Consider the following 72,089-nt stretch of genomic DNA (forward strand, 5'->3'; position numbering starts at 1 on the left):
CCTAATGCTCCAAAGAGTAACCGTTTTTATGTACTTCAAGCTAACAAAGACAAAGGAGCTTCCTCGGATGAAGGTACCGGTAAGTTATAGTTCCTTTTTGTTGTGATGAGATCCCTATGTTGGTTCATGATAGCCTTATTTTGGTTTTCTCCTATGTGGGGGATAGTATGTTGAATAGTAAGGTTGTGAGAGTTTTGATATCCTTATTTCTTTCCTTCTATTCTTGTTCAAGCTTGAGACCAAGAGTTCCTTGTAGCTTGTTTCATGTTTTGGAGTCATGTCTAATATTGTGTTTCCATGGTCTCTGTCACGACCCATGCCTAGGACGTAGACGTGACATGGCGAATGAGGAACCCGAAGGAACCCCAAACAAGCCTCTCAAACTTGTCATCACACTTCATCGGTCGCGGAAGTACAATCAACATTAATTAACGGGAAATAGGGACTAAGGGGAAACCATTTCAAAATGACATCATAGAACAAGAGTCAAGCTCATTTACAAAATACTTGTCCAACGCACACCTCTACATACATAGATAGGACAGGGGCCATGACATACTACCGGCTCCCCTCATAGTCAAAATACAATTGCAAGCTAAAGTCTCAAAACATAGGAGTAGGAAACATAACATAGCCCTCGAATCATTGAGGACTCACCAACAAACTCGGATAAGCACCGTACTAGCCACGTGAATGGAGAGAAGGATCAAGAGTAGCTCCGGTCCCTACATGGTGACATCATGTAGGCAAAATATGCGTTAGTACTTGGAATGTACTAAGTATGCGGGGTGCAACACAACAATAGACAAGGACACAATCGAAATACAAGAAATAGTTTCATAGGCATTATGAATAACAATATGAGGATGCATGATCAAAGTGAAGTCAAAACATGTTTAAGTAAATCTATACTAATAGTAGATATCATATGTGTATGCATGATCCAACCAATCTATAACCCCAACTTAGGATGGGGGATGCCGTTCACACCCGGACACCCTGGTGGCAAGGTATAAACCCCTCACATGGTTGATGTTGGTCACACCCCAAGCATCCTAGGTGGTGAGATATAAACCTCTCACATGGTTGATGTTGGTCACACCCCAAGCATCCTAGGTGGTGAGATATAAACCTCTCACATGGTTGTCCGGTTCTTTTCCCCCGGACCGGGCATGGTCATGCAACACTTTATATAGGAAATTCCCATTAGGCTCTAATGCAATCTCACGTATGGAATGAACATATACACAAGCTTAGTTTGTCATCAACACATCTCTGGATTGCCATACATCTCATAACTCAAGCTTTAAAGCATCGATTCATCAATTCTCCATAGTTGGACATTTTGTCAAACACCTTGAAGGCATGTAATGGAATCAAAGAGCATGGAAAATAGGGTAGTAATTATGCAGCCAAACCAGTGAACAACCTACAACAACACCTTTTAACACCCACAATACCACATGAAAATCTCCACATCCATTCCAAATTTAGATTCAAGTTCTAGAGTCACAACATGCTCAAAACAATCACTTTTCATGTTTAAAATTCAATGTGCAGGAAATTATTACAAAGAACAAGACTAATTTATGAATCTTAACTTAAACCATGAATTAGTGAGTAGAATAGAGTCTAGGCACTATGGGTGGAAGGACCCATGAGTTCAACACCACATACCTTGAGTTCTTATGAAGGTCTTGAGAGTGTCTTCAATGGAAGCTTGGTACTTGGAGCAAGAGTCTCTTCAATCTTGAGGAAGGTTTTGGATTAGGGTTCTTGAGAGAACTTGAGAGAAAATGTGTCTAAGTATGGGAGAGGTGTTTTGGGAAATGTTTTAGAGATGGGAATTGAACTAATGGTATATATGAATAACATATGTCCTCTGGAAAAATGGTCCAACACTTAAAAAAAAAAAATGAGGCGGGTGAACAGTAAAAACGCTCACTGGAAATTGCGTTACCTGTCGGAGATATTTTACGAAAATGGGCATAACTTCTTCGTCCAAACTCCGAATGAGGTGAAACAAAGTGCGTTAGCTAGTTAACTCAAAGGGCTTTCCATGGATATGTTATGGGGCACCCAATTATTTGTGTACTAGGAGATATGACCCTCCAAAGTAGACCCTCGAAATAGGCTTCACTTGGAAATATCGGATTTTGATACGGTTGCTCTAAAATTTGGGTTAGACCCATTACCCACTAAATTTGACCCCCTAAACAAGAATATGAAGTCGGATTTTCAAAAAACGAAATGAATTTTTTTTTATATAGCTAAACAAGTTTCTGGTAACTTCCGAAGCACATTTCTAAGAACCTTTTGGGTCATTTCAATATCTCCCCCTTGGAAACATTTGTCCCCGAATGTGGAAGAGACGTACAAGGCAAGACTTAGTAAGAACATATCTGCCCCAATATGAATGCAAAAATTTTGATTTAAACATCACTTAAAGATTTCAAAACTTTGTGTAAAGCATCCATAACTCATCAATTTAAACATATATGCACATTAATGATTCAGGGGCTGAAATGTAAGACTCAATGGAGTACAAGGGAATTTATTTAATGCCTTAGGCTTGAGTGGAGTTGAATAGATAAGGATAATGTCTTTGCATGTCCGCTTCGGCCTCCCAAGTAGCAATCTCCACTTGTTGATTTCTCCAAAGCACCTTAACGGACGCCACTTCTTTGTTCCTCAACCTTTTAACTTGTCTATCTAAGATCTGAACCGGGACTTCTTCATACGTCAAATTATCTTCTACAACACCCACAACCTCAAGAGGTACAATAGTGTTAGGATCACCAACACATTTCCTCAACATCGATACATGGAATACCGGATGAACTAATTCCATCTCCTTGGGCAACCCCAACTCATAGGCTACTTTACCAACTCTTCTTATTATCTCATAAGGACCGACATACCTAGGACTTAATTTCCCCTTCTTACCAAAACGAACCACACCTTTCATTGGAGAAACTTTTAAATAAACTCAATCACCCACTTTGAATTCAAGATCCCGTCTCCTCACATCGGCATAAGACTTTTGACGACTTTGGGCTGTTTTCAACCTCTCCCTAATCATCCTTACCTTCTCAAGAGCATCCATGACCAGATCCAGACCCAACAAGGCCACCTCTCCAACTTTAAACCACCCAACCGGTAACCTACACCATCTACCATAAAGTGCCTCAAAAGGTGCCATACCAATACTAGAATGATAACTATTGTTGTATGCAAATTCAATCAAAGGAAGATGATCATCCCAACTACCTTTCAACTCCAATACACAAGCTCTAAGCATATCCTCCAAGGTTTGAATTGTTCTTTCGGCTTGGCCATCCGTTTGAGGGTGGAAGGCCGTGCTAAGCTTTACCTTTGTACCAAGACCCCTTTCAAAATGACCTCCAAAAGTGAGAAGTGAATTGAGCACCACGATCCGAGATGATAGACAAAGGAATCCCATGCAACCTTACTAATTCATGAATGTACAACTTGGCATACTCTTCAGCCCCGTAAGTAGTTTTAACCGGTAGTAAATGAGCCGACCTTGTCATCCGATCAACCACCACCCAAACCGAATCAAATCCTCTTCTAGCCTTGGGTAAGCCCACTACAAAATCCATGTTGATTTCTTCCCACTTCCAAGTAGGTATATCATTGTCTTGAGTTAGGCCACCCGGCCTTTGATGTTCGGCCTTGACTTGTTGACAACTATGGCAACCCGAAACAAATTTTGCAATGTCCTTCTTCATACCGCCCCACCAATACACATCCCTCAAGTCTCTATACATCTTTGTTGACCCCGGATGAATAGAATAAAAAGAATTATGAGCTTCATCAAGGATTCTTTCCCTCACACCAACCACAGAAGGAACACATAATCTACCTTGGTACCTAAGGGCACCATCTTCCCCTTGGGAGAAAACCTCCACCTTACCACTACTCACCGAAGCCTTTAATTCTACCAAAGAAGGATCAGGATCTTGTTTGACTATCACCTCATCAACCAAGGAAGACCTTGAACCATCAACAACAACTACTCCTCCACTATCCACCCCTTCTAACCTAACTCCCAATTTGGCCAACCGATGGACCTCCTTAGCCAACTCTTTACTACCTTCCTCCACATGAGCCAAGCTACCCATGGACACTCTACTCAATGCATCCGCCACCACATTAGCTTTCCCCGGATGATAGTGAACACTCATATCATAATCCTTAAGGAATTCTAACCACCTCCTTTGTCTCAAGTTAAGATCTTTTTGCGTGAACACATATTGGAGATTCTTATGGTCGGTGAAGATATCAACATGCACCCCATACAAATAATGACGCCAAATCTTTAAAGCAAAAACCACGGCGGCCAATTCAAGATCATGGGTTGGGTAATTTTTTTCATGAACCTTAAGTTGCCTAGAAGCATAGGCTATAACCTTACCACTTTGCATCAACACACAACCCAAACCAATACGGGAAGCATCACAATAAACAACAAAACCTTCTAACCCATCCGGAAGTGACAAAATAGGAGCGGACACAAGCCTTTCTTTCAAAGTTTGGAAGCTTTCCTCACACTCATCCGACCACACAAATTTAGCCTTCTTTTGAGTCAACTTAGTCATAGGAGAAGCAAGAGAAGAAAACCCTTCCACAAATCTCCTATAATAACCCGCTAAACCCAAGAAACTCCTTATATCCGACGGGGTCAAAGGTCTAGGCCAATTCCTAATAACATCGGTCTTCTTAGGATCCACCTTAATACCATCCCCCGACACCACATGGCCTAGGAAAGCAACTTCCTTCAACCAAAACTCACACTTTTCATATTTAGCGTACAACTTCTCTTCCCTCAATCTTTGGAGTACAACCCTCAAGTGACCCTTGTGCTCTTCCTCACCCCGAGAATAGATCAAGATGTCATCTATAAACACCACCACAAAAGAATCAAGGTAGGGTTTGAAAACCCTATTCATCAAATCCATAAAGAGAGCCGGAGCATTAGTCAACCCGAAAGACATCACCACAAACTCATAGTGCCCATACCTAGTACGAAAGGCCGTCTTGAGAATATCACACTCCCTCACCTTCACTTGATGATACCCTGACCGAAGATCAATCTTAGAGAAGTGACTAGCCCCATGCAATTGGTCAAATAAATCGTCAATCCTTGGAAGAGGATACCTATTCTTGACGGTGACCCTATTAAGTTGTCGATAATCAATACACATTCTAAGAGACCCATCTTTCTTCTTCACAAACAAAACCGGAGCACCCCAGGGAGAATGACTAGGTCTAATAAACCCCTTCTCTAACAAATCTTTTAATTGCTCTTTCAACTCTTTCAACTCCGCCGGGGCCATACGGTAAGGGGGGATAGAAATAGGTTGAGTATCGGGAAGGAGGTCTATACCAAGATCTATCTCCCTTTCGGGAGGGACACCGGGAAGGTCTTCTGGGAAGACATCTAGAAACTCATTAACAACCGGAATAGACTCAATAGGAGGGACTTTAGACTCCACATCATTGACTCTCACAATATGGTACAAGCACCCTTTGGAAATCAACCTATGGGCTTTAATGCAAGAAATGAATTTCCCCTTCACCACAACATCCCGGCTCTCCCACTCAAGGACGGGTTCATTAGGAAATCGGAACTTGACTTTACGAGTCCTACAATCAATAGAAGCATAATATGCATGCAACCAATCCATCCCAAGAATAACATCAAAATCCACCATGTTCAACTCAACAAGATCACAAGGCAACAACTTATTTAATATGCAAACCGGACAATTTCTATACACTTTTCTAGCAACAATAGAGACACCAATGGGAGTGGATACTTCATATGACTCATGCAACAATTCCGACTCGACATGAAATTTTCTAGCAACTAAGGGGGTAACAAAGGAAAGGGTGGCACCCGGATCAATCAAAGTATAAACATCAAGATCAAAGATTTGCAACATACCGGTCACCACATCCGGAGTCTCATTAACACCTTGTCTACCATGCAAAGCATAAAATCGATTGTCCCTTGGGGCACCACTTTGAGAAGCACCTCTACCCAAAGGAGTAGTGTTAGCACTTCGGACCTTGTTGCGGATCTTGGGACATTCAAACCTCTTATGACCCACTTCTCCACATTCAAAGCAAGCACCCGAACCCTTCATGCAAGGACCACCATGCTTCCTCCCACACTTAGGGCATACATCCATAGAACCCACTTCACCTCCCCCTTGAGGTCTAGGAACATTGATAGCAAATCCCCGGTTGACATGAGGGTTTCCTCGGCCTTGATGAAATCTAGCACCCTTAGGGAACCTATTCTCCAATCGGGCCCTCTTGGCCTCGTGCCCCCTTCTCTTCCTCAATTTCTCCTCCTCCATTTGCTCGGCATAAGTCATCAACCGAGACAAATCCATATCTCCAATGAGCATAGCGGACCGACACTCCTCACTAACCAAGTCGGATACACCCATCACAAATTTGTTCATCCTCGACCTAGAGTCGGCCACCAAGTGAGGTGCATACTTGGAGAGTTGGACAAATTTGAGGGCATACTCCCTCACACTCATAGCTCCTTGCTTCAAGTTCATGAACTCCACCAACTTTGCCTCCCTAAGCTCAAGAGGGAAGAACCTATTAAGGAAAGCAAGTTTCAACTCCTCCCACAACACCACATAGCCATTACCTTTCTTACCCTTCCATTGATCAAACCAAATTTGAGCAACCCCCTTGAGTTGGTAGGCCGCCAATTCTGCCTTCTCACAAGCACCAACATCCATAATGGTCAAGATTTTGCATACCTCATCGATGAACTCTTGCAAGTCCTCATCCCCCTTTGAACCATGGAAGGCCGGAGGGTTCCTCATGAAATCTCTCACCCTTTCCCCCGGGTTGGTAGTTCGAGGAGCTTGGGCTCCTTGTTGCACTTGGTTAGCTTCCACTTGTGCAAGCATGGTGAGTGCATCACGGAGCTCACCATTGGTGGGTGGCTCTTCCGATGATCGGGCCCGTCTTCCCCTCATGTTTGGCATGATGATCTAGCAATCCAAAGAACAAGCGTTAGGGAGGAATCACCTTATCGCACTCAAAGCACCACATAGAACATGAAGAAAGGAAACCTTTCCTAAAACATTTTGTAGACTCCCATTAATAGTCGTGGCGCACTTCACAACCATGATTAGGACTCTACTCAACGCGGTGTGTTGGACTCAGAGGATTTAACAACCTAGTTCTCTGATACCAAGCTAGTCACGACCCAAGCCTAGGGCCTAGACGTGACATGGTGAATGATGAACCCGAAGGAACCCCAAACAAGCCTCTCAAACTTGTCATCACACTTCATCGGTCGTGGAAGTACAATCAACATTAATTAACGGGAAATAGGGACTAAGGGCAAACCATTTCAAAATGACATCATAGAACAAGAGTCAAGCTCATTTACAAAATACTTGTCCAACGCACACCTCTACATACATAGATAGGATGGGGGCCATGACATACTACCGGCTCCCCTCATAGTCAAAATAAAATTGCAAGCTAAAGTCTCAAAACATAGGAGTACGAAACAAAACATAGCCCTCGAATCATTGAGGACTCACCAACAAACTCGGATAAGCACCGTACTAGCCACGTGAATGGAGAGAAGGATCAAGAGTAGCTCTGGTCCCTATATGGTGACATCATGTAGGCAAAATATGCGTTAGTACTTGGAATGTACTAAGTATGCGGGGTGCAACACAACAATAGACAAGGACACAATCGAAATACAAGAAATAGTTTCGTAGGCATTATGAATAATAATATCAGGATGCATGATCAAAGTGAAGTCAAAACAAGTTTAAGTAAATCTATACTAATAGTAGATATCATATGTGTATGCATGATCCAACCAATCTATAACCCCAACTTAGGATGGGGGATGCCGTTCACACCCGGACACCCTGGTGGCAAGGTATAAACCCCTCACATGGTTGATGTTGGTCACACCCCAAGCATCCTAGGTGGTGAGATATAAACCTCTCACATGGTTGATGTTGGTCACACCCCAAGCATCCTAGGTGGTGAGATATAAACCTCTCACATGGTTGTCCGGTTCTTTTCCCCCGGACCGGGCATGGTCATGCAACACTTTATATAGGAAATTCCCATTAGGCTCTAATGCAATCTCACGTATGGAATGAACATATACACAAGCTTAGTTTGTCATCAACACATCTCTGGATTGCCATACATCTCATAACTCAAGCTTTAAAGCATCGATTCATCAATTCTCCATAGTTGGACATTTTGTCAAACACCTTGAAGGCATGTAATGGAATCAAAGAGCATGGAAAATAGGGTAGTAATTATGCAGCCAAACCAGTGAACAACCTACAACAACACCTTTTAACACCCACAATACCACATGAAAATCTCCACATCCATTCCAAATTTAGATTCAAGTTCTAGAGTCACAACATGCTCAAAACAATCACTTTTCATGTTTAAAATTCAATGTGCAGGAAATTATTACAAAGAACAAGACTAATTTATGAATCTTAACTTAAACCATGAATTAGTGAGTAGAATAGAGTCTAGGCACTATGGGTGGAAGGACCCATGAGTTCAACACCACATACCTTGAGTTCTTATGAAGGTCTTGAGAGTGTCTTCAATGGAAGCTTGGAACTTGGAGCAAGAGTCTCTTTAATCTTGAGGAAGGTTTTGGATTAGGGTTCTTGAGAGAACTTGAGAAAAAATGTGTCTAAGTATGGAAGAGGTGTTTTGGGAAATGTTTTAGAGATGGGAATTGAACTAATGGTATATAGGAAATAACATATGCCCTTTGGAAAAATGGTCCAACACTTAGAAAAAAAATGAGGCGGGTGAACAGTAAAAACGCTCACTGGAAATTGCATTTCATGCCGGACAGATTTTACAAAAATGGGCATAACTTCTTCGTTCGAACTCCGAATGAGGTGAAACGAAGTGCGTTAGGTAGCTAACTCAAAGGGCTTTTCATGGATATGTTATGGACCACCCAATTATTTGTGTGCTAGGAGATATGACCCTCCAAAGTAGACCCTCGAAAAAGCTTATCTTGGAAATTTCGGATTTTGATACGGTTGCTCTAAAATTTGGGTTAGACCCATTCCCCACTCAATTTGACCCCCTAAACAAGAATATGAAGTCGGATTTTCGAAAAATGAAACTAATTTTTTTGATAAAGCTAAACAAGTTTTCGGTAACTTTCGAAGCACATTTTTAAGAACCTTTTGGGTCATTTCAGTCTCCTTATGTTATGCATGTTCTAGTTGGATTCTTGTTAGTTGAGAAAAATGAGTTTTCATGGTTTATTGTTCCTCATGTTGATTTGCATTTGGTATGAGTTGTCTAAATGCTTCGTGAGGTTAAATGTTGAACTTGCCTAAATGTGTTTTTATGAAGAAGTTACATAATGTGCTTTTATTAGAAAATTACTTAAATGTCCTTAATGATGTTGTGATGAGCATAATGTAATTTGGAGAATGTAATGCCTCCAATGAAATGAGAGATGTTGATGTTTTGATGCGTAATGGGTTTGTAGATGTAGTTCCTACGTTCTTATGTTGCATTGTGCTTATTGATGTGGAGTTGATATTTTCTCCTAGTTTAATGCATTTATATTGGTGTTGCATACATGATTGTGGGCTGCTTGTCTTGAGTCGTTACCCCTTAATGTGTTTTAAGTGTCATTCGAGGACAAATGTTCCTAAGTGGGGGATAATGTAACGACCCTAAAAATGAATAAGTTAAACTAGAGCCTAACGTGTGTGTATGTTAGAGTTTGGTGTGAGGTTTGATAGTGCTTTGTGTTTTCCTAAGCCATGGTTGAGATTTTTAGGGCAAAAACATCAAGGTACGATACCCAAGGACCACCCTAAGGGACCTTGAGGAGGACCCTAAGTCTAAACCCTAAGACCCTAAGGAAACTATGACGCTGCCCAAAATAGGGTGACTTACGGAAGGGGTTCACGCCCCGTAGGTCCATCCACGCCCCGTGGATGGCCTCCGTAGTTCATGGCCCCTAAATTCACCTCTCTGACCCAAACCACGGACCAATAGTACGGTCCATGAATGGACTCATGGTCGATGAGTATAGGTCTCGGGAATGGGACTTGTGTGCTGTCAAAGACACGGCCAAGCAAATGGTGGTTTGGTAAATTCCTCCCTTGGCTAGTTATGTGTTTGGACGGTTATTTTGGGTTTCTTTACATATTTTAAGAGTATTAAATGTGTTTAACATTATTTTGCATTCTATTATTTCAAAACCCCAAATGAAAATCCTTCCCTCTCAAAAAGTCCTCTCTAGAAACTCCAATGGAGATCAAGGTCAAGATCAAGATAGGGTTGGGGATTTCAAGGTGTTTCTTCTTCAAATTTTGTGGGGAATCAATAGCAAGGTATGGTAGTCTTTATCCTTGTCTAATTTTCTATTCAAGGAACCAATTTAAAGATGATTTCAAAGTATGAAAATCTAGGTTTTTACTCAATCTCATGGGTTCTTTCATCAAACATTTTCAAATGGTCTCTAATGTTAAATTATTATTGTATTGGTGTTTAATTAATGATTTATGATGGAATTACTCAATGAACCGATGAATTCTCTCAATTCCTAACTTGTACCTTATGATGTGGGTTGTTGATCATGAATGGATGTTTATGGATTATGTCTAGATTGATTTATATTGTTGAATTGTATCATTATACATACCTCAATTTAAGTAAAGTGTGGGTGTGTTGGTGACTCTTGATCATGGCCTTAGAAGGTCATGTTGTTGTCTAATTACATGTTGGATTAGAATTGTGCTAGAGATGATTGATCCACTTGAAAGGTGGAGGTGTTTACTTACTATATATATTGTGGTATTGAATTGATGGATACATATTCCTTGTATCATTCATGTGGAGGTTAATGTATAATTATAATGTGGAGCATGTGTGTGATCTAAATGAATGAATTATGATCATGTTTAGAAGCCAATTAAGTTAGGATTGAATGTTATCTCTCTATTAAAATGTGTGAATGCTGGTAATTATTTGAAAGGATATTCTCACATACACACACACACTTAAATGAAGAATGAATAAAGTTCAATGATAATGTTAATGATAATGGGTTAATTGAAAGGCTATTCTTAATTGTACTCTAATGAATGTTAATGAGTTATTTTGAAAGGACTTTCTCACAATAAGGGGGTTTTTAGGTTAAAAGCTATTCTCAACTTTGAATCTATGAGATTTCCAATGAATGAATGAATGTTGGGTGGGGATGGATGCTCATCCGTGAGTTGAGGCGGGGTATCTAGTAGCAATCTCTTGAGATGGGTGCTCATCCGTCATTTGAGGTGGGGTATCTAGTAGCAATCTCCATAGCTCATAAACTATGTGCCCACATAGTTCTAGCTAGTGGATCCACCTAAACTAAAAGTAATGGTCCTACCTTAGGCCAGTAAGAATCCCTTATCCGGTGAGGGTGATACTAAGATTCCATGAATTGTTCACATGGTCTATGTCAGTTAAGGCTTACCCCCACAAATAATATTAATGAACTATGGCTTCTCAAGAATTCACTACTTAGTGTGGCTGGTAGTACGGGATGCCATACATGCATTGCACAAGTAGGCTTTGAGGGTCGTTATTGTGTGTTCCTTTATGATGTAATGTTAAATGAAATGAATGTGCTCTTATGATGATGCTAATGATAAGGTTGATTTAATGTATAATTAGTGAAGGTGCTCATAATGAAGATAATGAAGAATGTTGACTTATGTGCTTAATAAGATGATGTATGCTTCACTTGGATTGTATTGTATTATGAGTTACTTCCTTGTCATGACTTATTGAAAATCAATTTGCCTTGTCTACGGTGGCTCCAAAGGAGTACTTAGTGTGAGTAGTAATAGGGGATATTACTCATACATTACACAAGTATGACTTAGGGTTGCCCTAGATGATGGTCCTAGTGTGTTGATATGATTTATGAAATGTTTATGTCTCTTATGCATGAGTATTGTGTAAAGATGGAAAGGATGAATGGTATGTTCACTTTTTGTGGCCTTGATGTGGTACCTATTGTGGATGGTGGTATGGGACGTTATTCATACATTTCACAAAGTATATCCTGAGTGTTACTTGAGGTGAAAGCTTAATGTTATGAAATAGGTTATATGTTGATTATGTTCTAATGTGATGAAATGACTTTTATATTGGTTATGTTTGTATATTATACCTCTTATATTTATGTTCATGAAGGTTTTCTCAAATTGGCATGAAAGCATGATTTCAAATAAAATGTCCTTTTTAAGCATGGTTTTTGCTTGGCTATCTTACATAGTACATCTAATGTGCTAACCCATATTTCTCCATTTTACTAATGTGTAGGGTTTGGAGATTTGGTGTTCTATACTTGAAGGATAGGTTTCTAAGGAGCAAGGAGATGAAAATTTGGTAAGTCCTCATAGTTTCGAGGACGAACTCATTATTTCCCTTTATGTCTTTTACTTTTTGTTTAGAGCTTTTGTACGGGCTTAGTCCCAAAGTTTATTCAAAGTATTGTAGATGGTTTGAGACAAAGTGTAGAAAGACTTCCGCTTGCTTTTTATGAAAAATGACTTCGATTGTTAAAGAAAAGTTTTAATTCCGCATTTTTTCCTATGATATTTTGTTCAAGAATGCTATGAGGCTTGTATGGGACTTTGTAGAGTCTTGTACGTCGTGTTGCCTCTAGGGGGTACCCTGGGTCGTGACAAACATGGTATCAGAGGACAATATTTTTGGATGGTTTTAGGATGTCTTAAACCACATCTAGTAGTCTTTTTCATAGTGTGAAGTGTGCCACATTTATGAATAGGAGGCTATTGGATGTTAGGAGAGTCTCACTTCTTCATTCTTCAAGTCGTACCATAGAGTTTAACTCTGTAAGTTCTCTCTCTTATTCCTTATACGATGGTCTTTAGGGTATGACCACTTGAAGGGCTTATTTTACAAGGATCGAGGGAGAAAAAGGTTGGTTGTAATGCCAATTCTGGCTATGTGACTTGTTAGATTTGAGGTGATAGATTGTGATGTTGTCTTTAGTATGAATGGGTTGCTTTATGGTTATGTTTAGTTGATGGTAGAACCCGACTTAGTCATGATGACTTTTGAGATATGTTAATAGATTTAATGAAAAGAGTGTTATAGTAATGCCTAGATGTGTGGAGTCAGTAGACTACTCTAAGAAGAGTAGATATGTATTTATCATGGTTTAGAATCATCTTGTGTGATGAGTGTGAAGGTTTAGTCATGACTTGCTCCGACCTTAGAACTTAAAGAAGTGATGCTTAAAGGAGTTTGTATAGGCTTACTCCTAAGAGGGAGATAATGTGCTTAGATAGCAAGGTCATTGGGTATCCTTGATATTGATGATTTAGGTTGACTAGAATTATCACCTTGAGTGGTATTGGTAAGGTAGTTTGTGAACAAGAGTTTCTTAATGAGGACCTCCCTAGTTTAGAAGTACTGGTTGGGATCTTCAATCGGTAAGTTAAGAAATGAAAGAGTAACGAAGTGGTTTCCATGAAAATGTTCAGGAAATGGTGTGATGAATAGTAAGGGTGTTGAGAGTTCCGATATCCTTATCTCTTTCCTTCTATTCCTATTCAAGCTTGAGACCAAGAGTTCCTTGTAGCTTGTTTCATCTTTTGGAGTCATGTGTGATTATGTATTTCCATGGTCTCCTTAGGTTATGCATGTTATTGATGAATTTATGTTTAAATGAGAAAATGAGTTTCTATGAATTATGTTCCTCATGTTGATATGCATTTAGTATGAGTTGATTATATGCTTCATGAGTTGAATTGTTGAACATGCCTGAATATGCTTTTAAGAGAAATTGAATAATGTGCTTAATGATGTTATGATGAGCATGATTTGAGTTGGAGAAGGTAATTCCTCCAATGATAGAAATGTTGATGTTTTCATGCATAATGAGTTGGTAGATTCAGTTCCTAGTTTCTTGGGTTGCATTGAGCATGTTTGAGATGGAGTTGATGTTTCCTCCTAGTTTTGTGCATTGTTTATGATGTTGCATACATGATGGTCTGCTAGTCTTGAGTCTTTGATTCATTAAAGTGTTTAACGTGTCATTCGAGGATGAATGTTCCCAAGGGGGGATAATGTAACGACCTGGAAAACTAGTAAGTGAAACTAGAGCCTAACTAGTTTGGTTTTGAGTTTGTTGTGGGGTTTCATATGGTAGAATGTTGTCCCGATCTTAAGTTGAGGGGTTTAGCGGTTAAACATCAAGGGGCGACTCCCCAAGGATCACCAAAGGGGTCGTTGAGGAGGACCCTAAAGCCTAATCCCCAAGACCCCAAGACCCCAAAAAGCTGTCAAAATATAGTTACCTACGGATGGCAATCTACGGCCAGTAGATGGACCCATTCCCCGTAGGTGGAGGTCATGGGTCAGGCCCCAATTTGACAGGTTGTAGCCACCACCTATGGACATGCAGGACGGGGCGTCAATGCACCCACGGTAAGTAGGTCCATGGGGAGTGGATTCCACCTGCAATCTACCAAATTTGGGCAAACTGTTGGGGTAGTTTGGTAAATTTCTTTTTAAGTTAGTTTAGTTGGGGGACTGTTATTATTGATTTATTAATGTATTTTATGGGTTTTAAATTATTAAACTCCTATTTCAATTCCATTTATTCAAAACACAAATTAGAACCCTTCCCTCCCTTCCAAAAGTTCTCTCTTTAGAAACCTCCATTGGAGGTGAAGGATTCCAGCTTTCAATCTCAAGATCTCACCATTCTCACTCAAGTTTTGTGGATTTCTTCCCTACAAGGTATGGTAGTCTTCATCCTTGTCTAAGTTTCATTCAAGGAGCCCTATCAAAGATGATTTAAACTTTCCAAAGTTCCCCAAAAACCCTAGTTTTCAATCTATGCATGGTTTCAATTCCAAAACGTTTTCAAAAGGTTTTATATGATGAATTATGAATGGATTGTTGAATTATTGATGAATTATGGTCAATTTCTTCTATGAACCCATATTTTCCCGAAAATCCTAAGTTGTGAATTGTGATTGGGAATTGAGTGATCATGAAAGTATGTTGAATTATTTATGTTTATATTGAATAAGTTATTGAATCATGGTATTTCCCTTTTCTATTGTAGTATCTTAAATGTTTGTGTTGGGATTGATGTAAGGCCTTGTAGGGTAATTTCCTGAAGAATCTAGGAAGGATCATGATGTGAATTATATGTGTCTGATTTCAATGACAGTATTATGATCATGTTTAGAATGCAATTGTGCTACTATTTAAAGCATATTCTCAATTTAATACTTATGAATGATGATGATATATGTGAAAGGTTATTCTCACATACTGACACACTCATAAATGAATAATGAATGAAGTTCTATGATTATGTTAATGATGATGTGTTGATTGAAAGGCTATTCACAATTGTACACTAATGAATGGTAATGATGTATTGTGGAAGGACTTTCTCACAAAATGGGGATTCTTAGTTGAAAGGCTATTCTCATTTTTGAATCTATGAGCTATCTTAATAAATGAATGTTGGGTTTGAGATGGATACTCATCCATGACCTAAGGTAGGGTATCTAGTAACAATCTCTTATTCCATAACAATGAACTTATCACGACCCAGGAATACCCCCTAGGCGTAACACGGAATACTTGACCCCGAAGGTGTCTCCTACAATCCCTTAGTATCATAACATAGGTAATAGAAAAGTTTGGAAAATTTTAAACTTCTTTAAGACCATACAATCGAAAACATTTTCATAAGCAAACGGAAGTCTTTACTAAATCCTTGTCTCAAACCATCTAATATAATTCTTGAATAAAACTATTGGGACGCTGCCCGTACAAAGTCTAAAACATAAAGAAATGACATAAGGGAAATATGGGTTCGTCCTCGAAGCAATGAGGACTCACCAAATCTTCAAGTTTTCTTGATCCTTGGAAACCTAACTTTCATAGAAACTTAAACTCCTAAACCCTACATTTGATTAGAATGTAGGCAATATGCGTTAGTACAAAATGTACCAAGTATGAAAGCTAGCACAACATCATAAGAGCATCTCAAATGGTTAGTCAACATAAGACATAAGCATAAGAGATAATAACATAGTCATAAAATAATCATCATAGTGATAGCATAATTGTCATAGTCATAGCATAGTTTGCAACATAAGCTTCATATAAACATAAGTCAACATGAGATATAGTCATACACATATAAGAATAATAGACTCTTAGTCCTCTTTACCATAATAGCACCATTCTCAAGTAACCTCAAAAGAATACATGTGCAAAACAAGAATAGCATCACACACTACTACCCAAGCCAAGTATCCCTTTTTGGTCATCTTAATCATAGTATGTATGCATGGTTAAGTCATAAGTGTTTCTACCAATAGGGTACTAACTTCTAAGGAACCTCAAGACACACTTGTGCAATGCATGAAAGGCGTCCCATACTACCCTTCACACTAAGCATAGCCTTGAAGTCATCTTAGTCATATTCACCTTCCTTTTGGTCTTACTATTAGCTTACTTCATATAGACCACAGAACTACCACCTTAGTCAATCATATCTTGGATGGAAACTATGGCACAATCCTATCTAAACATACATCATATAAGAGCAAACATCTCATGAGTCACCTTAAGGCAAGCTTGTGCCATGCATGAACAAGACTCCATAATCCTACCCATGCTAAGCTAGACACTTAGGTTCATCATTCATGTTCATCATCTCTTAACATCATAAAGACAAGGGTGATCACCTCTTAGTCATGCATGAAGTGGAGAGGTATCTAGACCTACTATCCCAAACTAGTCATGCTCATGTTCCTAAATGCAAGGGAACTCACCTCAAGGCATAAATGTTTAGTTCATCATGAAAGACAAGGGAAGTCACCTCAAGCCACACATATCATGGAATCATAAAAATAAAGGTATTCACTTCTACTCATACATATCATGAACCATAGGTATTTGCCTCCATGTTCATTATTAGTGGAATATAGGTATTCGCCTCCATATTTATTTTAAGGTGATGTAGGTATTCGCCTCCATATCCATTTTAATGTGTAATGTAGGTATTCGCCTCCACATCATCACATAAGGATCATAGGTAATCACCTCCTTGTCCTACATAAAGGCTAATGGGTAATCACCGCTAGCCTTGAGAGTCACACATACATAAGGGTAATCACCTCACACTCCCCATACTGAACTAATTTGGAGTATGGGAATTCACCACACATTCCTATCATGTAAAGGTCATTTAGGGGAATCACGACAAGCCTCATCACATCTTAGAGTCCTAGGACTTAGATTCATTTTAGGTAAGAAATCCTTTCAACCTAGAATCATTCTATGTGAGAGAACCTTTCATGTCATATCATGTTCATGAATAATGTCATGCCTAAAATGCTACATTTGACTTGGATACCAGCATAACTCAAGTGAATCTATCATTATGTGCACCTCGGCACTTATAATATAGATTAGGTAGGTATAGACCTTCTACCACAATTATATACTTTAATCTTCTAATCTCACATATAGACTTTACTATCAAAGCCTTAACATTCATAGTTCATCATATTGGATTTACCATCAAACCCTATTGATCAACATTCATTTCTACAAGCTTTACATTCAAGCTTTACTTCCTGCAACCCTTATTCATACCTAGATTTCAAGGTATTCGAATCATATTCATCATTACTAGGTGATTCTAGTCATAATTGATCATAAAGGTTCAATTCTAACTTTACATGTAAAGATTCATCACATACAATAGAGTCTAGTTCAATTCATGATTATATGATCCTAACTTTGATCAATTACTATACATAACATTGATTTAGGAAGATCACCTTTTAACCTTCAATTTTGCCTCTGATGGCATAAACCTACAAATATCACATTCATCAATTTAGATTAGGGTTTACCGTACAAATCACATGAATTAATCATAATATCATTAAACAGCGCTAAACAATTATAATTGGGTGATATCCACTAGATTGGAATCACACCCAAACCCTACCCACAATGCAAGCACAACCCTAGCTAGAATTGGGTTTTTGACTTCACAAGTTGGAAGAGCCCATAGGTAATTAATATTCACATACCTTTAATCAAATCCCTAAACAAATCTTGAATCAATGGTTAATTCGACCTAGCTATTGCCCATGTTCTCCTTATTCTTCTTCTTTGCTTCTAGAGAGAGAATATTTGGAGAGTGATTTGGGGGTTCTGAGATGAATGAGCTAATTAATCAGTTTAGGGGTGTATTAGACTTATATAGGAGGTAAAATAACTAACTAACCGACCTCCCTTAACCCCTAATTAATTAACTAATTATTTCACAAAATTTAACTAACAAGTAAAAGTCATCAAAACTGCTCAAACCACAAGACAACTACCCACGGACTGTGGGTGGGTCTTTGGACCGTCCTAGTCCTCCATGCTTTGAGGCTGGGGGTCTAAACTTGCAGGACATGAGCAACCTTGACCCACGATCCCAATCTACGAGGCTTGGGTCCATCTACGGCAGGTAGATGGCATCCGTAGGTGCAGCCAAATTCCAGATTTTATGTACTATTTTGGGGTCCTCCTCAAGGACCCCTTTGGTTGATCCTTGGGGAGTCGTAGCCAAACGATTAACCCCTAAAACCCCTACTCTAAGTACGGAAACCATTTTTAAAAAAATTTTAATCCTCATACGCCACTCCAAAATTCTTACGAAAGGCTCTAGAACCCACTAGATCAACTCACTAAATTATGGGGTGTTACAGAACTAATCTAATGAATGTTGAGTATTTCGTGGGGAATAATGCTAAGCACCCAGTGGATATGGCTTGAGATGGGTGCTCATCCGTGAGTTGAGGCAGGGTATCTAGTAGCAATCTCCCTATCCCATAAACTATGTTCCCACATAGGTCTAGCTAGTGGATCCACCTAAGCTAAAAGTAATGGTCCTCCCTTAGGGAAGTAGAAATCCCTTATTCGGTGAGGGTGACACTAGGATTCCATAAATTGCTCACATGGTCTATGTCGGTTAAAGCTTACCCCCACAAAGAATATTAATGAACTATGGCTTCTCAAGAATGCACTACTTAGTGTGGTTGGTAGTATGGGATGCCATCAATGCATTGCACAAGTATGCTTTGAGAGTTGTTATGGTGTGTTCCTTTATGATATAATGTTAAATGAAATGAATGTACTCTTATGATGATGCTAATGAGAAGGTTGATTATGTCTAATAACTGAAGGTGCTCTTAATGAAGCTATTGAAGAATGTTGACTTATGTGCTTAATAAGATGATGTATGCTTTACTTGGATTGTATCATGAGTTACTTCCTTGTCATGACTTATTGTATATGAATGTGCCTTGCCTATGGTGGCTCCAAAGGTGTATTTAGTGTGAGTAGTAGTATGGGATGCTACTCATACATTACACAAGTATGACTTAGGGTTGCCCTAGATGATGGTCTTAATGTGTTGATATGATTTATGAAATGTTTATGTCTCTTATGTATCAGTATTGTGTAAACATGAAAAGGATGAATGGCAAGTTCACTTTTGGTTACCTTGATGAGGTACTTAGTATGGATGGTTATATGGGACGCTATTCATTTTATGCACAAAGTATAGCTTGAGGGTTACTTTAGGTGAAAGCTCAACGTGATGAAATTGGTTATATATTGATTATGTTCTAATGTGATGAAATTACTTGTATATTGGTTATGTTTGTGTATTATGCCTCTTATATTTATGTTCATGAAGGTGTTCTCAAATTGGCATGAAAGCATGATTTCAAAGAAAATGTCCGTTTTAAGCATGGTTTTTGCACGGCTATCATACTTAGTACATCTAATGTTCTAACCCATATTTCTCCATTTTACCAATGTTTAGTGTTTAGAGATTTCATATTCTATACTTGAAGGGTAGGTTTCTAAGGAGCAAGGAGATGAAGATTTGGTGAGTCCTCATAGTTTCGAGGACAAACCCATTATTTCCCTTTGTCTTTTACTTTATGTTTAGAGCTTTTGTATGGGCTTAGTACCAAAGCTTATTCAAAGTATTGTAGATGGTTTGACACAAAGTGTAGAAAGACTTTCACTTGTTTTTTATGAAAAAATGACTTTGATTGTAGAAGAAAAGTTTTAATTCCGCATTATTTTCCTATCTTCCTATGTTCAAGAATGTTTTGAGGCTTGTATGAGACTTTTTGGAGTCTTGTAAGCCTTGTTGCATCTAGGGGGGACCCCTGGGTCGTGACAGTATGTGGGGGTCATGAGTCAAGGCTAGACCTCCCTCAATTCTCCAAAGTTCAAGTAACATACTACGAACAAGTAGTACCGTCTGTGGACCCACTCACACCCCGTGGGTGGGATCTCATGAGTGAGGGCTGGAGCTTGTCCAAAATGAGGAGCCACAGACCCAACCCACAAGTGACCAGTATGGTTCGGGTTCCCAAAATAGTTATCCCACGAGATGGAAACCTTTTACCTCAATTAGTTTGTGTTTCTAGTAGCAATCTCCTTATCTCGAAAGTATGTGCCCAGATAGGTCTTTAGCTAGTGGATCCACCTAAAAGCTAAATATGTTAGCTCTACCTTAGGCAAGTAGGAGACCTCTTTTCGGTGTGGGGCATGACACCGAATTCCATGTAGTTCACATGGTCTATGTCGGTTAAGGCTATATTCCCTACATGACATGAATAAGAATATGAACATGAATATGAACTATGGACAAGAATATGAGTTATGTAATATCGATTCTCAAAAGGTTCTACTTAGCATGAATGATGGTAAGGGACTTTATTCATGCATTGCACAAGTAGGCCTTGAGAGTGATTGTTGTATGTTCTTTTGTGAAATGATACTTTATGAGTTAATATATGCTTAACATGAATTATGAACCATCAGTATGAACCATGAACAAGATCTATGAACATGAATTACGAATATGAACACGAACTATACTTATGATTTCTTAATGAGCTCTGCTTAGTGTGAGTGAGGGTAGGAGACTTCACTTACACATTAAACAAGTGGACTTATAAAGGGGTTATGGTGTGGTTTCCTTATGCTATGAATGTATATGAAAGTATGTATGCAAGATATGAATTGTTGTTAAGAGTAACTTTACTTATTATAAGATATGGACATGAATGACTCCTTGTCTATGAGTATTGGCTATGTATGAGGTCAAGGTAAGTTATGCATGATTATGGTAGCCTAGGGTTGCTTATGAAATGGTTTGACTATGTAATTACTCTAAATGTGCATGATGGTTCTTAAAGTTGATAAAGTGCATGATTTCAACTAAATGTCCCAGTTTACATGATTTAAGGATTTTTATTCATGGCTTCCGTACTTACTACAATATTTTTGCTAACCCATATTCTCTACATTTTCTTATAAATGTAGGTTCTGGTCGTTACGGTTTACTTCTCCTTTCAAGTAATGCTTGGGTTGACTATTCTCCAAGCTCGCTGAGTACTCATGGTTCGAGGAAAACACATTATTCATTTCTAGTTCCCTTTGTACTTTCTATTTTCAAGACTATGTTGTAAAGGGCTCTAACCCTAAGATTGTATTCGATTGTATTAGATGTTGATTGAGACAGGGTCTAGAATCTTATACTTCTTTTATGAAAAAGACTTCTATTGTAAAAAGTTTTAAATTCTGTATCATTTCTATTACTTATGTACATGATTATGCTAAGGGCTTGTATGAGACCCCTTCGGGGTCGAGTATGTTGTGTTACATCTAGGGGGTACCCTTGCTTCGTGACAAACTTGATAATCAGAGCACAAGGTTTAGAATGATTCTAGGACGGTGTCTCCTGAACCACGTCTAGTAGAGTCTTGTTCATGTGGGTGAAGGGAGCCACACTTCTGAATGAGAGGATATAACATGTTTAGGAACTTTCACTTATTTCATTACTCTTTAGTTGTGCCTTAGAGTTTTAACTCTATAAAGTTATTTTCCTAATGCCTTCTCTTGTGTTTATAGGATATGAATACAAAAAGGGTGACCGCAAGAAAGATGGAAGAGGAGAATGTGAACGAGGGAGTTCCTCCCCAAGGTCCCCAAGGTCCTCAACAGCCTCAAGTTCCTCAAACTCCTAATGATGGAATGCGGGGCTATAAAAAATGTGGAAATATGCTCGGCTCTCAAATATTGACTCAAGCCGTAATGGCCCAAGTCAATAGGTTGGTAAAGCTCATTTGAACCCTAATGATAGCACCGTGGTTTCGAGATTGAGAGATATCACACGAATGAACCCTTCAAAGTTCTTTGGTTCTCGAGTGGGCGAAGACCCTCAAGAGTTTGTAAAAGAGGTCTACAAGAAAATTGATGCTATGGGGTGACTTCTAGAAAAAAAGCGGAGATAGCTGCTTAACAATTGAAGGGTGTGGCCCAAGTATAGCATACTCAATGGAAGAGGAATAGGCCAGAAGGAGCTGGTCCCATAGGTTGGGAAGTGTTCAAGAAAGCATTTCTTGATAGGTTATTTCCCCGAGAGAAGAGGGAAGCCAAGGTGGAAGAATTTATCAACCTTTGTTAAGGAGGTATGGGTGTTGAAGAATATTCTCTAAAGTTTACCTAATTTTCCAAGTATGCTCCATCTTTGGTGGCGGATCCTAAGGATGAGATGAGTAGGTTTGTGAAGGGGGTGTCTAGTTTGGTGAGAAAAGAATGTCGTTTCGCTAAGGTTCATGATAACATGGATATATCCCGTCTATAGGAGTTGTCCTATTTCATTGTCTCACAAAGTCACATTGGTTGATTTGATAAAGTTAGACATGTTAGACTTTGATGTCATTTTTGGTATGGATTGGTTGCATGCATGCTGTCCCTATATTGTTGTAGGACTCGGGTAGTATAGTTCCAATTACCAAACGAGTCTACTTTAGAGTGGAAGGGGGGAAATTCTATCCCTTGAGGTCAATTTGTTTTTTGTCTCAAAGCTCAAAAAATGATCTCAAAGGTGTGTATTTACCATATTGTTAGGGTAATCGATGTTCAGTCTGAAACCCTTCCTTAGAGTCTGTCCCCGTGGTGAGTGAGTTTCCGGAAGTCTTTCCCAATGAATTGCCCGACATTCCTCCCAAATGGGAAATAGAGTTTGGCATTGATCTCTTGCCATATAGGCAACCTATCTCCATCCCTCCTTATAGAATGGCTCTGGCCGAATTGAAAGAGTTGAAGGAGCAACTCAAGGATTTATTAGACAAAGGCTTTATTCAATCGAGTATCTCTCAATGGGGAACTCCGGTATTGTTCGTTAAAAAGAAGTATGGGTCCCTTAGAGTGTGTATTGACCACCGCCAATTGAACAAGGTGACTATAAAGAATAAGTATCCCTTTCCTAGAATTGATGACATTCTTAATGAACTTCAAGGGGCTAAGTATTTCTCCAAAATAGATCTTCATTCGGGTTACCATCAACTAAGGGTGAGAGAGGTCAACATTCCCAAGACGGCCTTCTGAACGAGATATGGACAGTATGAGTTCCTAGTATGGTCCTTTGGTCTGACAAATGCATCAGTGACATTCTTGGATCTAATGATAGGCTGTTTAGACACTACATTGATATGTTCGTGATAGTATTTATTGATGATATTTTGATCTATTCAAGGAGTGAAAATGAACACATGAACCATTTGAGGATCGTATTGCAAGAACTTAAAGACCACCAACGATATGCAAAGTTTAGTAAGTGTTAGTTTTGGCTAAGGTCTGTAGCCTTCCTTGGTCACATTGTGTCGAGCAAGGGTATTGAGGTAGATCCAAAGAAGACGGATGCGGTCAAGGGTTGGCCTAGACCACTAACTCCTACCGGTTAGAAGCTTTTTGGGTTTGACCGGTTACTATAAGAGGTTTATTGAGGGCTTTTCCTCCATTGCTTCTCCATTGACGGGTTTGACTAAAAAAAATCCTAGTTTGTGTGGTCAGAGGCTTCTGAGAAAAGCTTCCAAGAATTGAAAGAAAAACTTACTTCTGCGCTGGTGTTGACTTTACCGAAGGATACCGATGGGTTTATGGTATATTCTGACGCTTCTCAAGTGGGTTTGGGATATGTCCTTATCAACATGGTAAAGTGATTGCATATGCTTCGAGGCAACTCAAGGTACATGAAATGAATTATCCAACTCATGATCTCAAATTAGCGGTGGTGATGTTTGCCTGGAAAATATGGAGGCACTATGTATACGGGGTCCATGTAGCTGTTTTCACCGATCACAAGAGTCTTCAATATGTGTTTACCCAAAAAGACTTGAATCTCCAACAAAGAAGGTGGTTAGCACTTTTAAAGAATTATGACATGAGGGTCCTTTACCACCCCGGCAAGGCTAATGTAGTTGCGGATGCCCTAAGTCAATTGTCCATGGTAGTGTAGCTCATATACAGGATAAGAAGAAGTAGTTAGTTCATGATGTACATAGGTTGGTCTGGTTAGGTGTCAAACTAATGGATTCCACCAAGGATTATGTCATGGTCCATCATGGTTCCGAATCATTCTTTGTGGTTGATGTGAAGTCTAAACAAGGCCTTGATCCCATATTAATGGAGTTGAAAGAATCGGTACTCAACAAGTTTGTTGAGGCTTTCTCGCAAGGTAGAGATGGGGTGCTTAGGTACCAAGGTCGTTTATTTGTTCTGGATATTAATGGCTTGAGAGAGAAAATTCTAGAAGAAAATTATAGTTCGTGGTATTCTATTCATCCGGGAGGCGCCAAGATGAACCATGATATACGGGAAGTCTATTGGTGGAATGGCATGAATAATGATATAGCAGGTTTTGAGGCCAAATATCTGAATTGTCAACAAGTCAAGGCCAAACACCTAAGACCGGGAGGTTTGTCCCAATATATATATATATATATTCCCACTTGGAAGTAGGAAGAAGTGAATATGGACTTTGTTTTGGGTTTGCCTCGTACTCGTAGGCAACATGATTCTATTTGGGTCATTATAGATAGAATGACAAAATTAGTCCACTTTATTCCCGTCAAGGTTTCTTATTCGACGGAAGACTATTCCTAATTATACATCTAGGAGATGGTAAAGCTACATGGGGTTGCTTTGTGTCACGACCCAAGCCTAGGGCCTAGACGTGACATGGCGAATGAGGAACCCGAATGAACCCCAAACAAGCCTCTCAAACTTGTCATCACACTTCATCGGTCGCGGAAGTACAATCAACATTAATTAACGGGAAATAGGGACTAAGGGCAAACCATTTCAGAAAGACATCATAGAACAAGAGTCAAGCTCATTTACAAAATACTTGTCCAACGCACACCTCTACATACATAGATAGGACGGGGGCCATGACATACTACCGGCTTCCCTCATAGTCAAAATACAATTGCAAGCTAAAGTCTCAAAACATAGGAGTAGGAAACATAACATAGCCCTCGAATCATTGAGGACTCACCAACAAACTCGAATAAGCACCGTACTAGCCACGTGAATGGAGAGAAGGATCGAGAGTAGCTCCGGTCCCTACATGGTGACATCATGTAGGCAAAATATGTGTTAGTACTTTGAATGTACTAAGTATGCGGGGTGCAACACAACAATAGACAAGGACATAATCGAAATACAAGAAATAGTTTAATAGGCATTATGAATACCAATATGAGGATGCATGATCAAAGTGTAGTCAAAACATATTTAAGTAAATCTATACTAATAGTAGATATCATATGTGTATGCATGATCCAACCAATCTATAACCCCAACTTAGAATGGGGGATGCCGTTCACACCCGGACACCCTGGTGGCAAGGTATAAACCCCTCACATGGTTGATGTTGGTCACACCCCAAGCATCCTAGGTGGTGAGATATAAACCTCTCACATGGTTGATGTTGGTCACACCCCAAGCATCCTAGGTGGTGAGATATAAACCTCTCACATGGTTGTCCGGTTCTTTTCCCCCGGACCGGGCATGGTCATGCAACACTTTATATAGGAAATTCCCATTAGGCTCTAATGCAATCTCACGTATGGAATGAACATATACACAAGCTTAGTTTGTCATCAACACATCTCTGGATTGCCATACATCTCATAACTCAAGCTTTAAAGCATCGATTCATCAATTCTCCATAGTTGGACATTTTGTCAAACACCTTGAAGGCATGTAATGGAATCAAAGAGCATGGAAAATAGGGTAGTAATTATGCAGCCAAACCAGTGAACAACCTACAACAACACCTTTTAACACCCACAATACCACATGAAAATCTCCACATCCATTCCAAATTTAGATTCAAGTTCTAGAGTCACAACATGCTCAAAACAATCACTTTTCATGTTTAAAATTCAATGTGCAGGAAATTATTACAAGGAACAAGACTAATTTATGAATCTTAACTTGAACCATGAATTAGTGAGTAGAATAGAGTCTAGGTACTATGGGTGGAAGGACCCATGAGTTCAACACCACATACCTTGAGTTCTTATGAAGGTCTTTAGAGTGTCTTCAATGGAAGCTTGGAACTTGGAGCAAGAGCCTCTTCAATCTTGAGGAAGGTTTTGGATTAGGGTTCTTGAGAGAACTTGAGAGAAAATGTGTCTAAGTATGGGAGAGGTGTTTTGGGAAATGTTTTAAAGATGGGAATTGAACTAATGGTATATAGGAAATAACATATGCCCTTTGGACAAATGGTCCAACACTTAGAAAAAAAAATGAGGCGGGTGAACAGTAAAAACGCTCACTGGAAATTGCATTTCCTGCCGGACAGATTTTCCAAAAATGGGCATAACTTCTTCGTCCGAACACCGAATGAGGTGAAACGAAGTGCGTTAGGTAGATAACTCAAAGGGATTTCCATGGATATGTTATGGGTCACCCAATTATTTGTGTGCTAGGAGATATGACCGTCCAAAGTAGACCCTCGAAAAGGCATCACTTGGAAATTTCGGATTTTGATACGGTTGCTCTAAAATTTGGGTTAGACCCATTTCCCACTCAATTTGACCCCCTTAAAAAAGAATATGAAGTCAAATTTTTGAAAAACAAAACGGATTTTTTTTTATATAGCTAAACAAGTTTCTGGTAACTTCCGAAGCACATTTTTAAGAACCTTTTGGGTCATTTCACTTTGTCTATTATTTTGGACCGGGGTACTCAATTTACTTCACAATTTTGGAAGGCATTCCAAAAAGAGCTTGGTACCAATGTTATGCTTAGTACCACTTTCCACCCTTAAATGGATGGTCAAGCGGAACACACCATTCAAAACTTAGAGGACATTTTGAGGGCATGTGTGATACATTTCAAGGGTAATTGGGATGACCATCTACCATTGATAGAGTTTGCCTACAATAATAGTTACCATGCAAGTATTGCCAAGGCTCCTTTTGAAGCATTGTATGGTAGGAGGTGTAGATCTCCGGTTGGTTGGTTTGAAGTAGGTGAATTTGCTCTAATTGGTCCCGAACTAGTTTATGAGGCCATTGAAAAAGTTTGACTCATTAGAGTGAGGTTGAAGACGACCCAAGGTCGGCAATAGTCTTATGCCGATGTTAGAAGGAGGGATCTAGAAATTGAAATTGGTGATTGGGTCTACTTGAAAATTTCACCAATGAAAGGTGTGATGAGATTTGGTAAGAAGGGGAAGCTTAGTCCCCGGTATGTGGTCCCATACCAAATCTTGAAACATATTGGAAAGGCTTCTTATCAGTTAGACTTACCAAAAGAGTTGGCTCTGGTTCACCCGGTGTTTCATATTTCCATGCTTAAGAAGTGCATTGGTGATCCGGTATCCACCAATTCTTTAGAGGGTTTAGGAGTTGATGATAGACTATATTTCGAGGAAGTTTTGGTGGAAATTTTTCACCAGCAAGTAAAAAAGTTGAGAAACAAGGAAGTAGCTTTTGTTAAGGTTTTATGGAGGAATCATTTAGTTGAGGGTGCTACATGGGAGGCCGAGACCGATATGATGTCCCTCTATCCTCATCTTTTTCTTTCTACTCCTATTTAAGTTTGAGGTAAGTAGTTCCTCTTGAATTTTAGTCTTTTGGGAGTCATGTGTCTTGTATGAGTTTTTCATGATTTCCTTATGCCATGGATGCTCTTGATGAAATTCATGTTTAGTAAAAAAATGACTTTTATGATATATGTGTCCCTCATGTTGATTGTGCATTTAGTATGATGATGGCATAGTTGAATTCATGAGGTGATTTGATGAACATGTTTTGTTGTGCTTGTGATGGAATAGCATATTGGCTCCATGATGTTTTGTGGAGCTTGCTTTTAGTAGGAGAATGTAGTTCCTCCTATGAACATGATAAATGCTGCACTTCATGCATATTGGGTTGGTAGATGTAGTTCATACTCCCTTGTATTACATTGACTATGTCTTGAGATGGAGTTGAAGTTTCCTCCTTTTTGATTAAGTGCATGAGGTGAATAGTGCATTTGTAATCTTGCATATTTTTAATGTTTCGTGCATGATGGGCTGCTATTCTTGAGTTTCTAATTTAGTTTTGTCTCAAGGTCATCATTCGGGGACGAATGTTCCCAAGGGGGAGATAATGTAACACTCCAGAAAAGTAATTAACTAAGCGAGAGCCTAATATGTAAACCAGTAGCCGAAATGGGGTTGAACGTAAAGATTAGAGTATTAAAATAACTTCCAAAAGTTTGTAAATGTGTGTTATGATCTAAATGTCAAGGCATGAACCCCAAAGCACCATCTAAGGGTCCTTGAGGAGGGCCTTGGTTTGCAGCTAAAAAGCTGCCTGAAGGTAGCCACCCACGAAATGGGCACCCACGAGCCGTGAGTGGACTCACGCCCCGTAGGTGGGGGTCATGAGTCAAGGCTATACCTCCCCCAGTTCTCCAAAGTTCCAGTAACATACTAGGAACATGTAGTACGGTTTGTGGACCCACTCACGCCCGTGAGTGGGGTCTCGTTAGTGAGGGCTGGACCTTGTCCTAAATGAGGAGCAACAGACCCAACCCACGAGTGACCAGTATGGTATGTGGGTCCAGCCACGCCCCGTGGGCGGGGATTGTGGATGGGGTCTGCATAACTGCCTCAGATTCGACCTAGGGTGACTTAAATGAAGAAATTCCTAAATTAATTATTGAAGGGTGGGGACGATTTGTATTAGTTATTTAGACATATATAAGTACTTTTTAAATATTAACCACCTCTTTTACACCTCATAACTCACAAGACTCAAACTAAAAACCAATTCCCCTCTCCAATATTTCTCTCTCTAAGACTCCATTGAAGAACAAGAACAAGGTCAAGCTTAGGGTTCAAGGAGCAGCCTTTCTTCTTCAATTTCATGTGGAAATATTCCTAAGGTATGGTGGCTTTTCATCTATGGGTAGCTTCCACCCATAGAGTCCCTTCAAGCTATAATTTCAAACTTTCAATTTCTCCAAAAACCTAGGGTTTCAATCTAAGTCATGGGTTCTCTTTCAAAAAGTTTTCAATTGTTTATTTATGGTTGATTATGATTGATTATGGTGGATTAAGTTTGAATTGATGATTAATTGATGATTTATGATAAAATCCCACCAACAGCCCATGAATCCCCCAATAATTCTAATTAGTGAATTCATGATGTGGGTTGATTGATTAAGGAAGCATGTCAATTGATTATGTTTATGTTAATTGAGTTATTGAATAATTATATACCTCTATCTAAGGTAGTAATTCTAGAAGTTTGGGTTGAGTTTGATTCATAGCCTTGAAGGGAAAATTGTTAGGGTTTGTACATATTGATGAGGATTGTATATGAATTCATGATTCAATTGGATAGTGATGATCCTATGAGTATTGTTTAAGTGTGGTATTGTTGCAAGATCCTTCCCCCCATACCCTTACACATATCTATGCATGAAAGGTCTATGATAATGATATTACTGTTGTGTTTATTGAAAGGCTATTCTCATGAAACACTATGAACATGAAGTGAATGGTTTACTCACATATTAATGATTCTAAGGTTGAAAGGACATTCTCACCTAATAAATGCATGAGCTACCATGATACTATGTTGGTTTGAGTGCTAGGCATTCTTCTATAAGCATGAACCTAAACTAAATACTTAACATGAATACTAAAGGGAATTAAGCTTAGCACCGAGTGGATATGAATACGAGATGGAAGCTTTTACGTGAGTTAGTCCAACTTCCCATTGGGTTCCTTTTACGTCAGTTAGTCCGCGTTCCCAAAATAGTTATCTCATAAGATGGAAATTGTTTACCTTAGTTAGTCTGGGTTTCTAGTAGCAATCGCCTTATCCCGTAACTATGTGCACACATAGGTCCTTAACTAGTGGATCCATCTAAAAGCTAAACATGTTAGTTCTACATTTAGGCAAGTACGACACATCTTTCCGGTGTGGGGCATGACACCGGATTCCATCTAGCTCACATAGTCTATGTCGGTTAAGGCTATTTTACCTACATGACATGAACAAGAATATGAACTATGGACAACAACATGAGTTATGTACTATGGTTTTTCAAGAGGTTCTACTTAGCATGAATGGGGGTATGGGACTTCATTCACGCATTGCACAAGTAGGCCTTGAGAGGGATTGTGGTATGTCCTTTTATGACATGAAGCTTTATGAGTTAATGTATGCTTAACATGAATTATGAACCATGCACATGAACTATGAACATGAATTATGAATATGAACAAGACCTATACTTATGACTTCTTAATGAGTTGTGTTTAGTATGAGTGGGGGTATGAGACTTCACTTATACATTGCACAAGTTAACTTATAAAGGGGTTATGGTATGATTTCCTTATGCTATGAAGATATATGAAACTATGTATGCAAGATAACAGAAGAATTGTTTCTAAGAGTGACTTTTCTTATTATAGGGTATGGATATGAATTACTCCTTGTCTATGAATGTTGGCTATGGATTAGGTCAAGGTAAGTTATGCATGATTATGGTAGCCTAGGGTTGCTTATGAAATCGTTTGACTATGTAATTACTCTAAATATGCATGATGGTTCTTAAAGTTGACAAAGTGCATGATTTTAACTAAATGTCCCTTTTTACATGATTTAAGGATTTTTATGCATGGCTTCCATACTTAGTACAATATTTGTGCTAACCCATATTCTCTACATTTTCTTATAAGTGTAGGTTCGGTCATTGTGGTTTACATCTCCTTTCAAGTAAATCTTGGGTTGACTATTCTCCAAGCTCGGTGAGTCCTCATGGTTTGAGGACAAGACATTATTCATTTCTAGTTCCTTTTGTCCTTTCTATTTTCAACACTATGTTGTAAAGGGCTATGACCCTAAGATTGTATTATATAGTGATTGAGACAAGGTCTAGAGTCTTATAGTTCTTTTATGAAAAACACTTATATTTTAAAAAGTTTCAAATTCCGCATTATTCCTATTACATATATTTATGATTATGCTAAGGGCTTGTATGAAGCCTCTTTGGGGTCAAGTACACCGTGTTACATCTAGGGGGTACCTCTGTGTCATACAATTATTCAGTCTGAACTTCATCTACCCTCTCTCCATATACAACTAAGGCACGCCCAGTAGCAAGGAATGGTCTCTCTAAGATGAGGGGAACCTCAAAATCAACCTCACAATCAAGTATCACAAAATCCGTCGGAAGATGAAAGACTCCACTTTCACAAGGACATCTTGGAGAACACAAATGGGCTTCTTCACAGTTCTATCGGCCATGAGTAGACACATTGCAATCGGTTTTTTAGCCCCTAAACCCAACTTAATATAAGTGGATAACGACATCAAGTCGATTCTAGCACCTAAATCACACAAAGCTTTTGCAAATTGCAAAATCCCGATGGTATATGGAATAGTGAATGCTCCAGGATCCTCTTTCTTTTGGACAAGTCACCTAGTAGTAATAGCACTACAATGTTCCAACCTCTCATCATTCACTAAACTGACGACCCTCTTCATGGTGACCAAGTCTTTCATAAATTTTGCATACCTAGGCATTTGCTCCAAAGCTTCTATCAAATGGAACATTGATGGAAAGCTATTTCAAAATAATTATGAATTTCCTCTATTTTTCTTCTTCGGTCTTCTTCACCAATCTCTATGGGAATGGAGGTGGAGGTCTAGGCATGGGAACAACTATTTGGGTCACAATTTCATCTTCATCTTTTTCTACCACAGTTTCAACCTCAGAGGACATTGAAGGATCAATGGTCAGCTTACCTCCTCAAGTGGTGACCGCAGTACAATGACCACCATTTTTCAGATTTTGGATGGTGTTGCTAGGAAGTGTGGTAGGCTGATGTGGGTTCACAGTAGTGGACCACAGACTAAACTGCTGCTCAAGTTTCTTGATTGATACTGTATGAGCATCATTTTTTTGATCTATTCCAGACAAGTCATTTCGCATCTCTTTGACATTCTCATCAATTGCATCAAACCTATTTGTCATATTTTGCATTATATCCTCAATGCATGACATACTACCCCCAACCTCTCTATTGCAAGATTTCCTATTCCCAGGTGGAACATAGGGCCCAACTTTCTCATTTATGTTGCCATAAATGTTCCTGTTGTAGTTGGTATCAGGATTGTAGTTCCCATCCTGGACATAGTTTCCCTCTCGATTATAGTTTTCATAGTTCTAACATGAGTTTCCTTGACCTTGGCACCAATTATCTGAGTTGGAACCTTGGGTGTTGGCTCGAAAACTCTCTATCTGATCATTTACCAAATATGAATCCTCCTCATAATAGCATTCCTCAACTGGTGGTGTGGAGTTCTAGTTTGGTAATTTACTGCATTCACTTTTTCTGCATTTCCACTAACCTGCCTCAATACCAAACCCAATTCTGCCCTCATCTGAACCATCTCCTCAAGACTATCATCAGTAGATTAGTCTGGTGCAACTTGAACAACAAACGTGCTTCTTCCAGTATTAGCTTTTCTGGTGCTCCATACCTTATTGTTTCGGGAAGTCATCTCCAGTTTCTTAGCGATCTCCTCAAAAGTGCACTCACCATATAATCCTCTTGCAATAGTATCTAGAACAACCTTTCCATTTTTATCCTTCCCTCTATAGAAATACTCTTCCAATGACTCATCATCTATGCGGTGATTCAGAACACTTCTGATGAACAAGTGACCCTATCCCATGAACTACTCACAGATTTTCTAGGTAGTGCTACAAAATTATTCAAGTTTTCCTTGTGATTTAGCTTCTTAGACACTTGGAAATACTTCGCCATGAACATTCGATGCAATTGATCCCATGTATGTATTAAATTGTATGGAAGCTCAGCAAACCACACTGCATCATCACCAATCAATGACAGAGGGAAGATACTCAATCTTATGACATCCATATCCAATTACGGTCGTCCCACTCTACTCTTGCTGATACTTCTCAATTTAGTCATGTGACCATATGGATCTTCCAATGCTAGACTAGAAAACAACCCTCGTGTTGTAAGCATTTGCATCAGGCTGCTGGTTATCACAAATGTATGCCCTGGAGATACAGGGGAAAGAACAGTGGGTCCTTCTGATTCAACTGTATTAAAGTCAACCCTTTAGTTATCACACAACCTCGGTGCTGATGGATTTTTCACCCTTACTACATCTCCGATATGATTACCACCATGAACATTAGCATGCACATTTAGAACCCCACGAGGCTGCAATTCAACTCCATCACCTAAATTCTCTTTTATTGGATTGTTATGGACCCCTTGATTATTCAATTTTTGTAGAGTATTGCTCAACTCTTGATCTTAGGGGGTCAATGGTTTGCCTCCACTCTGTGTACTTGGCATACACTAGAGTAGAAACCTGTAGAAAACAAAAGCAAGAGAAAACGTAATATCAGGAAATACTTGACTAAAGTTCAATAATGTAGTTATACATAATCTAAAAACATTATTCCCCAACAGCGGCGTCAAATTTTTGTACCCTCAAACTACACCTCCCTAAAGAAGTATAAGAGATCGTTATCAAATAAAGAACTTAACTTGTAGGTTGGGGTCGATCCCACAAGGAATATGGTTCAGACTTAAACTTAAGTCACTATTATATTTCTTTAGTCAAACTATTTTCAAGACAAGTAAATAAATGGGGGAGGGGAGGGGGGGGGGGTTGTATGCAAATAATAGATTGTTGATTAAGTAACAAGTAAGCAAGATTCAAACTTTGAGTTATCAATATGAGAGAGAAACTAGAGTATGTGCGTTCCCCACAAGCTCTTAATGTAGTAATCCTAATAATAGTAATCATTTCCTAGTATTTTACTTGCGATGTTGGTAAGCTAGGGAATTTCACCTCGCACCTTGGTCTGGCTACGGGTGTGTTCTTAACTAACCCTTACCTTTACCCCACATTAGACATCACATCAATGTATGGCTTAGTTTTCACCCTCGCTTCAATTGACATTAGAAAATAAGATAGCATCCACTAAATCTCTGTTGTTAATTCTTTTCTCATTAATTACCTCTTTGGTCGGGATAGTACCAACGACCTCTTTGGTCCGGATAGTACCAACAACCTCTTTGGTCCGGATAGTACCAACGAGGAGAGTTCTAATGAGTGCACTTTTGCAAAAGACTTCTAAGCGAAATAATTAACAATACATGCATAAACACTATTCAAGAATTACTTAATTATTATTAATACATTGTTAATTGCTCATGGTTCCCACAACCCAACCCTAGTTGTGGATTTAGCTACTCATGCTTGAGAGTTCACAATTCATAGTTAAGAAGAAAGAATTCAAGAGCTTGCAATTAGAATAGATGAAACCTGAAATCTTCAATTGAATTTCAAAGTTAAAATATTATAAAACAAAATCCGGAAATCAAATTGCTAAAGTTTGTAAGTTAATTCCCAAAAACACCAAAACTAAGAGTTTACAATAATGTCTAACCTCCAAAAATGAGGTTAATAACTCCTATTAATAGAAAACAAAATCCTAAATAAAATAGGAAATAAAATTAGGAAATAAGTTGCAGGATGCGGTTTCAAACGATGCTTCGACCTATGGACTATGGGACGAACTACGGTCCAAAGGTCCCCTTATTGGCTCAACACTTAGAACCTTTCATCACATACTGGAACCTTCAACTCTCAGATCATAAATGATGGATATGCAAGATGGACCGTGGGTCAACCTACGGTCCAACGTCTTGCTCCGTGGTTCCACACTTATCAGACTTCCTTGATATTCCACCTACAATGCACCACCTACTGTCTGTGGACTGGACTACGTCCGTCTTGGAATACCATGGTTTGAGTTACTAAAACTTATCTCCTAGGCCAATACCTACGACTCCCCATCCACGGTCCGTGGATAGTACCGTTGGTGGCTACTTCAACACTTTTCAACTCGCATCCTCATCAGCCGCATCCAAACCTATTTCCTGAAAACATTATACACAAAACATCAGTTCTAATCCAAAATAGCCCCAAGACGAACACAAACACTAAGTGAAACACATAAAAAATATTGTAAAGTCACGATATATCAATGGATCATTCAATGAATTGGAGTGTAGCTCCACTCTCCATGCTTGCAATAACTGATCATCCTAAGGTTCAGAGATAGATGCCTAAGAATCATGTGATTCCCCCTAACTGACTGATGTGGTAAGGTGAGTCTCGTAGACCCCCTCACTGTCTGAGCTTGCCTCTTCAAGAGGTACAACTACGGGTGCCTCGCCCTTGCCTTTCCGTCCCTTTGAAGATAGTTTTGTTGATTTTGCTCTGGATGTTGTTGCCTCCTCATTGATGGTTATTCCTCGTGCTCACTTTCACGGTAGCATGTCTCTACCGGTGACTTTGTGTCTAGCCATCCCTGCAAAACAACATGAAAAATGTTAGAAAATTTCAAGAAAAATATAAAAAAATAACTATAGGAAGACTCGCCAAACCGGTCGGTGAGTCGCTGAACCACTTAGGCAAGCCAGGTAGGGCTCTCCGAAAGTTTTAGTACAAAAGTTTCAAAAGTTAAAAGCTGCCCGGCGATCTCTAGGACAATTCAGTGGACCACTGATACTAATCGGCGAACTAAAGGTAGCTCACCGAAGGTTATATTGTATTTTAAGGAATTAGGAGCGTAGAAGGGCGATCAAGAAGCACTTTCAGCGAGTTGCTGAGTGAACTCGGTGAGTTCAGGCATATCACCAAAATTTACACATTTAGACATAGCATTTTATGGGAAATTAAAGGCAATCCAAGGGGATTTAGGCGAACGGCCGAGCTAATCGACGAGCTCGATCCAGCTCGCCAGAATGGCCCTTCGTTCTAGTTTTTCACCCCACTCTTAAAAATAAAACACGCAGCCCATGAAATCAAAATTAAACACTTACACTATGAAATTACAGGGAGACCCATACTACCCATGCCCTCGGGGTACTCAAAATTCCCCCAATTTGGTAAAAATTGTCAAATTAACGATTTGCCCTTAAGAATGATGTCAACCGCTCCATCATTGGGCAAAATACGACATTTGGCACAATCTGGGGTTATTCAGACTTCACCTCTCTAGACCCAACACATATTCAACACAACCCAACGACTTTTGACTTGATTTCAACAATCAAAGACATGGGAATCAAGATTAAAATCCAATTAATAATGATTTCACTTAAAATAAGGCAAACAAACAACAACACAATGATTCAACTACATTACCCAACGATATTAATCATCGAAACACCTAAAGCATTTGATTTGAACTACGATTAAGTTTGGGGTAAGAAAAACCAACCTTTTACGCCAAAATAGATTTGAAAATCTAGGCGATAGAGAAATCCAAATTCCATCCCCGAGCAAAGACCCTAATAAAATGAAAGTAAAAATGCAAAAATATGAAAGACTAATATCAAGGTGACAGCATGAGAGTTGAAAAAGTGAGAAAATTAAGGTTTTTTTTAATTTAAAACTGTTAGACTCTTTAAAACCTTTCAGTTTGCATGTCATTCGGTGGAGTAAATTGCACCCGCTGAACCACTCGGTGATGCACCGAGTGGTATTTTGGCTTGCCGAGTTTTAGAGAACTCTAGGCAATTTGGGTGTTCAAACGGCATATAAAGTCAAGATCACCAATATTTTCAGTGAGTCGCCGACTAAGCTTTTAGCTCGCTGTGTTTTACACAATTCCCATCAAGCAGGGTGGTTCCAACGGAGGTCCAAGTTAGGCTTGGGACTTTTGGCTCACCTAATTTCCCATTTTCCAACACTTTTCACTTTTCAACCTGCAAAATCAACACCCGTTATTCGAAAACAAAATTTTAAAACATCGAAGACTTGGGTTGCCTCCCAAGAAGTGCCTTAGTTAACGTCGTGGCATGACGTAAATACCAATTCAAACTTCATTTTTGGGGTTTGCCGTCGTATCACTAGGCAATCCCCCTTTTGGCCTTGGGTTCAAATGAGATGAAATTTGACCCATTTACATTTCCAATTGCTTGATAGACACTGAGTATGAGGTCACCGTCTGATTGAGAGTTGAGACGTCCTCCTTCATCTCTTTCAACACTTTATCTGACCTTTCAACCTTATTGAGAATATGTGCTATCATGTCTTCCATACAGAAGTTCTCCAGGTCAGATCTTTGCTCTTTAGGCTATTGGTGTTCATGAGTTGGGACATATCTTTCTTTTTCACCATCCCTTTCCTTCCAAGTAGCATTACATCACGCCATTCCCTATCAAGAACTCTCCATCCATCATCTATATTCTAACAGGGATTTCCACCCGACCTTGGACAGTTTGAACGAAATCCTCCTCCTTGATTTGCAATTGCTTGGACAGTTTGAACGAAATCCTCCTCCTTGAAGTAGGTTTTTTAAAAATTAATGTGGGGTTGCGCGAGTTGCGGGTATATGTGATTTTATGTGGGTTCAAACTTAATGCTACTAAAATATTCAAGATAGTAAATGAAATTTTTTCAATAAAAAATAATACAATTTGTTACTTGTTTCCTAATTGACCTCTAAAAACTAAAATTTTAAGTTATTAACCTATTAAATTTATATAACTTAATGAAAAATGTATTTATTTTATGAATATTATATTTAGTATCAAACATAACTAGAAAAAAAATATTAAAAAAATTATGCGGGGCGGGGTGAAATTGAAAAGAGTTGTTATACAAGGCGGGTCGGGGCGGATTAAAAATTTTGCGGGTTAAGCTCAACCCGCATAGCCCCTGCCCCCGCCCTACACCTTCCCATTGCTATCTCTAGATATGTATGTTGTTGGTGGCCTAAAGGTGATACTTAGCATATGGTAGGATTATGGGGCTTTACCTTTGCATTGCACTAGTATGGCTTTGGGATTCTTATATGTTGATTTGACTTATGTTTCTTCATAAATGTGCATAATGGCTTTTAAACTTGATAAAGGAATGACTTTAACTAAATGTCCCTTTTATACATGTTTTAAGGAATTTTGTGCATGGCTTCCACACTTAGTACATTATTTATGCTAACCAATATTTTCTACATTTACTATAAGTGTAGGTTCCGGTCGTTGAGACATACTACTTCGTTCAAGTAAAGCTTTGATTGACTATTCCATAGGCTTGGTGAGTTCTCAAGTTCGATGACAAGATGTTATAAGTTTCTAGCTTCTATTGTAATTTCTACTTTTGAGACTTTATTGATGTAAAGGACTTTGACCCTATTTGTACTTTCTATTGTACTAGATGTTTATTGAGACAAGTCTAGACTCTTATTTTCATTTATGAAAAAGAAGTTGACTTCGATTGTAAAAGTTTTCAATTTTCTGCATTTATTCTATGTCATTATGTTTTGATTATGCTAAGGGCTTGCATGAGACCCCTTCAGGGTCAAGTACGTCATGTTTCTCCTAGGGGGTAACCCCGGGTCATGACAAGTCTAACGTATCAACCTTACATTGTAGCAACCCAACTCTTGGATGGCATGACCAAAATTAACTAGGCATCGTACACCCGCGAAGATCGGGTCTCTCCTCTCACTGACAAGTTGAAGAAGGTAAATATTAAAAAATATCAAGAGAGAGACCAAAATATGGCAACGAAGATGGCCCAGCTGGACATCTTGGCCAAGAACGTCATAGGTTCTGGTATAAGGAATGTTAATGTTGTGCATGTTGGGTGTGTAAACCCTGATGAGGCCAAGTTTGAAGTATTGTATAATGAGGAAGTGAGCTTTCTAGCCAATCAAGGAGGAGGTTATCGTGCAAACTACCCAAGGTCGGGTGGTAACCAAAGTTGGAATAGAGATGAGGGCTCTAGAGACCGTGACAGAGAGTGGCATGATAGGAATGCCACTTGAAAGGAAAGAGATGGGGATAAGGATAGGTATGTTCCTCCCCACGAGTGTCAAAAGGCCAAGGATTATGGGGGTGGCCGGACTGAGGATACGCTCTCACGTATTCTCAACAAGGTTGAAGGGCCTGACAAAGTTTTGAAGGAAATGAAAGAAGATATGTCGACTCTCAATCAGATGATGACTTCTCATTCCGTCTCTATCAAGCAGTTGGAGACCCAAATGGGTTAAATTTCTTCACATTTAAACCCAAGACAACAAGGGGGTTGCCTAGTGATACTATGGCAAACCCCAAGAACGAAGCTTGAGTTGGTACTTGCATCGTGCCACAACGTTAAATAAGGCTCTTCTTTAGAGGTAACCCAAGTTTTTCTTGCCTTATTTTGGTTTTTGGAGTAACAGGTGTTGATTGTGCAGGTGAAAAAGTGGAATGTGTTTGAAATATGCAGGTTGGCGAGCCAAGAATCCGGTCGGTGAGCCCAACTTGGACTGTCGTTGGACTCAAGAAATTACAAGGATGGAGTCTGTAAAACACGGCAGGCCCAAGGACTAGTCAGCGACTCACCTAATAGGTCGGCAAGCCCGACTTTGTCGCCCGTTTCAACTCTGAAATTAACTGGGGGTCCTATAAAACTCGGCGAGGCAAGTAACCACTCGGGGTGTCGTAGAGTGGATCGACGAGGAGAAATAACATAGCCGAAAGGGCAAGAACAGTATAGTTTTTAGAAGGCCAAAGGTTTAAACTTTTAAACTCTTTCACATTCCCTCACTTTTAACTTCGTACAATCACACCCGCACTGGATATTTTCTTTATTCTTGCATTTTCTCTCATATTTGTTCATTGATCTTATGTTCGGTGTTTGGATTCATTGTCGCCTAGCATATCAAAATCAGAATTCGGCATTAAAGGTTGGTTTTTCTGAACCCCGAACTCTTAAATAGAGGTGTAACTGAAATGAAATTGTTTAATTCTTATTGATGTGTGTTGGGCCTCTCTGAAATCATAAATGTGTGCTAGTTGCCTTTCCTATTCTTGTAACTGTGCTAAAATTACCTAAATGGTTGATTTCTTTAATTTTGTGCTTAAATTAATCAAAATCTTGCAGGTTGCGTTATGTTGTTGTTGGGTCTAGTCAGGTGAAGTCTGCGTAACCTAAATTGTCCTAAATGACGTGTTTTTCCCAAAATGGAGTGTTTGACGTCATTCTTATGGGTGAACGTTGTCAAATGGCCAATTTTGGCGAAACTGAGGGAAGTCTGAGTACCCCGATGGCATGGGTCATATGTGTCTGGGCCTAGTTTAGTTTGCATTTGTTTGATTTTCTTTTAGGGGGCTATAGGTTTGATTTTGGGAATTGGGGTGGAAAATGAGCACATTCGGCAGTTTGGCGAGCTGGGTCAAGCTTGCCAAACCACTCGGTGGTTCACCGAAATTCCCTTAGATCACCTTGAATTTCATGAATTGGTTGTGTTCGGTTCTGTAACATTTGGTGGGAAGCCCGAGCTCGCCGAGTTCACTCGGTGACTCACCGAAAGTCTCCCCTTATCCACTTTTCTGCGCCCTAACACCTAAAATATACTGTAACTTTGGGCAGGCTAATCTGAGTTCGCCGAAAGGCCTTCACATCGACATGCCATTTTTCCAGTAAATTTTTAGGCCAATACTTTCGACTAGCCCGATCTCGCTCGCCATACTGATTCGGTGACTCACCGATCGGTTCGGCAAGGCTTTCTGCAACATGATTTCTATATTTTTCTTGGACTATTTCTAACCGTTTTTTATGTTTATAGTAGATATGGCTAGGACCAACTTGGGCGATAGTGGTATGCTGCCCCACAAAAGAGCAAAGAACATTGTTATTAATAAGGGAGCAACTACTTCCTCTAAAAAGGGCAAACAAGTACCTTCCAAGGGAGGCAAAGGCAAGGGCAAAGCACCCGCATCTGAGATACCGGAGCACAACTCCGGCAGCGAGGGAGAATCCTTTAATTTCCAGGTTGCATTCTCTGAGCGTGAGCATGACCAACCTCTGTAATCCCAGCGAGCTGAGATTCATTCCAGATTTCATCAAGGTCCGTCTATGACCTCAAAGGCCAGCCCTCTTGCTGTTGATAGAGTGCCAGCTTCGGCACAGACGGTGGTTCCAGCGCCACAAGTTTAAGGTCCTCCTCCTTGACAACTTAATAAGCTAAAGGCCGAGGGATTGAGGACGATTCTCGAGGAGAAGTTGTTGTCCACGAAGGGCCTAGAGGGCATATATTCATAGGAGAGGGACACACTCTCATACCATCACTTTGACATCTTCACCAAGCACCGAGGCCCGTATTTCCCCACCTTGGTTCGTAAATTTTACATTGCGTATGGTGAGTTAGTTCACTAGGGGAAGAAGAAGGCCAGTGCCTTCAGACCAGTGAAGTCCGTAGTGTTCCAAGGGAAAGAAGTGGGGTGCAGCAGAGATTAGATCAATGATGAACAATACAATTCCAGGAGGTTTGTGCATGAGTATGAGGGGCTAGGTAAAACACAGGCCGTGGATAATCTTAAGTGTTGGATTGCTCCCTTGATTTCTGGCACCACTACGAGGTGGATTGAGGCATGAGCTCTGATAGAGAAGAAGGATTTGAATGTAGCTGGGCAGTACTGGTTTGGATTCATCAGCAGCTCCATCATGCCCTCACAGAATAAGTCCATCCTCCGACACCCCAAGGTGGCCTATCTAGGGTCCATCATCGCACACAAGCGGTTCAACTTGGGACTCATCATTAAGGAGGAGATGGCGATCAGGTCTAAACAACGCCAGACATCCCTACCCTTCTCGGTCCTGATTACAAAGATATGTCGGCGTGCTGGAGTTCCTCGTGATGAGAGAAGGGCCATAGAGGTTATCCCCGCATCTTCCACAGATATCAGGCGCATAGAGGCCAAGTACACTCGAGAGGAGGCAGATAGGAGGAGAGTGGCTCCGGTGGATACATCCTCGGAGGTTTATGTTAAGTCGATACCTGCAAAGGCATTTGTGCCTACTCCGGCCTCCGGGTCTTCAAGTACACCCGCTTCCACTTCCTCCCAGGCTCCTGGTCCTTCTACTGCTTTCCAGCCCACCAAGATTACTTAAGCTATGATACTGAAGATGGGGCACTTAGCCTATTCTGCCGATATGTGGGGTAGTGATTAACGTTTCAAAGACACTTCATCCAATTCTAAGGCCAGAAACTATATGACCAAGGAGTGCTATGGACTTCAAAAAAAATTGTACTTACTGAAATTAGAAAACAATTGATGATCCTTAATAATATGCAAAACAATCCTTAAATGGCATTCATCCTATTCTTCACACCGAGAGTAGATCAAAACTCCATCAATAACGACAGTAATGGATATATCTTAATACTTATTGAAACCTCTGTTCATCAATTCCATGAAAGCTACAAAAGGATTTTCTATTAAAAAAGACATAACAATAACATCATAAGTGCCCTATCGAGTCCTAAAAGTTGTCTCTGGAATGGCACATTCTCTGACTCTGAGCCGATTATAAGTTGATTTGAGGTCTATATTCGAAAAAAGATAGAACCCTGATGTTGATCAAAAAAGTAATCAATCCTTATGATGGGATACTTATTCTTGATTGTGACCTTATTCAATAGACTACAATTATTTAATATTTTAATAGAACCATCTTTCTTGCGCACGAAAAAGAATCGGAGCACCTGATATAGCTGAAATTACTCACAAAAACAATTAAATGAATAATCGATATATTGAAATTTAAATACCCAATAGTAGACTCGGTGTCGAATCCTACATTGAGCTATCTAAATTGAAGAGTTTAATAAGCAAATTTAGAAGCAAACCAATTAGTTGTAGCAATTAGGAGAAATTGGTTAACGATTCCACAAAATTTAAGATAAGGGTTTTAAAATCAATTATCACAATTCATCTAAAACAGGGTTTAAACAAGTAAGAGATGTTCTAGGGATGTGCGAATTAGTATCAATAACAAATAGGGGTACAAGAGTCTGCTCAACAATGCTATATCATCATGGATATGTTGGATAATCATAAAAGACACAAGTAAACTTTCAATCTAAATTTGTCATATCATAAAATCTGTTTTCGGTCTCATCCATGTGTAGATACAAATCTACCCAATACCTTACAAAATCTCTTTTCAAGATGATTTTCCTATTAGAAATGAAACTATAATTTCTCTTTTGAGCAAACTGCAACAATCAAATAAAATTATCAAGTATTAAGCTATTTACCCACTTCGATTAATCTCTTTCAAGCTTTAATCCAAGATCTAAGCTAAGAAAAAGTTTCGAACCTAAGCCCATAAATTGAACCAATGTGTAATAGCTCAAATACATGTATAAACAACTGCAAAATAGATCATGATACTAGACCCAAAAAGTTAGTTAACAACCCAATCCATACTCACATCCCTGGAATTCTAGTTTTTGCCAAACATTATAAAAGTGAAAGAAATTATACCAAATATGTTTTCAACCATCAAAGTTTTAATAATAAGCAATAATCTTCAATACCCACTTTTAATTAAACCCTCAATTATCCATTACAAATTGTTCAAAACCCCAAAACTAAGAGGAAAGTAAAGTTCTAATTCAGATATTCCAAAGTCTCTTTGAAAAAGGATAAAAGATACATTTTCTCTATCTTTTAGGCTATGTATAATTTCCCCAAATATTAGTTCAAAATTCCACGTGTGACCTGATTGGGGACATTAGTTGCGCTCACCTACACGATCCGTGGATCACAATTTTATTCTTCAACTCACCATTCTATAGCTTCATGCTTTATGTGTTTGAACAACATGTGAAAAAGTATATTGAATCAACCAATCACGTTCTGCGATTTGTTGATGACCACTTTTTTGCCTATTTTAGCCTTTAGTTTTTTTCAACCTTCCGCCTTTTAGGTGATGGAATTTTTAGCTCGCCCAATTGCTTCGGCGAATCACCATTTGAACTTTAATTCATCTACTTGCCTTGGTTATTTTCATAAGTGATAGGCGATCCTTCGTATGGAATATTCACTCTTTTCAATGTTTTTGACCTCTTTCTCATGATTTCATCCTTGCCTTGTCCTTTAACCTTCATAGGTGCAAAACATCCAAATATCATCATATAAGGACATAAATATACATTGAGGAAACTATTTTTGAACTAAAAGACTTCAAATGAGTTTAACTTTGAAACTTATCATCATTCCCGACTTACACTTGTTATTGTTCTTAAGTAAATCAATAACACAATCAGTTCAACAAGGATGTCTAGAACAGTGCTCAATGCAAGTTACCTTGCAAGTGCAATCACAAGGCTACTATCAAGTGTATGCAAAATCTCTATTATTCTCAACAAGCTTCAAATGATGACTAGGCGGTATCAATCCAAGCACAACAACACTAATGTTGGATTATAATGCAAAACTGTGCTTTAACAAAAGCATTAAAGCGCCCTCACAACCAAAATGATTCTATGTGAAAAAGTACATCAATACAAAAGTTAGAAATCACTACAACTCTGACATTCTGAAAGAAAAATATATGAAAGCTTCACATAATAGGTTTTCCCATAATTTCCAATCACCACAAAGCCCAATTTAAGCAATCTCAAGGGCCTTTTCAAGTTTGTAATGCTGCTAACTATAAAGGTATGATCAATTTGGCTCACTAACTTCACCTTTTAAAAATACTGTTGCACTCATCATCACCCCTTTTTCAAGTTATTTTCAAACTTTGATTTTGAGACTCAATCCTAAAAAAATCAACTCATTGGAAACCCATTTTACTTCATCCAAACATTCTTTTTAAATCCTTTTTAATGCTTTTACTTTTTTTATATGAAGGGGTCTTCTTTTTTACACAAATATCAAGGTTGAGTCTCACCTTCCTTTCTTCTTTTTCACTTTGCTATGTTTCCTCGTTCTTTCCACGCCGCAACTTTGGCTTTTGGTCTAAGTTTGATAATCAAACAAATAACTACTTAGAAAAGCATTATGCGTCAGAAGTTAGGGACATATTTGTCATGACCCGATCCTACAACCCGGACATGACACGATGTACAAGACTCTGAAAAGCCTCATACCAGCCTCATAGCATATCATAACATAAGATGATAGAATATGGTGCGAAATTAAAATCTTTTAATCTATACAATAAAAAAAATTGGTTAAAACTGCGAAAGTCTACTTGTCTCACATTGCCATCTAATAAATCTTGAATCAGAGATTGGGTCATGACCATTACAATAGAAAGTCTAAAAAGTGTCCAATACAATGAAAGAAATGAAACAACAATATAGCACTTGTCCTCTGATCCATTAGAACATACCACAAGCTTGATGAATATTCAACCCAAGCTTGAACTACAAGAAATCCCCTTAAATGCCGAAACCTACACTTATAGAAAAATGTTGAAATATGGGTTAGCACACAAAAATGTACTAAGTATGATACCCATGCAAAAATCATGCTTAAAAGGACATATTGGTTGAAAACCATGCTATATGCAAATTTTGAGAAACATCATGAACTTTAGTATAAAAGGCATAAGATACAAACATATTCAACATATAAGTTATTACAACACATTAGAACCATCATCTTAAGTAACCTTATGCTATATGTGCGCAATGTTAGAATGGAATCCCATACTACCAGTCATATTAAGTACCACCTTGAGGCCACCATAGATGAACTTACCATTCTTCATACTCATCTTTAGTCAATAATTATAGATAAGGAACATTTATATTTAATAAGACATGACAAGGAACGTAACTCACCATAACATTTCCAAGTTAAGCATTCATCATTTCATTATGCCTTTAAGTCAACATTCTCATTAGCTTCATTAGGAGCACATTCATTTCATTATACATTAATACATTGGAGAATAACACCATAGTGGTAACGACCCTAAAAATGAAATAGTGAAATTAGAGCCTAACTAATGAGTGTGTGAGTGTGTCTTGAGTTTTGATGTGGTTTAATATTGTCCCGAGTCATATTTGAAGGGTTTAGGGATTAAACATCAAGGTACGACTCCCCATGGACTACCCTAGGGATCCTTGAGGAGGACCCTAAGCTTAACCCCCAAGGCTGCCGCATTTGATGAAAGTTTGCCAAAGTTTGGTGACCTACGGAAGGGGTCCCGCCCCATGGGTCCATCCATGCCCTGTGGATGGCCTCTATAGGTCAAGGCCCCGAATGAATATCCACAGCCACCAACCACGGATGACCAGTACGTGGCGTCAACCAGACCACGGTCCGTCGTTTGGTGGGCGTCGATTGGGCCTGTGTTTGTTGTCAAGTTGCGGCCTTGGTGGGGTGAATTGGTAAATTCACCCCAAGTACCAATTAATGTGTGGACTATTATTTTAAGTGTTTTAACATATATTAAGAGTATTATAATATTAAAACACTCATTTAGATTTCATCTCTCAAATCAAAACCTTTCCCTCCTAAAAAGTTCTCTCTAGAAACTCCATTGGAGATCAAGGTCAAGATCAAGCTAGGGTTGGGGATTTGAAGGTTTTTCTTCTTCAATTTTAGTTGGGAATCAATAGCATGGTATCGTTATCTTTCATCTAGGGTTAGTTTTCACCGTAGAGTCAATTTCAAAAAAGTTTTCAAGTTTCATGAAAAACCCCACGTTTTACTCTATCTCATGTGTACTTGCATAAAACATTTTAAAATGTTAAATTATGATTATATTGATGTTTAATTAATGATTTAAGATGAAAAACTCTATGAACCCATGATTTCTCTCAATTCCTAAATTGTGCTTTATGAAGTGGGTTTGTTGATTATGAATGAATATTGATGGATTTATGCTTAGATTGATTTATATTATTGATTTTTATCATCATCTATGGATAATTATGGTGAATTGTTGGGGAATTGAGGATTTGTGATCACGGCCTTGAAAGGGTAAGTTTGACCTAATTTCATGTTAATGTAGAATTGTGCATTGAATTGTTGATCCACTTGAAACGTGGAGGTGTTTACTTACTATGTACATTGTGAGCATGGACTTGAAGGCACAGTGTGAGGAATTGATGTATTATCATGATGTGGTATATATGGATGTATAATGTGAAGGATACACATGTGTTTCAATGATAAAATGATGATCATGTATTGCATGTTAATGTGTTATTATTGAAAGGCTATTTATCAATGTTTACTCTCATGAATGTTGATAATGGAATGCAAAGGTTTCTATAATGGGAATGTTGAATCTAGAATTGGTAGGCTTATGCATCCTTTTCTTATATAATGAATGTGTCTTGACTTGATGAATATGAATCGATAGGCTATGGCATTCCTTTCATTTATGAGTGAAGAATGTGTCTTGACTTAATGGCTATGAGTTGATAGGCTTCATGCATTCTTTTCATAAATGATCTAATGTAATGAAGACTCTTGAATCGATAGGCTAGTGGCAATACTTTCTTAATGAGTCAGTGTACCATGAATCGATAGGCTACTGACATTCCTTTCATATGTATAAGAATGTAATGACGGACCATGAATCGATAGGCTTATAGTATTCCTTTCATGAGGACTCTAGAACTATCCTTGAATGTACCATGGATCGATAGACTTATATAATTATTTCCTTGGTAATGATGTATCATGGGTTGATAGGCCTATGGAATTCCTCCTTAATACACTAATGCATTGTGAATAAAATAATTAATGGGAATGTAGGCTAAGCACCGAGTGGATATAGTTAGATGGAAACTCTCCCAATGTTAGGTTAGAGTTCCAATGAACATCTTCCTATCCCATAACTATGTGCCCACACAGGATATTGGCTAGTGGATTCCATCTAACCTAATGTTATCGTTCTACCTTAGGCAAGTGGAACACTTCTTACGGTATGGAGTTACATGACACCGGATTCCATGTCTGGCTTGCATGGTCTATGTCGGTTAAATTTTACTCCCATCATGTGAGATGTGCACTTCAGTTACTTGATAGGTACTACAAAGTGTAGGTAGTAGTATGGGATGTCATCTATACATTGCACAAGTATGCTTTGAAGGGGCTATAGTGAGTTCTCTAAGTCTTAATGACTAAATGTATGAAAGTCCTCTAAATGCGTGAATGTGTCCTAAATGAATCTAATGAAGAATGTTGTCTTAAATGCTTAAATGTAAAGATGTGTGCTATACTTGGATTGTATTATAAGTTACTTCCTTGTCATGTCTATTGTATATGAATGTGCCTTGTCTAGGGTGACTTTAAAGGAGTTCTTAGTGTGAATAGTAGTATGGGATGTTATTTGCACATTGCAAATGTATGACTTAGAGTTGTCTTAGGTGTGGTCTTAATGTGATTATGTGACTCATAAAATTTTTATGTCTCTTAAATGCTTTATTGTGTAAAGGTGGAAAAGATGAATGGTAAGTTCACATTTGGTGACCTTAAGGTGGTGCCTTATTGTAGGTGGTGGTATTGGACGCTTCCCATACATTGCGAAAGGTATAACTTGAGGGTTACTTGGGGTGGAGGCTCAAGGTAAATGTAGAGGGTTATATGTGATCTTGTTCTAATGTGAAATGATGACTTGTATGTTGGTTGTCACTTGTATTATGCCTCTCTTCTTCAATGTTCATGAAGTTTTACAAAAATTGCATAAAAGCATGACTTTCAACAAAATGTCCCATTGTAAGCATTTTTTTCAATGGTCATCATACTTAGTACATTTTTTTGTGCTAACCCATATTTTCTCTTATTTGTACTAAAAGTGAAGGTTCTGGCAAGTGATCGATTCTAGTTAGGAGTTGAAGTTCTTGGATAGAGTTTCCTCCAAGACTTGGTATGTCGTCACAAGTCGAGGACTAGGACTTTTATTGTTTCTAGTTCTTATGTTTTAAGACTTTTGTCTATACTTCGATTGTAAAGGGTCGTGACCCTATCTTGTTAAAGTTTGTCTAAGATGGTCATGTAAGACTTATTATTCCGCTGCTTTATAAATGTGATTTTGGATAGTTTGGTTTTGAATAAAAAGTTTTAATTCCGCACTATTTCTATATGTTGAATGTTATGAATGCTAAGAGGCTTGTATTAGACCCCTTCGGGGTCGAGTAAGCCGTGTTACGACTAGGGGGTGCTCTCGGGTCATGACACACTTGGTATCAGAGCATAAGATTTTGGAAATGGTTTTAGGGTTGATGTCTCACAATCCACGTCTAGTAAAGTCTTGTTCATCGGTATGAGTCGAGACATATCTATGAGAGATAGGCTATAGGACTATAGAAAGCTACACTTCTTTCATATTCTTGAAGTCGTGCCTAAGAGTTTAGATCTATAAGTGTCATTTTCCTAAGCCTTCTCTTATGTTTATAGGATATGAATACAAGAAGGACGCCCGCAAGGAGAGTGGAAGAGGAAGTAGTGAATGAGGGATTTCCTTGCCAAGGTGATCAAGGTCTTCAAGGTGACCAAGTGCCTCAAGAGAATGAAGTTCCGGTGGTTCCCTCGGACATGACCAATGAAGAGATTAGGTCAGCTTTTCTAACCCTAGCCCAAGTTATGACGGCTCAAGTGAATAGAGATGTGGGGCCTAGGGTGAATGCTAATGAGAGTACCATCACCTCAAAGTTGATAGACTTTGTGAGGATGAATCCTCCTATCTTTCTTGGCTCTAGAGCGGGAGAAGATCCCAAAGAATTCTTGGATGAAGTTTATCAGATAGTCAATGCTTTGGGAGTATTTTCTAGGGAGAAGGCGGAGTTTGCTTCCTACCAATTGAAAGAAGTGGCCCAAGTGTGGTTCACATAATGGAAAGCCAATAGGACAGTTGAAGTTGGTCCTATAGAATGGGAGGAGTTTAAGGGAGCTTTCTTTGGTAAGTACTTTCCCCGTGAGAAGAGGGAGTGTAAGGTTGAGGAGTTTATAAACTTTAGGCAAGGTAACATGAGTGTGGATGAGTATTCCTTGAAATTTACCCCATTGTCTAAGTATGCACCATTATTGGTGTCTAACCCTAGAGATGAGATGAGTAAGTTTGTTACTGGTGTATCCGACCAAGCTAAGGAACAGTGTCGTACGGCGATGCTCCATGATGATATGAATATCTCTAGACTTGTTGTGTATGCTCAATCTATTAAGGAATCTAAACTTAAAATGGTGAATAGGGGTTTGAAGAGGGGTGGATCCGATGAGCAAGGTCAACCTAGGTTCAAGAAGAGATCTCCTAACCAAGATTCTTCAAGTACTCGGTAGGCTAGTGAGGAGAAAGGTGGTGGGTCTGAATTTTCTAAACCTCTTTGCGCCACTTATAGGAAGAGGCATCATAGGAAGTGCCTAGCCGGTACTAGTGGGTGCTATGTATGTGGCAAAGGTGATCATCAAGTGAGAAATTGTCCTACTCTTACGACTAGAGGAAGAGAAGCCAAACAAGCTTCTTATGTTGGCCCGGATCTTGATGCTCCAAAGAAGAACCATTTCTATGTGCTTCAAGCTAACAAGGACAAAGGAGCTAATCCGGATTAAGGTACCGGTAAGTTATTGTTCCTTTTGTTATGATGAGGTCCTTTTGTTGTTTCATGATAGCCTTTGTTGGGTTTTCTCCTAAGTGGGGGATTGTATGTTAAATAGAAAGGTTTATGAGAGAGTGTTGATGTCCTTATCTCTTTCCTTCTATTCGTATTCAAGCTTGTGACCAAGAGTTCCTTGTAGCTTGTTTCATATTCTGTAGTCATGTGTGATATTGAATTTCCATGGTCTCCTTATTGTTGTGCATGTTCTCGTTGATGTTCTTATTTAAATGAGAAAAAAATGATTTTTCAAATCGTGTTGCTGATGTTCATATGCATCTGTGATGAGTTGCCTAAATGTTTCATGAGTTGACTTATCGAGCATGCTTAAATGTGTTGTTATGAAGAAGTTGCAAAATGTGCTTTTATGAGAAAATTGCATACTGTGCTTAATGATATTGAGATAAGCATGATGTTATTTGGAGAAGGAATTACCTCCAATGTAATGAGAAATGTGAAGTTTTGATGCATAATGAAATGGTAGATGTAGTTCTTACCCTCTTGTTGTGTTTTGAGCTTATTGATGTGGAGTTGATGTTTCCTCCTAGTTGTGTGCATTTATATTAATGTTGCATGCATGCTTGTGGGATGCTAGTCTTGAGTCGTTACCCCTAATTGTGTTTAAAGTATCATTCGAGGACGAATGTTCCTAAGTGGGGGATAATATAATGACCCTAAAAACCAACTAGCGAAACTAGAGCCTAACTAGTGAGTGTGTCTTGAGTTTTGATGTGGTTTAATGTTGTCCCGAGTCATGGTTGAAGGGTTTAGGGGTGAAACGTCAAGGTACGACTCCCCATGGACCATCCTATGGGTCCTTGAGGAGGACCCTAAGCTTAACCCCCAAGGCTGCCCCATTTGATGAAAGTTTGCCAAAGTTTGGTAACCTACGGAAGGGGTCCACACCCCGTAGGTCCATCAACGCCCCGTGGATGGCATCCGTAGGTCAGGACCCCAAATGACTAGCCACAGCCACCAACCACGGATGACCAGTACGTGGCGTCAACCAAACCATGGTCTGTGGTTTGGTGGGCGTCGATTGGGCTTGTGTTTACTATCAAGTCGCGGCCTTGGTAGGGTGAATTGGTAAATTCATCCCCCAAATACCAATTAATGTGTGGACGGTTACTTTAAGAGTTTTAACATATTTTAAGAGTATTAAAACATTAAAACACTAATTTAGATTTCATCTCTCAAATCAAAACCCTTCCCTTCTAAAAAGTTCTCTCTAGAAACTCCATCGGAGATCAAGGTCAAGATCAAGCTAGGGTTGGGGATTTGAAGGTGTTTCTTCTTCAATTTCCGTGGGGAATTAATAGCAAGGTATGGTGATTGTTCATCTAGGGTTAGTTTTCACCCTAGAGCCAATTTCAAAGAAGTTTCAAAGTTTTCAAGTTTCATGAAAAACCATAGGTTTTACTCAATCTCATGGGTTCTTGCATCAAACGCTTTCAAATGATAAATTATGATTATGTTGATATTTAATTGATGACTGAAGATGAAAAACTCTATGAAACCATGATTTCTCTCAATTCCTAAATTGTGTCTTATGAAGTGGGTTTGTTGATTATGAATGAATGTTGATCGATTTATGCTTAGATTGATTTAAATTATTGATTTGTATCATCATCTATGGCTAATTATGGTGAATTGTTGGTGAATTGAGGATTTGTGATCATGGCCTTGAAAGGGAAAGTTTGACCTAATTTCATGTTAATGTAGAATTGTGCATTGAATTGTTGATCCACTTGAAAGGTGGAGGTGTTTACCTACGATGTACATTGTGATCATGGCCTTGAAGGGATAGTGTGAGGAATTAAGGTAATATCATGATGTTGTATATATGAATGTATAATGCGAAGGATAGAATGATGATCATGTATTGAATGTAAATGTGTTATTATTGAAAGGCTATTTATCGATAGGCTTAAGTCATCTGCAGCCCCTTAAAGTTGTCCGCATAATTCATTTAAACACCTCAACTAAGGCTTGTACCTATTGAACACCTATGCCCCTTAAAATTGGTACCTATTTGACATTTTTTTTGATAATCAACCAAAAATATGAGATGTGTGTACTACACTCGCTGTGACGTGGGAATGACATAGAAAAATGATGAATTAAATGATGACTTGTGGCATTGGAGTCAAAAAAAAATTATTTAAAAAATGAAATATATTTTTTTTAATTTAATCTATTTAACTAACTAAAAATTTAAAGAGGAATTTTCTACAAAAACCCACCCACCCACGGCAAGTCCTCATTTTTCTCTCCAGTTCCAAACTATAATATACCCTACACACAATTCCTCCCTCAATCTATTTTTCAATTGTAATCTTCTTCTCTCCATCTTGTTTTTGTATGAGAAACAAGAATAATGTTTTGCCGAAAAATTATGAATTCCTATCCCAATGGCTGGAAAAAAGTGTTATCTGAAATATGTTTCTAAATTACATAACTGATATTTATTGGATTTGAAGAACTCTTCATTTTTTTAACTATCAATGTTAATTAATTAATATGAATGTTTATTATTTGATTACATTGACATAAGTTTCTGTTGAGATTGAACCTTATTGGAAAAAAAATCACCAGAAACTACCGTTCTTAAATTTGATTTTTCTTTTGTTTGGAAAGATAACAAAAAATTATACTCGTTTAAAAATGATAAAATCACTAGCTTTTTTAGACAATTTAAAAAAAAAAATTGAAAACAGAGAAATGAACTCTAAACTTGTCATACATGATTAAACTCAGTATATTCCATCTTATAAATTTATTCAATAAACAACATAGTCGTCATATTGACAAAAAGAACTATCTAAGATCAGATCCAAAGATCTAATTAGATATCTGCATAATCGATTTTAATATATGATGATGAATGGTGGTTAAGTTAAGAAAAAAGAAGGTGAGAAATGCCAAAAAAACTATATTAAAAATCGTTGATTGTTATAATGTTTTAGATGAAAATGCTGGTGGTAAGGGGAAGGAAGAGATAGCTAAAGAAAAGAGAGAGAAGAGAATTGTGGATGGCGGTGACATCACCAGAAATGGGTGGTTTTGGAGGGTTATGGCTAAAGAAGAAAGAAGAAAGAACAAAGAAGAAGAAAGAGATTTTAAAAAAATTTTGCCAAAAATTGCCCCTTTCACGCGCTGAAGTGTTTGTGTGCTCCACTTTTTTTTCCATGTCAGCGAAAAGTTTTCAATAGATACATATTTTAAATAATAAAAGTGTTCAATAGGTACAAGCCTTAGTTGAGGTGTTTAAATGAATTATGCGGAGAACTTTAAGGGGCCATAGATGACTTAAGCCTTATCAATATTTACACTCATGAATGATGATGAAAGAATGTGAAGATTTTCTATAATGGAAATGTTGAATCTAGAATTGGTAGGCTTATGCATCCTTTTCTTATATAATGAATGTGTCTTGACTTGATGAATATGAACCGATAGGCTATGGCATTCCTATCATATATGAGTGAAGAATGTGTCTTGACTTAATGGCTATGAATTTATAGGCTTCATGCATTCTTTTCATAAATGATCTAATGAATTGAGGACTCTTGAATCGATAGGCTAGTGGCATTCCTTTCTTGTTGAGTCAATGTGCCATGAATCAATAGGCTACTGGCATTACTTTCATGAGTATAAGAATGTATTGAGGGACCCTAAATCGATAGGATTATAGCATTCCTTTCATGAGGAATCTAGAGCTATCCTTGAATGTACCATTGATTGATATGCTTATAGCATTCTTTCCTTGGTAATGATGTCTCATGGGTCGATAGGCCTATGCCATTCCTCCCTAATACACTAATGTATTGTGAATGAAATCATCTATGGGAATGAAGGCTAAGCACCGAGTGGATATGGTTAGATAGAAACTCTCCCAATTTTAGGTTTGAGTTCCAATGAACATCTTCCTATCCCATAACTATGTGCCCACATAGGACAATAGCTAGCGGATTCCATCCGAGTTACTGTTATCATTCTACCTTAGGCAAGTGGAACACCTCTTACGGTGTGGGGTTACATGACACCGGATTCCATGTCTAGCTTGCATAGTCTATGTTGGTAATACACTTATCCCATCATGTGAGATGTGCACTCTAGTTACTTGATAGGTACTACAAAGTGTAGGTAGTAGTATCAGATGCTATATATGCATTCCACGAGTAAGCTTTGAAGGGGCTACAGTGAGTTCTCTAAGTCTTAAAAACTAAATGTATGAAAGTCCTCTAAATGCATGAATGTGTCCTAAATGAATCTAATGAAGAATGTTGGCTTAAATGCTTAAAATGTAAAGATGCATGCTATACTTTGATTGTATTATGAGTTACTTCCTTGTCATGTCTATTGTATATGAATGTGCCTTGTCTAGGGTGACTTCAAAGGATTACTTAGTGTGAGTAGTAGTATGTGATGCTACTTGCACATTGCACAAGAATGACTAAGAGTTGTCTTAGGTGCGGTCTTAATGTGATGATGTGACTCGTAAAATGTTTATGTCTCTTAAATGTTTTATTGTGTAAAGATGGAAAATATGTATGGTAAGTTCACTTTTGGTGACCTTAAGGTGATCCCTTAGTATGGGTGGTGGTACGTGATGCTACCCATATATTGCACAAGGTATAACTTGAGGGTTACTTGAGGTGGAGGCTCAAGGTAAAGGTAAAGGTAAAGGGTTATATGTGATCTTGTTCTAATGTGAAATGGTGACTTGTATGTTGGTTGTGACTTATATTATGCCTCTCTTATTCAATGTTCATGAAGTTTTACGAAAATGGCATAAAAGCATGACTTTCAACAAAATGCCCTTTTTAAGGATGTTTTTGCATGGTCATCATACTTGGTACATTTTTGTGTGCTAACCCATATTTTCTCTTATTTGTACTACAAGTGTAGGTTCTGGCAAGTGATCGATTCTAGTTAGGAGTTGAAGTTCTTGGATCGAGTTTCCTCCATGACTTGGTGAGTCCTCATAAGTCGAGGACTAGGACTTTTATTGTTTCTAGTTCTTTTGTTTTAAGACTTTTGTCTATACTTCGATTGTAAAGGGCCGTGACCCTATCCTGTTAAAGTTTGTCTAAGATGGCCATATGAGACTTAGTATTCCGCAACTTTATAAATGAGATTTTGGATAGTTTGGTTTTGAATAAAAAATTTTAATTCCACACTATTTCTATATGTTGAATGTTATGAATGCTAAGAGGCTTGTATTAGACCCCTTCGGGGTTGAGTAAGTCATGGTAAGACTATGGGGTGCTCTCGGGTCGTGACAATTGCCCTCTCCATGCCTACTTGTGCAATGCATGAATGGCATACCATACTACCACCCACACTTCATAGAACCTCTTGAGTAACCATAGCACGCATCTCACATGATGGAAACAAGAATTAACCTACATAGACCATGTGAGCTTAACATGGAATCCGGTGTCAATCCCACACCGTAAAGGGTTGGTCTATTTGCCTAAGGTAGGACCAATAATTTAGCTTAGGTGGATCCACTAGCTAATAACCTATGTGTGCACATAGTTATGGGATAAGAAAGATGTTCGTTGATACCCGGCCTAACATGGGGAGAGCTTGCATCTTACCATATCCACTCAGACTAAGCTTGCATTCTCGTAGAGTAGCTCATTATTATTAATGTTATTGTACTTGATATGGCTACATCAATTAGGTCTACCGACCCTAGGTACATTACACACATGAAAGGGCCACAACTATTTGGTCTACCGATTCAAGGTACATTATTAGGATAGCTCATTGATTCCTTAAGAAAGGGCCACCGCCATTAGGTCTACCAAATCAAGGTTCATCATTATACACATGAAAGGGCTACCACCATTAGGTCTACCAGTTCAAGTCATAGCCTTAGAATACTTCATTAATCATTTATGAAAGGGCTACCACTATTAGGTCTACCGATTTATGGTAGATTAAGTCAAGATACATTAGTAACACAAGAAGAGGATTTCCTAAGCCTACCAATATTAAGGGTACTTCAATCAAGATCAACTTCAATTGCACAAGAAGAGGATGCCTTAAGTCTACCAATTCAAGATGTAACATTACATTGAAGAAACCTTTCACATTCTATCATCATCATTCATAAGTGTATAATTGAGAATAACCATTCAATAATAACACAATTGCATTGTAGTCATGATCAAATTACTTTCATTGAAATTACAAAGCATATACATAGCATCATGATTATACATCAATTCTTCATACTTTGCCATCCAAGTCTATGAATCAATCTCAACCCAAACATCTATATTACTACATTAGATAAGGTTAATATCATGATTCAATAACTCAATCAACATAGACATAATAAATTAACATGGTTTCATAATCAATCAAACCAAAGGGCTACCACCAATAGATCTACCGAATCAAGGTTTATCATCACATTAGTTTCTAGACTCATCAAGAAGAGCTACCAACATTAGGTATACCTATTCAAGACATAACCTACAATACCTCATTAATCATTTATGAAAGGGCTACCAATATTAGGTCTACTGATTCATGTTCGTATAGTCAAGATACATTAGTTACTCAAGAACAGTAGGTCTATGCCTACCAATTCAAGGTACTTCAATCAAGATCACATTCATTTATACAAGAAGAGGATGCCTAAGCCTACCAATTGAAGATACATCGATCAACATTACTTACATTTACACAAGAAAAGGATGTCTAAGCCTACCAATTCAAGATGTAACATTACATTATAAAAACCCATCACATTATATCATCATCATTCCTAAGGGTTAATTGAGAATAATCTTTCAATAATAACACAATTACATTCTAAACATGATCATAATAATTTCATTGTAACCACATGCATAAACGTCACATCATAATCATACATATATCCTTCATACTTTTCCCTTCAAGGCTATGAATAAATCTAAACCCAAACATCTATAATACTACATTAGATAAGGGGAATATCATGATTCAATAACTGATTCAATATAGACACAAAGAATTCAACATGATCACATAATCAATCAACCCAAATCACAAACTTCCAATTTAGTATTTTGGGGGAAACATAGGTTCATAAGGGAAATTCATCATAATTCATCACATATAAACCTTTGAAAAATGTTTTGGATTTGAACTCATGCTTAAATTGAAACCCTAGCTCGTTGGAGGATTTTGGAAATTCGAAATCATCTTTTGAGAGGGCTCCTTAAATGAAACTTAATCAAGGATGAAGACTACCATACCTCTATGGAATAAAATCCATGAAAATTCAGTGAGAAAGGTGAAATCTTGAACTTGAAACCTTGGCTCCTTCTTCTCCAATGGTGATTTCTAGAGAGAGAATATTTGGAGAGGAGGGTAGTTTCTATTTTGTGTTTAGAAAATAATGAATTCAAAAAGGTGTTTTGATACTTTAAAAAGACATAAATAACTCTAATAAATCAATAATAACCATCCCCAACCCATAACTAACTAATTAGGAATTTACCAACCAACCCTTACCTTTGGCAGAATTGGACAACTTTTACACGTGGGACTCACGACACCAACCCATGGACCATGAGTGGGGTGCTTCCCCATACGTCACGTCCGTGGTTTGGTTAAGTGACCCTTCACTTGAGGCCTTGACCTATGGAAGGCATCCAAGGGGTGTGGATGGACCTACGGGGCATAGGTCCCATCCGTAACTCCCAAAATTTTGACAACTTTTGCTAAGTTGGGGCAGCCTTGGGGTTAGGCTTTAGGTTCCCCCTCAAGGACCCTTGGTTGGTCTTGGGGGGCCGTACCTTGACGTCTAACCCCTAAACCCCTCAACCAAAGATCGGGAACACATTTCACAACTTAAAACCCCATACAAACTCAATCACACTCTCGTTAGGCTCTACTTTCACTTAATAGTTTTTCGGGTTGTTACACCAAGAGTTTGAATTTTTAGTCCAGTTGTTTGAATCTTGATGAATGTGAGACATAATATTGGGAAAAAATTCGAAGAGGGACCCAAATGTCCATAATACTTTGTGAATACCTTGTGGGGGATTGCATCTATGTTGGCACCATTTGTGCCCAACATATTTCTTGGCAAAAACAAAAGAAAGCCTCTTTAACAAAATTGTCCCTACCTTCTCACTAAAAATTCATTTGGAAGTATTGTTATATTTGGATAGCAAGCTTAGGCCAAAAGCCTATGTTCGGGGGTGTGGAAAGGAAGGGATAAGAAAAGCCAAGTGAAGGGAAAGGAAAGATTAAGTAAGACTCAACTTTGAAAGTTATTACAAAAAGAAGGAACCCTTCCTTAAAAAAAAAGTCATTGTGATGGAAATGCTTTCAAAAAATGAAAATGAAAAAAAGAAGTGAATGAAGTAAAGGGGATTCCAAATAAATTGAGTGAGAAGTCAAAGTTTGAGTTCTCAGATGAAAATGGGAAGAAAAAGAACTTGAGAAGAGGCTAGCATGGTTGAAACAAAGCTTTGAAAAGGTAACATCACTAATACAAATTTACCATACCTTAACCATCAGCCCCATTAAAAGCTTTAAATAACCTTGAGATCTTGCATGAACTAGGTTATATGATTATTTGAAAATATGGGTAAACCTATGGGACAAAGTTTGAATGTGTTTCTCTTTTGAGAGGATGAGAGTTGCATTGATTTCTTACACCTTTGATAAGTTTCTTTGTGAGAGCATGAAATTATTCTCGATGTGAGGGAACATGAATGCATTTGTTGAAACATGGTCTTGTAATAGGCAAGAAGCTAGAGTGACCTAGAGATTCTGTTGCGACCAGCTAGTCATCATTTGAAGATTTTTTATTATGATTGAGTTTAGCATGTTTTTTAGAGTAGTCTTTCTATGGATCTTGCATATTAGCTCTTGCTGAATAGTATCGTAGACACCCTTATTAAGCTAATTGTGTTCTTGATTAACTTAAGGACAGGCAAAAAGTTAAGTTGGGGATGCAGACAAGGTGTGATTTGAACTCATTTTGAGTTTCATTGAGCTCATTAATTACTGCCCTCAAAGCCTAATTTTGTCCTATTCATATACAATATTGGTGATTTGCATGTATGAACGAAATTGGACAAAGCAAGATTGATGTTTGAAGGAATGGAAAAAAATACAAAAAGAATTGTAAACTATACAATATTGATCACCTAACAAATATGGCGGATCTCTAATTGAGCATGACCAAGTCCAAAATGGAAATGCATAGTGTTGCTCCCAATTGCACACACAAGTGTACGTGGTCACGCAAGTAATATAGTGGTTCTTAAAAGAACCGGAATATCGAACCCAAAGGACTTGTATAATAGTCTAATTATTTATTTAAGAGTGCAAAAAGAGTTTGATTTTTATTTACACAGAAAAGAATGCAAGAATGAAATAATAAAATTACTTACAATGGTTGGGAAATTCTAGGGCTCAACATGGATAGGGTTTCATGTATCACATCTAATGTATGAATTAACTATGGTTATCAAATTACTGATTTACAGGGATGATTTTATGATCATGGTCTCTCGACCTCTAATCGCCTACTCCAATTAGATGGTTCATAGAGCCGGGATAGGCAGTCCTAATTGACGAGCACTTATATTTCATCCTGTTTTGTAACCAAGCTAGGTTTTCGTCCTTGCGTCACTCCTAAACACAAATCAACTAAATTTACTGGAAGATCAAGCTTTTTGTATCGTTAGTCTATCTACCTTAGCGTCTATCATGACCCGATTGTAGACCCCGGATGCGACACAGCATACTCGACCCCGAAGGGGTCTTATACAAGCGTCATAGCTCATTCATTGCAAAGGTAATAGAAATAGTACCAAATTTAAAACTTTTTATTTAAAACCATACAATCTAACATTCAAAAATATTTAAACGCAAGTGGAAGTCTATATCTCACATGGCCATCTTAGACACAATCTTGAACAAAAATAGGGACACGACCCTTTACAATAGAAATCTAAAATAGTCTATTACAAGAAAAGGAAAGAAACTTCTAAACAATTGCCCTCGATCTATGAGGACATACCCATGCCAGAAAAGACAACGGTGGCTCCATACTGCTTTATTTATATTCTTCTTGACAAGGTCATACTTCTGCTCTCTTTCTTTCATAAGCTATTTTGATGGAGAACTCTAATCCAAGCTTCACTAGACCAATGCAAATGACTTGCCAAAACCTACACTTGTAGTAAAAACATAGAAGAATGGGTTAGCACATAAAGTACTAAGTATGATAGTCATCCAAAAACATGCTTAAAAGGACATTTGTTTGAAAGTCGTGATATATGCCATTTTGGTAAAACTTCATGAACATTGATAAAAGAGGCATATATAAGTCACAACCAACATACAAGTCATATTTTCACATTTGAATATAATCCACATATGAACCTTTACCTTCACCTTAAGCCTTCACCTCAAGTAACCCTCATACTATACCTTGTGCAATGTATGGATAGCGTCCCATACCACCATCCACACCAAGGTACCACATTAACGTCACCAAAAGTGAACTTACCATTCAACCTTTCCATCCTTACACAATACTAATACACAAGAGACATAAACATTACACAAGTCAGATCAACACATAAGGACCATCACCTAAGACAACTCTAAGTCATACTTGTGCAATGTGCAAGTAGCATCTCATACTACTACTCACACTAAGTACTCCTTTGAAGTCACCATAGGCAAGGCACATTCATATTCATTAAGTCATGAAAAGGAAGTAACTAATGATACAATCCATGTACAACATGCATGTTTACATTTAAGCATATAAGAGTCAACATTCTTCATTAAGTTTATTTCATTAGGAGAACTTTCAATCATTAGACATTAGATCAACATTCTTCATTAAGTTTATTTCATTAGGAGAACTTTAAATCATTAAACATTAGATCAACATTCTTCATTAACATCATCATAAGATCACATTCATAACACTTAACATTATAAAGGAACACACCACAACCTCTCTCAAAGCCTACTTGTGCAATGCATAGATGGCTTCCCATACCACCACCCACACTAAGTAGTGCATTCTTAAGAAGCCATAGTTCATTAACATTTTTTTGGGGGGGTAAGCCTTAACCAAAATAGAACACGTGAGAAATTCATGGAATCGCGGTGTCACCCTCACCAGATAAGGGATTCCTACTTGCCCAAGGTAGGACTATTGTTCTTTATCTTAAGTGGATCCACTAGCTAGACCTATATGGGCACATAGTTATGGGATAGGGAGATTTCTACTAGATACCCCGCCTCAACTAACGGATGAGAATCCATCTCAAGATATTGTTGTTGGATACCCCGCCTCAACTCCCGGATGAGCATCCATCTCAATTCATATCCACTCGGTGCTTAGCATTATTCCCCACAGAGTACATTACATTCATTACATTAGTTCACTATCGGATAAGAGATTATTATGAGATACTCCACCTCAACCCATAGATAAGTATCCATCTCAAACCCAACCTTCATTAAAATGGGATATAGGGATTGTTACTAGCTACTCCACCTCAACTCCTGGATGAGCATCCATCCCATCCCAATATTAGTTTATTAGAAAACTCATAGATTCAAATATGAAAATAGTCTTTCACCTAGGAATCCCCTTATTGTGAGAAATTCCCTTCACAATAAGTCATTATCCTTCATCAGACTACAATTGAGAATAGCCTTTCAATTAACCCATCATCATCAACATTATCATAGAACTTCAGTCATTAGTCATTCATGAGTGTGTGTATGTGAGAATCACATTTCACATATAGCCTCTTCATTCATAGGTGTCAATTGACAAATAACATTCAACCATAACACACTTTCATCCTAAACATGATCATCATACATTCATTGAAATCAAACACACATACTTTACATCATGATCACACATATATCCTTCATATATAGAGGTACAAGGAAGATATCCATCAATTCAATACCACAATATATATAGTAAGTAAACACATCCACCTTTCAAGTGGATCAATAGATTAAGCATAATTCTACTGCAATATGTAATTTGATCATAACTTGCCCTTCAAGACTAAGAATCAACATCAATCCATAAATCCAAGATACTACAATAGATAATGAAATTGAAATGATTCAATCACTTAATTCAACATAAACATCAATAATTCAACAATCTAAATCAATCTAGGCATAATCCATCAACATTCATTCATGATCAACAAACCCATTTCATAAAGGCACAATTTAGGAATTCAGAGAATTCATGGGTTCATAGAGTGTTTCCATCATAAATCATCAATTAAACACTAATACAACCACAATTTGTCATTAGAAACCATTTGAAAATGTTTGATGAAAGAATCCATGAGATTGAGTAAAACCCTAGATTTTTTGTACTTTGAAATCACCTTTGAATTGGCACCTTGAATGAAAAATTAGACAAGGATTAAGACTACCATACCTTGCTATTGACTACCCATGAAAATAATTTGAAAACCTTGAATATTTGGCCTTGAGAGCTTGAAGTCTTCACCTCCAATGGAGGTTTCTAGAGAGAGAACTTTTGGAGAAGAGAGGTTTCTAATTTTGGGTGTTTTGAAATAATTAGTTGAAAAATAGAGTCTAATACTTTCAATACTCTTAAAATACCATAATTAACATAAAATAACCATCCCCCAACTAATTAAGATTTGGGGTGAATTTGCCAATCCACCCCTAGCTAGGCCGAACCAAGACAGCAAACACATGTGTGACTCACGCCCTAGACTTATGGACCGTCAGTCCACTAACGGATCGTGTTGTTGGTCCGTGGTCTAGGGCTGTAGCTTGGTTTGGGACCCCTTGACCTACAAAGGCCATCCACGGGGCGTGGATGGACCTACGGGGCATTGACCCTTTTCGTAGGTCACTCCATATTTGACAACTTTCTACTTTCAAGGGGTCTTGGTGGTTAGGCTTAGGGTCCTCCTCAAGGACCCCTAGGGTGGTCCTTGGGGAGTCTTACCGTGACGTTTCACCTCTAAACCCCTCAACCAAAGCTCAGGACGACATCAAACCACCTCTAACCTCATGACAAACTCACACACTCACTAGTTAGGCTCTAGTTTCACTTATTCATTTTACGGGTCATTAAATTATCCCCTACATAGAAACATTTGTCCTCGAATGAAACATAAAACACATTAAGGGGTTAACGACTCCACACTAGCAGCCCATCATGCATGCAACATCATAAACAAATGCACAAAACTAGGAGGAAACATCAACTCCACATCAATCAACTCAATGCAAAACAAGAAGGTAGGAACTACATCTACAAACTAATTATGCATCAAAAAATTACATTTCTCATTACATTGGAGGAATTACCTTCTCCAACTCATATCATGCTCATCACAACATCTTTAAGCACATTATGCAACTTTTTCATAAAAGCACATTTAGACATGTTCAACAATCCACCTCATGAAGCATATAGACAACTCATACTAAATGCATATCAACAAGAGGACATAATTCATATAATTCATTTTCTCATCCAAGCATAAACTCACTACTCTCAACAACCTTACTATTCAACATATTATCCCCCACTTAGGAGAAAACCCAACTAAGGCTAACATGAAAACGACATAGGAGCCTCAACAAGACATTCACAACCATAAGGAACTATCACTTACCGGTGCCTTCATCCTAATTATCTCCTTTGTCCTTGTTAGCTTGAAGAGTATAGAAACAGTTCCACTTTGGAACATCAAGATCCGGGCCTTTAAAAGAAGCTTGTTTATCCTCCCTTCCTTTTGCCGAGAGCGTTGAGAAATCTCTCATCTTATGACCCTTCATTCCACACCCAAAGCACCCATCTGTGCCAGCAAGACACGTACCCAAATGTTGTTTCCCACACTTGGTATATCTAGGCCTCTCAAAAGAAGACCCACTTCAATTCTCTCCTTGAGAATTAGGGTTAGGCACCCTCTCCTTTTTCACCATTGAAGAATCATGGTTGGAGAAGCTCTTTTTGGACCTTGGTTGACTTTGTTCATCGGACCTAGACCTCTTCATCTCTCTACTCTTCCTCTCAAGTTTGGACTCCTTGATACGCTAAAATTACACCTCCTTTCAGAAGCATAAGCGATCGTTATCAAGTAAAGAACCCAACTTGTAGGTTAGGATCGATCCCACGAGGAAAATGGTTTAGACTTTACTTTTAACCGACAACTATATTCGATTAGTCAAATTATTTCCAGAAACAGGTAATAAAAAGGGGGGTTTGTGCTTGTGTAAAACAAATAGTAATAAGTAATATTGTAATCAATAATTAAACTCAACTTTGGTTGTTATCAAGATAAGAGAAATAACTAGGGTATACGTGTTCCCCATAATCTCATAACGCAGTAATCCTAGTAATAGCAATCCTTTTCTAGTGTATTACATGCAAAGTGATAAGTTAGGTATCTCTAAATCCTTGGTCCGGCATCTAGAGAATTTCACCCCGCACCTTGGTCCGGCTACGTGTGTATAATTTACTAACCCTTACCTTTACCTCATATTAGACATCATAATCGATGTTTGGCTTAGTTATTACTTCGCACCAATCGACACTAGCCTATTAGATAGTATCACACTAAATCTATGTTGATAATTCTTTTCTTGTTAATTACCTCCTTGGTCCGGCAAGTAGTAACAAGGCGAGTTCTAACGTTGGCCACCGTTAAAAAGACTTCTAAACGAAAGAATTATCAATGCATGCAAAATACTAGTCAAGAATTGCTTATTTACTATTCATACTTTGTTAATTGATCATGGTTCCCACAACCCTAGTTGTGGATTTAGTTACTCATATTAGCAAGAACACAATTCATAATTGTAGATGGAGAAATCATGAACTTACGTAAAGAGAATAATAAACCCAGAAAATTAACTTGAATTGCAAAGCCAAAATCTTCAAAACGAACTTGGGAAATCAATAATTGCTAGGGTTGCAAATTAATCTCCAAAGTTACAAAGCAAAAATAGAATAATAGTGTCTAACCCCTAAAAACGAGGTTTACATGTCCTATTTATAGAAAACAAATCCTAAATAAAAAAGGAAACAAATTAAGGAAAGTTTTGTTCAGGTACGTGTCTTCGATCCACGAGACTGACTTACGGACCGTCGATTGATCTACGGTCCGTAAGTCCCTTCCATCACTCGGGACTTAGAAAATATTTCAGCATCCAACAATCAGCTTCTCTGAAGCAAACGACGGACCAGCAGCACGGACCGTAGATCGACCTACGGTTCGTCAATCCCTTCCGTAGCTCCATACTTAGCATCTTCAAAAATTGGGTACTGGAACCCTCGCATTCTCACTCTACGGATCAACAGTACGGTCCGTAGATAAATCTACGGACCATCAATGGGCACCGTGGTTCCACACTTGGTCAGATTTCCCTGATTTCTCCTCAACACATTCCTGCTGATCTACGGTCATCACCTACGGACCGTGAATGGACCTACGGTCCGTAGATGACCTCCGTGGATGCCTTTTTCTGCATTTCCTTCAGCTGTCTCTAAACTTCCGCGCCTGAACACCTTTCCTGCAAAACATGATAAAATACATAAAAACCAATATGAAAAGGCCCTAGACACACACAACTTGTAAGTGAAATGTATTAGAAATACCGTAAACTCACGGTATATCACTCCTCAATAGATGAGCATGCACAATAAGTTTAGAAATGTTCATATCATCATAAAGCATTGTCGTACGTCACTCTTCCTTAACAAGGTCGGATACACCAGTCACAAAGCGACTCATCTAATCTCTAGGGTTGGACACCAAAGATGGAGCATACTTAGACAATAGGGTAAACTTCAAGGAATACTCTTCCACATTCATATTAATCCTTCTTTTGATCTCATCCTTAACTTATTTCTCATAGACAAGGGAACATTAACCTTTAGTCAATCATATCAAGGAAAGCAACTTATAGCAACAATCAACGTTAAGCATACATCATACAAGTAGTCCTCATATCAAACATACTTAACAACATAGTCATAAGCATATTCATTACATATTTCATCATAACATAAGAGGAACATACCATAACTACCCTCAAAGCATACTTGTGTAATGCATGAATAAGATCCCATAATCTTACCCATACTAGGTAAAGCCTCTAGAGTAACCATAGTTCATAATTCATATTCTTGTCATAGTGGGAATAATCCTTAACCGACATAGACCATGTGAGCTTAACATGGAATCCGGTGTCTACCCCACACCGAAAAAGGTTTGTCCTACTTGCCTAAGGTAGAACCATTATCTTAGCTTATATGGATCAACTAGCTATATTACCTACGAGGGCACGTAGTTATGGGACAAGGAGATTGTTACTAGATACCCGACCTCAACTCTCGTGAGGGAATCCATCTCAAGAGATTGCTTCTAGAAATCCAGCCTCAACTCACCCTAGGGCTTCCATCTCATATCAATATCCACTTGCTGCTAAGCATTAATTCCCACTGAGTTCGTATTAAGTCTTTACTTAAGTTCATATTCAGGGAATAATGTCTTGACACTCAATCCAACATAATTGATACTATAGCCCATAGATTCAATAGGTGAGAATAGCCTTTAAACCATAGAATCACCATATTGTGATAAAACCATTCACATCATATCATATTCATACATAGGTGTGTATATGAGGATAACCTTCCAACAACACAACAACTAGATCATAACCATAAGAACTTTACTCTCAAAGTATTCTTAAAGAATATACATAAATCTCATAATCATGCATAATTCTCATACTTTGCCCTTCAAGGACCATAGATCATATTCCATCAACAAATCTAGAATTACTACATTACACATGGATAATAACATAATACAAAATAACTCAATTACTACAAGCATAATCTCACAATATTCTTCTTTCATTAATTCAACCACATCATAAGGTAATTAATTGGGAATATGAGGATTTCATGGATTATTGGGGGATTTCAACATAAAATGAATATAAATAATCAATTCAATCATAATATAAAGTAATTAAATCATTATAATCATTTTTGAAAGGAATCCATGACTTGGAGTCAAACCTTAGCTTTTGGGGAATTTCTATATTTGAAATTGAGTTTTGGAGGGACTCCATGGATGAAGGACTACCATACCTCAGCTATGAATCTCCAAAGAATTGAATAGAAACCTTGCTCCTTCAAACCCCAGCTCCAACTTCCTTCTTTTTCTTCCTTGATGTTTTAGATAGAGAATTTTTTGAGATGATGAGTTCTTTTGGGATTTTAGAATAATGGATTGGATGACTTACTTTGGTGACTTTAGAACCTTATATAGTTAGCCTAATTTAGTTTAAAACAACATCACTTAATATTAATTAAAACCAGGAATCCTCAAAATGCTCTTAACTGTAACAAGCCTCACTAACGACCCTCACAAACCGACTGTGGGTGGACCCATGGGCCGTGCTGGTGAAGCGTGGGTCGAGGTTTAAGGGTGATTTTTAGGTCCTGACCTACAAAACCTCACCCACGAGGCATGTGCTGACCTTTAAGGAGTGGGTCACTGCCCATGCAGCCTCTAAAGGTTCTTCTCAAGGACCCATGGTTGGTCCTTGGGGGTTGTACCTTGACGTTCTAACAAAAAAACTTATATTTTTAGGTATGGGGAGTTACTTTAACAACTCTAACGCTCATGTTAAGCTCTAGTTTTGCCTATTAGTTTCCGGAGTGTTACCAAATTGGTAAAACCCCAGAAACTAGTAGTCCAAACTACAGCTTGACGGGAGGTTTAGAATCGCATATGTAACTCCTCGTACTTAAAATAAAAGGATTTCATGTTCAAATGTCAAGGTAATACCCCCCCCCCCAAAGGACAAACCATGGGTCCTTGAGGAGGACCAAGAGAAAACTACCCAAGACCATGACCTACGGTAGGACCCATGCCCTGTTGTCAAGGTTCGTGGGTCAAGGGTCAAAATTGGAGAGTTACAGGACACAACCCATGGTTCACCAACATGCCACGTGCGTCCATCCACAGACCATAGTCGTAGGGTTGTGGGTAGTCAAGTGAAACTGCTTTTTGGCATTAAAATATAGGGACACTTTGGGTTTTTCCGGTTTTACTCAATATTAAGTGACATCGTTTTATACTAGTTTAGACAAACTATATAATTATTTAAGACCCCTAAATGAATCCATCTTCCTCATAATTCCAAAATGACAAATCAAAACCAAGTTTTCCCCAAAATTCTCTCTCTACAACTTCAAGAAAGAAGAAGAATGAAGTTGGAGCTAGGATTTAAGGAGCAAGGTTTTCTCCTCAAATTTGTTGGATTTTATAGCCAAGGTATGGTAGCCCTTCATCCATGGATAGAGTTCATCCATGGAGTCCCTTCAAAACCCAATTTCAAAGGTAGAAATTCCCTAAAAGCTAGGGCTTGACTCCAAGTCATGGATTCTTTTCAAAAATGATTCTAATGCTTTGATTACTTTATATTATGATTGAATTGATGATTTATTATGGTTTTTATGTTGAAATCCCCCAAGAATCCATCAAATCCCCTTATTTACCAATTATGATCTTGTGATGTGGGTTTGTTGATAGAAGAAGGATATTATGAGATTATGCTTGTAGTAATTGAGTTATTTAAATCATGCTATTATCAATGTCTAATGTAGTAATTCTATATGTGTTGATTGAATATGATATTTGATCCTATAAGGGTAAAATATGAGAATTATGCAGGATTATAAGATTTATTTATGTGCTTTAAGAACACTTTGAGATTAAAGTGATTATGATTAAGATCTTGTTGTGTGTTGTTGAAGGCTATTCTCAATTACACACCAACGTATGAATATGACATGCTATGAAAGGTTTTCTCAGAATATGATGATTCCAAGGTTGAAAGGCTATTATCACCTATTGAATATAGGAGTTATCTTATGAATTATGTTTGATTGAGTGTCAAGACATTCTTTCATGAATATGAACTTAAGTCAAGACATAATATGAACTCCGTGGGATTAATGCTTAACACTAAGTGGGTATTGATATGAGATAGAACCCTTCACATGAGTTAAGGTCGGGTTTCTAAGAGCAATCTCTTGAGATGGATACCCTCATGTAAGTTGAGGCTAGGTATCTAGTAACAATCTCCTTGTCCCATAACTATGTTCCCCTATAGGTCATATAACTAGTGGATCCACCCAAGCTAAGCTAATGGTTCTACCTTAGGCAACTAGGACAACCCCTTTACAGTATGGGGTAGACACTATATTACATGTTCAGCTCACATGGTCTATGTCGGTTATGGCTTATTCCCGCTATGACAAGAATATGAATTATGAACTAGGGTTACTCAATAAGCTTTACTCAGTATGGGTGAGATTATGGCATATAATTCATGCATTGCACAAGTATGCTTTGAAGGTAGTTATGGTATGTTCCTCTTATGTTATGATGATCTATGTAATGAATATGCTTATGACTATGTTGTTAAGTATGTTTGATATGAGGACTTCTTGTATGATGTATGCTTTACTTGGATTGTTGCTATATGTTTCTTTCCTTGATATGATTGACTAAATGTGAATGTTCCCTTGTCTATGAGAAATAAGTTAAGGATGAGATCAAAAGAAGGATGAATATGAATGAAGACCTAAGTGACTTCTTTAGCATGGGTGGGATTATGGGGTCTTGTCCATGGATTGCACAAGCTTTCCTTGAGGTAGCTTATGAAGTGTTTCTCTTATATTATGTTTAACTAGATTGCATTGATTATGTCTATAACTATGTTGTTGTCTTTTATGCTTATGACTTATGTTTTTCCACTATCTTCAAAATGATGGTTTAACTTAGCAAATGGCATGCATTCAAATGAAATATCCCTTTTAGCATGTTTTCAATATTTTTGTGCATGGCTATCATACTTGGTGCATTTTAGTAAAAACCCATATTTTTCTACATTTTTCTCGAAGTGTAGGGTCCGGTTCTCAAGAAGGTCAACTTTGTGGCTAGAGCTTGGATTTGATCATTTCTTCTAGCTTGTTGGTGAGTCCTCATGATTCGAGGACGGGAGTTTTCACTTAATAGTTTCATTCTTGTATTTCCATTTTCAAACTATGTTGTATGGGTTGTGTCCCTATTTGATTCTAGTATTGTAGTAGATGACTATATTGAGATAACTCCAGACTTCCGTTGTACTCTTATGAAAAACTTTTAAGAATTGAAATGTGTTTTACTCTTATTGTTCTAATTCTTTATGTAATGATATACTAAGTGGCTTGCATGGTGCCTTTCAGGGTATTATGTGCCTTGTTACATTTAGGGGGTACCCCTAGGTTGTGACAATTTTTATAATCAGAGCACAAGGTTTACAATGATTCTAGGATTGTATGTCATAAGCTACGTCTAGTAGAGTATTGTTCATAAGTGTGAAGCACGCCATATTTATGAATGAGAGGCTACAAGATGATTAGGAAACTACACTTCTTTCATTACTCTTAAGTCATTCCATAGAGTTTAGCTCTATAAAGTCCCTCTCCTAACCCTTCCCTTGTGTCTTCATGATATGAATACATGAAGGGCTAATTGTAGAAGAATGTAGGGGAACAATGTGAATGAAAAAGCTCTTCAAGCTAATCAAGCTCCGATTAATCCTTGTTAGATGTGGAGGTTAGGTCGAATTTTTAAATGTTGGCCCAAGCCTTGATGACTCAAGCACAAGATGTGTCGGCTTGGGATAATAGAGATATTGTGCCTCATCTGAATTCGGTTGGTTCAAGGGTTAGGATTTTGCTAGAATGAACCTTCCCGAATTTCATGGCTCCAAAGTGGAAGAGCATCCTCAAGAATTTGTGGAAGAGGTTTATAAAATACTTTCTATTATGGGGGTGACTTCGGTAGAGAATGTGGAGTTGGCCGCTTACCAATTGAAAACTGTTGCACAACTATGGTTTTAACAATGGAAGAACAATAGGCTGGAAGGAGCGGGTCCCAAGAGTGGGAAGTGTTTAAATAAATGTTTCTTGATAGGTTCTTTCCTCAAGAGCTGAGGGTTGCTAAGGTAAAAGAGTTCATTAACCTTAAGCAAGGTAGCATGAGTGTTAAGGA

This window comes from Solanum stenotomum, chromosome 4 (genome assembly GCF_019186545.1).
Source record: "Solanum stenotomum isolate F172 chromosome 4, ASM1918654v1, whole genome shotgun sequence".
Taxonomy (NCBI): Eukaryota; Viridiplantae; Streptophyta; class Magnoliopsida; order Solanales; family Solanaceae; genus Solanum; species Solanum stenotomum.